Here is a 70,875-nt window from a genome sequence, read left to right on the forward strand (position 1 = left end):
GGCTAGGACGAATGATTCGTCTGTGTACGCAAGATTGTTGAGATCCACTCTTGTCATTCCATATTGTGGGTCTACCTTTACCCCGCCTCCTGTCAGATTGATTTATTTGCACCAAAATAAAGGAACCATAAAATCACGTCCATAGTCAAGTTCTCATATCTCCTTTATATCACCATAAAATGGTGACTTATGATGCAGTAATGCCCGCCACGACTACGGGGAATGTGTGGGAAGATATTCTTCATTTTATTATTGTTTGATTATTTTAAATTCAACAACCGGCATAACCATATTTCACATTCTATGGCAAACCATTTAATTTCAAGAAACACAAAGTCGTCTAAATCGCCAACAATTATGTTACCGTCATACATAAAATATCATATTCGACATACGCCTTTGTGGCTAATTTTTTTAAATATTGCATTTTTTTTATTCATTTCAAAAAAATAATGCTCAAATTTAAAAAAAAATCAAAAATATACCTGCCTCGGCTTAGGCGTGGCCGACAGGGACTAATCGGCCTAGCCAAGACCAATTAGTCCCAGTCGGCCTTGGCTAGGCCGACATGCCTATCAACCTGATGTGAGTGCGTGACAGGGACTAATCGGCCTTGGCTAGGCCAATTAGTTCCTGTCGGCCTAGCCAAGACCAATAAGTCCCTCACAGGTCTAATTGGTCTTGGCTAAGCTAATAGGTGCATGGAAGTTTTTTTCAACCTTAGCTATTTTCCCGGCTCCATTTCCCGCCCATATTCCCCCAATCTTTCCCTCCATTTCGTTCCCTCCTCCGTTGCCGCCTGCATGCGCATCTCCGTGAGTTTGGAACCAAACTCCACATCCCTTTCTTCCTATATGCTTGGTCATCATACTCCCTTCATCACAGTTTATAAGTCATGCATGTGTACCTAGGTCATCAATTTAATTTATATAAAATATATTATTTAACGTAAAAATTATATCGTTAGAAAATAAAACATCTAAAGTTTTCAATGATATACCTTTTGTAATATATGTCTTTCATTACGTTGGTCAAATTGATGACCTAGATACACGTGTCGGACTTATACACTGAAACAGAGGGAGTACTATTTGAGAGACAACCACTTTCCTTTTTGAGAATAAATCCGTAGTATTGATCCACGTGCGGCAAAAGGAAAGAACCCAACAAAACCACACACACCAGAACTTTGTTTCCTTTCTAACCAAGATTGGAGTCTGGTGTCCCGGTGTTTGGATTTGAATCAAATAAGCGTCCACGAAACTTTGCTCTACTTATACACACCCCCGCCTGGATTTGCAATCTCCATCGTGATATTGTCATCGCCGTCATGCTAGCCGAGACACAATCACGTCGGGCTTGTCGATGGCAAAGCAAAGGTTGCACGAGGCGGCGCTGCAGGAGTGGTAGCTGGCGAAAGAGGAAGCCGCGACGTCCCCGGCATGCAGCCGTGCAGTGCTGCTAGCGCTTGACGGAACGGATTGATGTACGTGGTTCATGATCGACATGTTTCTTGCCATGGCACGCCCTTGGAACTCGTGCAACATGCCATGGCAGGGCAGTGCGTACACGGGTTAGAGCAACGTGGTAGCCCAGCAAGCGTGAACAACGGAGATACAACCGGCGTCACAACGCTCAAGGCCACAGGAATGACAGGGGAAGTGATGTGCACATGAGGCTTTAGCGAGAGAAACGACTTGGCCACCCGAGAAAACGGTGAGCGGTGGTTGTAGGGAGAGGTACAAAGGGAAAATAGGAGTATATTAATCTCTAATCGTCTTCCTTGCAGATAATCATGAACGAGGATGCGAGCAGATCTTTGGCTCTAGGTTGTACGATGAAAGGAAAAATTCGCATTTACGCACAGGTACACAGTCACATGAGTAATATTCAGATATACTCTATAATTGATTGAATAATCAGTTGTGATTTATTTTACCTTCAAAGAAGCTTGGTGGACAAGGAAACTGTCGGCATCGGGTTGTGCCACTGTCGGCTAGCTCCTTGCAACGTGCAACAACTATAGAATATAGGCAAAAGTGTGTGCATAAAGCATACGCATATAACTATATATTTAAATATCCTTGCAAAAAAACTATATATTCAAATCATTTATACTATCGGGGGAGGCCAGAATCATGAAGGTTGTGAGGGTACACTATATATTCAAATCATTTATACTATGGGCGGGAAATGGAGCCGGGAAAATAGCTAAGGTTGAAAAAGAATCTCATGCACCTATTGGCTTAGCCAAGACCAATAAGTCAGGAACTAATTGGCCTAGCCAAGACCGATTAGTCCCTGCCATGCATCCACATGTAGGTTGATAGGCATGTCGGCCTAGCCAAGGCCGACTGGGACTAATTGGTCTTGGCTAGGCCGATTAGTCCCTGTCGACCACGCCTAAGCCTAGGCAGGTATATTTTTGAAAAATTTCAAATTTAAGCATTATTTTTCGAAAAGAATAAAAAAATGCAATACTGCGACTATGAAGGAGCCTTATCAAGCGGTTGCTACAAGGCAGATGACTTTAAATCGTTCGAGGGAGTGTGATGCCAGACTACCTCCTTCCGACCAGGTCCTGGAGCTGCCACAGAGCGGGCACACATCATTGTCAAGGGTTGGGGTCGCTCGCCATGGCGGGAGAAGGGTGACATCCATTGGTAGTTTGCGGCCTCCATCACAAGCAATAACCGAGAAGCTCGAGCATGACGGAATGGAGTGGATCCAGACGTCGCCTATGAGGAGCATCTCCACCCACGAACTGGCCCAAGAACGCCGCCACCACCTACCGCTCTAAGATGTTGTGACCGCCACCGTCGTCACCCCCTACTCCGCAATGCCGATATGACCGCCATGCTAGTTTGTAGGCGCGTTGCGTTTTTCCTCGAAGAGGAAGGGATTGATGTAGTAGAATGACAACAAGTATTTCTCTCGGTGAGAATCAAGGTTTATCGAACCAATAGGATAAGCACGTAATCAACCGTCGACGGTACCTGCACAAACAAAAGCAAATACTTGCACTCAACGCGGGCAAGAGGGTTGTTAATTCCCTTACACACTCGTTAATTGCAAAGTAAATTAAAAGTAAATAAAATATAGCAAGGTAAATAGTGTTCTAGTAAATATGAGGAATAGACGGGGGCATTCTTTTCATTAGAAGCATCTCTCTCAAGAACATAGCATACGCTGGGTAAATAAATTATTATTGGACAATTGATAGAAAAACACATAGATGTGATGTTATGCATGGCATGATCCTGTACATAGGTATTACGTCCGTGACAAGTAGACCGACTCCTGCCTGCATCTACTACTATTACTCCATCAATCGACCGCTATCCCGCATGCATCTATGTGAGCACAAATAATGGATTGGTCCATAAAAAGATGAAAAAACAAAAACATAGGAAAAAAAAGAAAAAGACCGCACACGTCAAATTGGTCAACCAACTTGCATTATAGTTGATGTTTTGATTAGATTTGATTTGATTGAGTTAATACTTGTTCGGGGAAAGTGTCGATTCGGTTGGATTTTATTTCGGAATAGTGTCGAGTCAAATAGTATGTTGAGCAAAAAATAATAGATCGGTCATAGAAAAAATGAAAGAGCAAAAAATAAAATAAAAGAACAAAAAAAAGGGAAAACGCTCATACGCGTCAAATGGGCCGGCAAACTTTGATTATAGTTGATGTTTCAATAAGATTTGGTTTGATTTCATTATGAGTAGGAGAAGGCAAGTAAAGTATAGATTTAGTTGAGCTCTTATTATGACGTTGTTTTAGAACAGTGCCAATTTAACTGAGTTAATGCATGCGTCAAATGGGCCGATCACTTGTCTGCACTTCAGCAAAAGAATGCATGTATGACACTTGTGGGCATAATATATGGTTGATGGGAGGTGAGGTGAGGCCAGACTACCAACTTACCCTTTGTTACACGTAATACTATAATCTAAAAACAACATTTTGAGTTGATTATCATCGTGCAGAATCATCAAATAACTATAACTAAGATAGCTACGATGCATCTGATATTTATGGAAACACGATCAAACCCATTTGTTGTATTTGTTGTATGCACGATCTTGAAAGCATAATTCCTACTTGTACATCTTCAATGGTTGTGAAAAATGCTGCTTTGGCGGTTCCAAGGGCAGACGCAATGCCGGTAGAACCCCTAAACTTGCACATACGTACTCAGAGTGTTATAATGCAGTCCAAGTAGAAGTAGGTTTAAAACTCTCGATGGCGTGCTGTTTTGTGTAGACACATCTCTACCGCTGAGATATCATAATTGTAGACCGATAAATATCCACCATCCTTTTTATTGATTAAGCAATATACAATAGACAATAATTTTATTTATAAGTACATTTAAACCCATTTTTATTACAAGGACATCTTATTGAAAATTGCGGTGGTATGATGGACTACTCTGTTCTTGCAACAGTGCAATTCAGCAACCTTGTCCATGACTCCATGTATCGCATTCAGACGTAGGCAGCTCATTTAAGAGCTAGCTGTTGTAGGCAGACTGCTTACTATGGTGTTGAGCCAATCTTGAGCAATGTGGTGGTAAGCTGCCTCCGTCAGGTGGACACCATCCCAGAATAGATGAGTGGACGGATCCTCGCACGTCGTCGCGGCTTCGTCGCCACAAGCGACCGAGAGGTTGTAGTGGTACCTCCCACGTCCTCCACAGCAAACTTTAAGAGCATCGTCTTTTTTAATCCCTGCAACCACCGCATAACTGAACTCATCAACTTGCACAATGTTCACCACCCCTCTATTTTCATAACTGAACTCATCAAGATTTGCGCTGAACAATGAATCCAAAAAGGTGTGCAATATGTTTGGACAAAACTCAACGCGAAATGAATCTCAGGGCACTTCCAACAATGAAGAACATATACATAGAATGATACCGACCGAATTTTTCAGGCGACTTGACCATCTCCATAACGTGGTTGAACAGGTCGGTGTGGATGATGGTCACATCGGGGTGCTCCGCCCGCAGCTTCTGGACAGCGTCTCGCAACAGAGAGTTGTGGAGCTTCACGATCTCGTTGGGCTCCTTGAGACAACCGGTGGTGGCGTCGTACTCCGAAGCATCGGCGTCCTCGAAGGTGACGAGAACCGGCGGCGCGCATCCAGACGGGATCATGCCAGGGACAACAAGAGTCTTGGCCCCATGCTCGATCACTCTCTGCTTGTTGCATTAGTTTTCATGATGTTAACATGCATGTACGCAGATTGAAAACAGCTGGAGTGACATGATGAGCATGATGAGTCAAGTAGTCTTGCCTGGGCACCCATGGAGATGGTCTGGATGAGATCTGGCACGAATGCTCTGATTTCTTGCATGCTCTTCTTCCCAAACGAGTATTGGTAGTCGTTGATCCCGAACTCACCCACGAAGAAGAGTGATCTGCCAAAGAAATCCTTGCACTCTGCAGTGAAGCATTTCTCCTCTTGATTATGTGTACGCACATCAAGTGTTCGGTTAATGGTACAACGGTTGGAAGAATATATCATTACCATGTGTAGTCATCAAATTCACAATTCAACTCATTATATTTCAACTTATGTTGACATATTCACTATAGTGATTTATCTTTTTCAAATCATTTTTTTCTCTACACTTTGCGTTCATAACGTTTAACCAGTAGAGATATGTTCATAACGTTTGATATTTATCCATAAGATCTTGAATCCAACGCTGGCCTAGAGTAGTGACCATAATAAGTTCATCATGTTTAACCAGTACTTCTCCAAACTAGGGTGGCGGCCGTTGCATATTATTTTATGCGCATTTCCAGTTCAATTCGTTGTGTGAAGCTAAGTAAATATATATATAACCTTGGTCCGTTTGGCACAAGTAAGGCTTGAGCTCCTCGAACCAGCCAAGCTGCACTTCGAGGCTGATGTTGAGGGGGAACGGGTTGGCACCGGGAGGGTCCCCGATGTGGAAGAAACTGGAGTTGAGAGCTGTGGCGCTGCCGACAGCGAAGTTGGCGCCCTGCCGGAAGCTCCCCTTGTGCGACAGGTATGGTGGCACGAGAGGCAAGCCTAGGCCTTGAGCTGGAAATCATACGTTGATCACCTTGAAATACACATATATAGGCAGGGAGAGGGAGGCTACTGATGATCACAGATTAATTACCAATGAAGTCTATGATGAGGCGGCCGTTGCAGTTGCGACCAGTGGGGCGACCGCCGAAGAAGGTCATGCCGTAGGGAGGGCGCATCACAACGTCAAAGATGTTGTACCAGCCGAAGACGACGGGGTTGTTGCCAGTGTCCGTGAAGGAGTCACCAAAGGCGAAGATGGAGTCGAACGGCCCGCCACCGCGGAGGTAGGCCGCCTCAGCCGACGGGAGCAAAATGGCAAGCGCCGCCGCCATGAAGGCTGCCGCCACCAATATTCCACGACTACCCATCTTGAGCCCTCAGCTCGGTGTACGTCCTTAGTGATGATGATGATGAGCTATGTATTTATAAGGAAGTCTCCACCGAGCGCGCGCATGCGTCGTCGTATTTCGCACGCGCTGGATGAGCAGGTTCACATCTTTGTCGCGCCATCTCATCCATTGTTGGCTTTGCATCGCTTTCAAAGTTTCAATGCACTTAGAGCGATACCCTCATAGAATCTGTAGATTAATTGCCGTCTCATATATGAGGAACCTAACATGTATTATATGAGTAGCATGTGTAGTTTTTTGTCCCCGTCTATATGGGGTACAACGTCATCGTCAAGAGATAAAGCACTCCATTTGCATATAATTGCACCATCAACAATGGATCGGGATAAAATTAATAGGATGGCTGGCCTATACATATTACTCCCTCTGTACCTAAATAATTATACTTGGAAAGAAATGGACTAGTTCTCCCCAACTACAATTATTTTGGAACGAAGGGAATATATACCATACACATATTACTACAACTGTTTAATATCAACAAAGATGGCTCTTTAAAAGAAATAATGATAACTAAAGATAAATTTAAATTTATTATAAAGCATAGTGTGAGCCATTTGGGCATATTATCTTTTGAACTAAAAATTCAGCAGGAAGTAGGCTCCTTAATTTTTTACAAGAACAAACATGGTATCCATCCAATTTGAGAGGGGTACGTCGAACTTTCCTTATATATTGGGTAGAGATGTGTTTAAAGCTTTCCATTTAGTTGTGCAATTTAGGATATGTATCATTTTAATGTATACAAATGTAATTCCCTCCATTGTCCTACTGTTAGATGATATTTGGTTCATGTCCTCGTGTACGCCTTGGCTAGATTGCTGGTCTATTGTTTCTGTATGATGCAATTTTTTGGCTCATGGACAGCAATGAGCATTTGAAAGTTAAGTTGAGTAAAAACATTTGTTAAATAAACACCTCTAGAATTGGCAAGCATCAATATCAATATGTCAACAAAAAAGAAGGATGTGAAAGATTGATATAAAATCACAGTTATCCAGCCATTGGATCAATGTGGAAGCATTCTCATCTTCGCCTCGCCTTATTTAGCCAAACCACATACCATGTTACTTGACAACCATAAAACTAAGATCAAACGCAGCGACAAGAAAACATTCTCATCTTGGAGTTGTGTCCAGTGCACTGGATCCAATGACTCTGTTATGTGACAACACTGGTGCCCTTGCTCTAGCCAAGGAACCAAGGTTTCACAAGAGGACGAGACACATAAAGCAACGCTTCAATTCCATCCGCGATTACATCAAAGAAGAGGACATAAATATTTGCAAAGTGCACACGGATCTGAATGTTGCAGACCCGTTGACTAAGCCTCTTCCATGAGTAAAACATGATCAACACCAGAACTGTATGGGTGTTACATTCGTTACATTGTAAATCACATACTGATGTGAGCTAGATTATTGACTCTAGTGCAAGTGAGAGACTGTTGGAAATATGCCCTAGAGTAAATAATAAAATAGTTATTATTATATTTCCTTGTTCAAGATAATCGTTTATTATCCATGCTAGAATTATATTGAATGGAAACTCATATACAAGTGTGGATATATAGACAACACACTATCCCTAATAAGCATCTAGTTGACAAGCTCGTTGATCAAAGATGGTTAAGGTCTCCTAGCCATAGACAAGGGTTGTCGCTTCATAACGGGATCACACATTAGGAGAATGATGTGATGGACAAGACCCAAACTACGAACGTAGCATGTGATCGTGTCGTTTTATTGCTACTATTTTTCTGCATGTCACGTATATGTTCCTATGACCATGAGATCATGTAACTCACTGACACCGGAACAATACCTTGTGTGTATCAAACGTCGCAACGTAACTTGGTGACTATAAAGGTGTTCCATAGGTATCTCTGAAGGTGTCTGTTGAGTTAGCATGAATCAAGATTGGGATTTGTCACTTCGTATGACGGCGAGGTATCTCTGGGCCCACTCGGTAATACAACATCACAACAAGCCTTGCAAGCAATGTGACTAAAGAGTTAGCCACGGGATTTTGTATTACAGAACGAGTAAAGAGACTTGCCGGTAACGAGGTTCAAATAGGTATAGAGATACCGACGATCGAATCTCAGGCAAGTAACATACCTAAGGACAAAGGGAATGTTATACGGGATTAACTGAATCCTTGACATAGAGGTTCAACCGATTAAGATCTTTGTATAATATGTAGGATCCAATATGTACATCCAGGCCCCCACTATTGGATATTGACCGAACAGTGTATCGGTCATGTCTACATAGTTCTCAAACCCGCAGGGTCTGCACACTTAAGGTTCGGTGACGTTTCAGTATAGTTGAATTATGTATGTTGGTGACCGAATGTTGTTCGGAGTCCCGAGTGAGATCCCGGACGTCATGAGGAGTTCCAGAATGGTCCGGATATGAAGATTGATATATTGGAAGGGTACATTTGGCTTCCGGAAGGATTTCAGACATTACCAAGAAAGTACCGGGAGTGACGAATGAGTTCCGGCGTTCCACCGGGATGGGCCACCTACCCGGAGAGGGACCAAATATGCCCAAGGGTGGCGCACCAGCCCCTGGTGGGCTGGGAGGCTAGCCCAAGTGGGCCTATTTCGGCCGAAGTGCAAAAGAGAGAGAGGTGGGACAAACCTACTAGCAAGAGGACTCCTCCTCCACCAAACCCAATTGAAGGAGGACTCCTCCCTCCTCCTTGGTGCGCCGGCCGAACCCCTAGGGTTTTCCCTAGGGTGCCACCCCTCCCTCCCTCCCTCCTATATATAGTGGAGGGTAGAGAGGCTATCCGCACCTCAAGCCACGGCGCAGCCCCTCTCCCTCCACTACTTCGTGACACCCCGTAGGTTATTCTGGTAGTGCACGGCAAAGCCATGCCTGCGTAGCTCCACCATCATCACCGTCACGCCGTCGTGACGTCGGAGAATTCGGCTACCTCTTCGTCTCTCTTGTTGGATCAAGAAGGCGGAGATCGTCATCGAGTTGCACGTGTGCTGAACGCGGAGGTGTCATCTGTTCGGCACTTGATCATGATTGGATCGAGGGACGGCTTGCGATTTGGATCGCGAAGACGTTCGACTACATCAACCGTGTTTCTTAATGCTTCCCTCTTAGCGATCTACAAGGGTATGTGGGTCAGATCTCTCCTCTCGTAGATGATCATCACCATGGATAGATCTTATGTGTGCGTAGGAAAAAATTTGTTTCCCATGCAACGTTCTCTAACAGCTACCTCCATCACAAGGAACAACCGAGATGCTCAGGTACGGATAAATGGAGCGGATCCAGACACCGGCTGTGAGGAGCATCTATGCCCACGCACTGGCCCACGGTAGCCGCCACCTACCGATTTGAGATGTTGGAGTCACCTCCATCTCCACCATGGTTTTGGTTTGGTAGGCATGTTTTTCACATAGAAAACCTGAGCCACATCATTGGCTAGGACGAATGATTCGTCTGTGTACGCAAGATTGTTGAGATCCACTCTTGTCATTCCATATTGTGGGTCTACCTTTACCCCGCCTCCTGTCAGATTGATTTATTTGCACCAAAATAAAGGAACCATAAAATCACGTCCATAGTCAAGTTCTCATATCTCCTTTATATCACCATAAAATGGTGACTTATGATGCAGTAATGCCCGCCACGACTACGGGGAATGTGTGGGAAGATATTCTTCATTTTATTATTGTTTGATTATTTTAAATTCAACAACCGGCATAACCATATTTCACATTCTATGGCAAACCATTTAATTTCAAGAAACACAAAGTCGTCTAAATCGCCAACAATTATGTTACCGTCATACATAAAATATCATATTCGACATACGCCTTTGTGGCTAATTTTTTTAAATATTGCATTTTTTTTATTCATTTCAAAAAAATAATGCTCAAATTTAAAAAAAAATCAAAAATATACCTGCCTCGGCTTAGGCGTGGCCGACAGGGACTAATCGGCCTAGCCAAGACCAATTAGTCCCAGTCGGCCTTGGCTAGGCCGACATGCCTATCAACCTGATGTGAGTGCGTGACAGGGACTAATCGGCCTTGGCTAGGCCAATTAGTTCCTGTCGGCCTAGCCAAGACCAATAAGTCCCTCACAGGTCTAATTGGTCTTGGCTAAGCTAATAGGTGCATGGAAGTTTTTTTCAACCTTAGCTATTTTCCCGGCTCCATTTCCCGCCCATATTCCCCCAATCTTTCCCTCCATTTCGTTCCCTCCTCCGTTGCCGCCTGCATGCGCATCTCCGTGAGTTTGGAACCAAACTCCACATCCCTTTCTTCCTATATGCTTGGTCATCATACTCCCTTCATCACAGTTTATAAGTCATGCATGTGTACCTAGGTCATCAATTTAATTTATATAAAATATATTATTTAACGTAAAAATTATATCGTTAGAAAATAAAACATCTAAAGTTTTCAATGATATACCTTTTGTAATATATGTCTTTCATTACGTTGGTCAAATTGATGACCTAGATACACGTGTCGGACTTATACACTGAAACAGAGGGAGTACTATTTGAGAGACAACCACTTTCCTTTTTGAGAATAAATCCGTAGTATTGATCCACGTGCGGCAAAAGGAAAGAACCCAACAAAACCACACACACCAGAACTTTGTTTCCTTTCTAACCAAGATTGGAGTCTGGTGTCCCGGTGTTTGGATTTGAATCAAATAAGCGTCCACGAAACTTTGCTCTACTTATACACACCCCCGCCTGGATTTGCAATCTCCATCGTGATATTGTCATCGCCGTCATGCTAGCCGAGACACAATCACGTCGGGCTTGTCGATGGCAAAGCAAAGGTTGCACGAGGCGGCGCTGCAGGAGTGGTAGCTGGCGAAAGAGGAAGCCGCGACGTCCCCGGCATGCAGCCGTGCAGTGCTGCTAGCGCTTGACGGAACGGATTGATGTACGTGGTTCATGATCGACATGTTTCTTGCCATGGCACGCCCTTGGAACTCGTGCAACATGCCATGGCAGGGCAGTGCGTACACGGGTTAGAGCAACGTGGTAGCCCAGCAAGCGTGAACAACGGAGATACAACCGGCGTCACAACGCTCAAGGCCACAGGAATGACAGGGGAAGTGATGTGCACATGAGGCTTTAGCGAGAGAAACGACTTGGCCACCCGAGAAAACGGTGAGCGGTGGTTGTAGGGAGAGGTACAAAGGGAAAATAGGGGTATATTAATCTCTAATCGTCTTCCTTGCAGATAATCATGAACGAGGATGCGAGCAGATCTTTGGCTCTAGGTTGTACGATGAAAGGAAAAATTCGCATTTACGCACAGGTACACAGTCACATGAGTAATATTCAGATATACTCTATAATTGATTGAATAATCAGTTGTGATTTATTTTACCTTCAAAGAAGCTTGGTGGACAAGGAAACTGTCGGCATCGGGTTGTGCCACTGTCGGCTAGCTCCTTGCAACGTGCAACAACTATAGAATATAGGCAAAAGTGTGTGCATAAAGCATACGCATATAACTATATATTTAAATATCCTTGCAAAAAAACTATATATTCAAATCATTTATACTATCGGGGGAGGCCAGAATCATGAAGGTTGTGAGGGTACACTATATATTCAAATCATTTATACTATGGGCGGGAAATGGAGCCGGGAAAATAGCTAAGGTTGAAAAAGAATCTCATGCACCTATTGGCTTAGCCAAGACCAATAAGTCAGGAACTAATTGGCCTAGCCAAGACCGATTAGTCCCTGCCATGCATCCACATGTAGGTTGATAGGCATGTCGGCCTAGCCAAGGCCGACTGGGACTAATTGGTCTTGGCTAGGCCGATTAGTCCCTGTCGACCACGCCTAAGCCTAGGCAGGTATATTTTTGAAAAATTTCAAATTTAAGCATTATTTTTCGAAAAGAATAAAAAAATGCAATACTGCGACTATGAAGGAGCCTTATCAAGCGGTTGCTACAAGGCAGATGACTTTAAATCGTTCGAGGGAGTGTGATGCCAGACTACCTCCTTCCGACCAGGTCCTGGAGCTGCCACAGAGCGGGCACACATCATTGTCAAGGGTTGGGGTCGCTCGCCATGGCGGGAGAAGGGTGACATCCATTGGTAGTTTGCGGCCTCCATCACAAGCAATAACCGAGAAGCTCGAGCATGACGGAATGGAGTGGATCCAGACGTCGCCTATGAGGAGCATCTCCACCCACGAACTGGCCCAAGAACGCCGCCACCACCTACCGCTCTAAGATGTTGTGACCGCCACCGTCGTCACCCCCTACTCCGCAATGCCGATATGACCGCCATGCTAGTTTGTAGGCGCGTTGCGTTTTTCCTCGAAGAGGAAGGGATTGATGTAGTAGAATGACAACAAGTATTTCTCTCGGTGAGAATCAAGGTTTATCGAACCAATAGGATAAGCACGTAATCAACCGTCGACGGTACCTGCACAAACAAAAGCAAATACTTGCACTCAACGCGGGCAAGAGGGTTGTTAATTCCCTTACACACTCGTTAATTGCAAAGTAAATTAAAAGTAAATAAAATATAGCAAGGTAAATAGTGTTCTAGTAAATATGAGGAATAGACGGGGGCATTCTTTTCATTAGAAGCATCTCTCTCAAGAACATAGCATACGCTGGGTAAATAAATTATTATTGGACAATTGATAGAAAAACACATAGATGTGATGTTATGCATGGCATGATCCTGTACATAGGTATTACGTCCGTGACAAGTAGACCGACTCCTGCCTGCATCTACTACTATTACTCCATCAATCGACCGCTATCCCGCATGCATCTATGTGAGCACAAATAATGGATTGGTCCATAAAAAGATGAAAAAACAAAAACATAGGAAAAAAAAGAAAAAGACCGCACACGTCAAATTGGTCAACCAACTTGCATTATAGTTGATGTTTTGATTAGATTTGATTTGATTGAGTTAATACTTGTTCGGGGAAAGTGTCGATTCGGTTGGATTTTATTTCGGAATAGTGTCGAGTCAAATAGTATGTTGAGCAAAAAATAATAGATCGGTCATAGAAAAAATGAAAGAGCAAAAAATAAAATAAAAGAACAAAAAAAAGGGAAAACGCTCATACGCGTCAAATGGGCCGGCAAACTTTGATTATAGTTGATGTTTCAATAAGATTTGGTTTGATTTCATTATGAGTAGGAGAAGGCAAGTAAAGTATAGATTTAGTTGAGCTCTTATTATGACGTTGTTTTAGAACAGTGCCAATTTAACTGAGTTAATGCATGCGTCAAATGGGCCGATCACTTGTCTGCACTTCAGCAAAAGAATGCATGTATGACACTTGTGGGCATAATATATGGTTGATGGGAGGTGAGGTGAGGCCAGACTACCAACTTACCCTTTGTTACACGTAATACTATAATCTAAAAACAACATTTTGAGTTGATTATCATCGTGCAGAATCATCAAATAACTATAACTAAGATAGCTACGATGCATCTGATATTTATGGAAACACGATCAAACCCATTTGTTGTATTTGTTGTATGCACGATCTTGAAAGCATAATTCCTACTTGTACATCTTCAATGGTTGTGAAAAATGCTGCTTTGGCGGTTCCAAGGGCAGACGCAATGCCGGTAGAACCCCTAAACTTGCACATACGTACTCAGAGTGTTATAATGCAGTCCAAGTAGAAGTAGGTTTAAAACTCTCGATGGCGTGCTGTTTTGTGTAGACACATCTCTACCGCTGAGATATCATAATTGTAGACCGATAAATATCCACCATCCTTTTTATTGATTAAGCAATATACAATAGACAATAATTTTATTTATAAGTACATTTAAACCCATTTTTATTACAAGGACATCTTATTGAAAATTGCGGTGGTATGATGGACTACTCTGTTCTTGCAACAGTGCAATTCAGCAACCTTGTCCATGACTCCATGTATCGCATTCAGACGTAGGCAGCTCATTTAAGAGCTAGCTGTTGTAGGCAGACTGCTTACTATGGTGTTGAGCCAATCTTGAGCAATGTGGTGGTAAGCTGCCTCCGTCAGGTGGACACCATCCCAGAATAGATGAGTGGACGGATCCTCGCACGTCGTCGCGGCTTCGTCGCCACAAGCGACCGAGAGGTTGTAGTGGTACCTCCCACGTCCTCCACAGCAAACTTTAAGAGCATCGTCTTTTTTAATCCCTGCAACCACCGCATAACTGAACTCATCAACTTGCACAATGTTCACCACCCCTCTATTTTCATAACTGAACTCATCAAGATTTGCGCTGAACAATGAATCCAAAAAGGTGTGCAATATGTTTGGACAAAACTCAACGCGAAATGAATCTCAGGGCACTTCCAACAATGAAGAACATATACATAGAATGATACCGACCGAATTTTTCAGGCGACTTGACCATCTCCATAACGTGGTTGAACAGGTCGGTGTGGATGATGGTCACATCGGGGTGCTCCGCCCGCAGCTTCTGGACAGCGTCTCGCAACAGAGAGTTGTGGAGCTTCACGATCTCGTTGGGCTCCTTGAGACAACCGGTGGTGGCGTCGTACTCCGAAGCATCGGCGTCCTCGAAGGTGACGAGAACCGGCGGCGCGCATCCAGACGGGATCATGCCAGGGACAACAAGAGTCTTGGCCCCATGCTCGATCACTCTCTGCTTGTTGCATTAGTTTTCATGATGTTAACATGCATGTACGCAGATTGAAAACAGCTGGAGTGACATGATGAGCATGATGAGTCAAGTAGTCTTGCCTGGGCACCCATGGAGATGGTCTGGATGAGATCTGGCACGAATGCTCTGATTTCTTGCATGCTCTTCTTCCCAAACGAGTATTGGTAGTCGTTGATCCCGAACTCACCCACGAAGAAGAGTGATCTGCCAAAGAAATCCTTGCACTCTGCAGTGAAGCATTTCTCCTCTTGATTATGTGTACGCACATCAAGTGTTCGGTTAATGGTACAACGGTTGGAAGAATATATCATTACCATGTGTAGTCATCAAATTCACAATTCAACTCATTATATTTCAACTTATGTTGACATATTCACTATAGTGATTTATCTTTTTCAAATCATTTTTTTCTCTACACTTTGCGTTCATAACGTTTAACCAGTAGAGATATGTTCATAACGTTTGATATTTATCCATAAGATCTTGAATCCAACGCTGGCCTAGAGTAGTGACCATAATAAGTTCATCATGTTTAACCAGTACTTCTCCAAACTAGGGTGGCGGCCGTTGCATATTATTTTATGCGCATTTCCAGTTCAATTCGTTGTGTGAAGCTAAGTAAATATATATATAACCTTGGTCCGTTTGGCACAAGTAAGGCTTGAGCTCCTCGAACCAGCCAAGCTGCACTTCGAGGCTGATGTTGAGGGGGAACGGGTTGGCGCCGGGAGGGTCCCCGATGTGGAAGAAACTGGAGTTGAGAGCTGTGGCGCTGCCGACAGCGAAGTTGGCGCCCTGCCGGAAGCTCCCCTTGTGCGACAGGTATGGTGGCACGAGAGGCAAGCCTAGGCCTTGAGCTGGAAATCATACGTTGATCACCTTGAAATACACATATATAGGCAGGGAGAGGGAGGCTACTGATGATCACAGATTAATTACCAATGAAGTCTATGATGAGGCGGCCGTTGCAGTTGCGACCAGTGGGGCGACCGCCGAAGAAGGTCATGCCGTAGGGAGGGCGCATCACAACGTCAAAGATGTTGTACCAGCCGAAGACGACGGGGTTGTTGCCAGTGTCCGTGAAGGAGTCACCAAAGGCGAAGATGGAGTCGAACGGCCCGCCACCGCGGAGGTAGGCCGCCTCAGCCGACGGGAGCAAAATGGCAAGCGCCGCCGCCATGAAGGCTGCCGCCACCAATATTCCACGACTACCCATCTTGAGCCCTCAGCTCGGTGTACGTCCTTAGTGATGATGATGATGAGCTATGTATTTATAAGGAAGTCTCCACCGAGCGCGCGCATGCGTCGTCGTATTTCGCACGCGCTGGATGAGCAGGTTCACATCTTTGTCGCGCCATCTCATCCATTGTTGGCTTTGCATCGCTTTCAAAGTTTCAATGCACTTAGAGCGATACCCTCATAGAATCTGTAGATTAATTGCCGTCTCATATATGAGGAACCTAACATGTATTATATGAGTAGCATGTGTAGTTTTTTGTCCCCGTCTATATGGGGTACAACGTCATCGTCAAGAGATAAAGCACTCCATTTGCATATAATTGCACCATCAACAATGGATCGGGATAAAATTAATAGGATGGCTGGCCTATACATATTACTCCCTCTGTACCTAAATAATTATACTTGGAAAGAAATGGACTAGTTCTCCCCAACTACAATTATTTTGGAACGAAGGGAATATATACCATACACATATTACTACAACTGTTTAATATCAACAAAGATGGCTCTTTAAAAGAAATAATGATAACTAAAGATAAATTTAAATTTATTATAAAGCATAGTGTGAGCCATTTGGGCATATTATCTTTTGAACTAAAAATTCAGCAGGAAGTAGGCTCCTTAATTTTTTACAAGAACAAACATGGTATCCATCCAATTTGAGAGGGGTACGTCGAACTTTCCTTATATATTGGGTAGAGATGTGTTTAAAGCTTTCCATTTAGTTGTGCAATTTAGGATATGTATCATTTTAATGTATACAAATGTAATTCCCTCCATTGTCCTACTGTTAGATGATATTTGGTTCATGTCCTCGTGTACGCCTTGGCTAGATTGCTGGTCTATTGTTTCTGTATGATGCAATTTTTTGGCTCATGGACAGCAATGAGCATTTGAAAGTTAAGTTGAGTAAAAACATTTGTTAAATAAACACCTCTAGAGTTGGCAAGCATCAATATCAATATGTCAACAAAAAAGAAGGATGTGAAAGATTGATATAAAATCACAGTTATCCAGCCATTGGATCAATGTGGAAGCATTCTCATCTTCGCCTCGCCTTATTTAGCCAAACCACATACCATGTTACTTGACAACCATAAAACTAAGATCAAACGCAGCGACAAGAAAACATTCTCATCTTGGAGTTGTGTCCAGTGCACTGGATCCAATGACTCTGTTATGTGACAACACTGGTGCCCTTGCTCTAGCCAAGGAACCAAGGTTTCACAAGAGGACGAGACACATAAAGCAACGCTTCAATTCCATCCGCGATTACATCAAAGAAGAGGACATAAATATTTGCAAAGTGCACACGGATCTGAATGTTGCAGACCCGTTGACTAAGCCTCTTCCATGAGTAAAACATGATCAACACCAGAACTGTATGGGTGTTACATTCGTTACATTGTAAATCACATACTGATGTGAGCTAGATTATTGACTCTAGTGCAAGTGAGAGACTGTTGGAAATATGCCCTAGAGTAAATAATAAAATAGTTATTATTATATTTCCTTGTTCAAGATAATCGTTTATTATCCATGCTAGAATTATATTGAATGGAAACTCATATACAAGTGTGGATATATAGACAACACACTATCCCTAATAAGCATCTAGTTGACAAGCTCGTTGATCAAAGATGGTTAAGGTCTCCTAGCCATAGACAAGGGTTGTCGCTTCATAACGGGATCACACATTAGGAGAATGATGTGATGGACAAGACCCAAACTACGAACGTAGCATGTGATCGTGTCGTTTTATTGCTACTATTTTTCTGCATGTCACGTATATGTTCCTATGACCATGAGATCATGTAACTCACTGACACCGGAACAATACCTTGTGTGTATCAAACGTCGCAACGTAACTTGGTGACTATAAAGGTGTTCCATAGGTATCTCTGAAGGTGTCTGTTGAGTTAGCATGAATCAAGATTGGGATTTGTCACTTCGTATGACGGCGAGGTATCTCTGGGCCCACTCGGTAATACAACATCACAACAAGCCTTGCAAGCAATGTGACTAAAGAGTTAGCCACGGGATTTTGTATTACAGAACGAGTAAAGAGACTTGCCGGTAACGAGGTTCAAATAGGTATAGAGATACCGACGATCGAATCTCAGGCAAGTAACATACCTAAGGACAAAGGGAATGTTATACGGGATTAACTGAATCCTTGACATAGAGGTTCAACCGATTAAGATCTTTGTATAATATGTAGGATCCAATATGTACATCCAGGCCCCCACTATTGGATATTGACCGAACAGTGTATCGGTCATGTCTACATAGTTCTCAAACCCGCAGGGTCTGCACACTTAAGGTTCGGTGACGTTTCAGTATAGTTGAATTATGTATGTTGGTGACCGAATGTTGTTCGGAGTCCCGAGTGAGATCCCGGACGTCATGAGGAGTTCCAGAATGGTCCGGATATGAAGATTGATATATTGGAAGGGTACATTTGGCTTCCGGAAGGATTTCAGACATTACCAAGAAAGTACCGGGAGTGACGAATGAGTTCCGGCGTTCCACCGGGATGGGCCACCTACCCGGAGAGGGACCAAATATGCCCAAGGGTGGCGCACCAGCCCCTGGTGGGCTGGGAGGCTAGCCCAAGTGGGCCTATTTCGGCCGAAGTGCAAAAGAGAGAGAGGTGGGACAAACCTACTAGCAAGAGGACTCCTCCTCCACCAAACCCAATTGAAGGAGGACTCCTCCCTCCTCCTTGGTGCGCCGGCCGAACCCCTAGGGTTTTCCCTAGGGTGCCACCCCTCCCTCCCTCCCTCCTATATATAGTGGAGGGTAGAGAGGCTATCCGCACCTCAAGCCACGGCGCAGCCCCTCTCCCTCCACTACTTCGTGACACCCCGTAGGTTATTCTGGTAGTGCACGGCAAAGCCATGCCTGCGTAGCTCCACCATCATCACCGTCACGCCGTCGTGACGTCGGAGAATTCGGCTACCTCTTCGTCTCTCTTGTTGGATCAAGAAGGCGGAGATCGTCATCGAGTTGCACGTGTGCTGAACGCGGAGGTGTCATCTGTTCGGCACTTGATCATGATTGGATCGAGGGACGGCTTGCGATTTGGATCGCGAAGACGTTCGACTACATCAACCGTGTTTCTTAATGCTTCCCTCTTAGCGATCTACAAGGGTATGTGGGTCAGATCTCTCCTCTCGTAGATGATCATCACCATGGATAGATCTTATGTGTGCGTAGGAAAAAATTTGTTTCCCATGCAACGTTCTCTAACAGCTACCTCCATCACAAGGAACAACCGAGATGCTCAGGTACGGATAAATGGAGCGGATCCAGACACCGGCTGTGAGGAGCATCTATGCCCACGCACTGGCCCACGGTAGCCGCCACCTACCGATTTGAGATGTTGGAGTCACCTCCATCTCCACCATGGTTTTGGTTTGGTAGGCATGTTTTTCACATAGAAAACCTGAGCCACATCATTGGCTGGGACGAATGATTCGTCTGTGTACGCAAGATTGTTGAGATCCACTCTTGTCATTCCATATTGTGGGTCTACCTTTACCCCGCCTCCTGTCAGATTGATTTATTTGCACCAAAATAAAGGAACCATAAAATCACGTCCATAGTCAAGTTCTCATATCTCCTTTATATAACCATAAAATGGTGACTTATGATGCAGTAATGCCCGCCACGACTACGGGGAATGTGTGGGAAGATATTCTTCATTTTATTATTGTTTGATTATTTTAAATTCAACAACCGGCATAACCATATTTCACATTCTATGGCAAACCATTTAATTTCAAGAAACACAAAGTCGTCTAAATCGCCAACAATTATGTTACCGTCATACATAAAATATCATATTCGACATACGCCTTTGTGGCTAATTTTTTTAAATATTGCATTTTTTTATTCATTTCAAAAAAATAATGCTCAAATTTAAAAAAAATCAAAAATATACCTGCCTCGGCTTAGGCGTGGCCGACAGGGACTAATCGGCCTAGCCAAGACCAATTAGTCCCAGTCGGCCTTGGCTAGGCCGACATGCCTATCAACCTGATGTGAGTGCGTGACAGGGACTAATCGGCCTTGGCTAGGCCAATTAGTTCCTGTCGGCCTAGCCAAGACCAATAAGTCCCTCACAGGTCTAATTGGTCTTGGCTAAGCTAATAGGTGCATGGAAGTTTTTTTCAACCTTAGCTATTTTCCCGGCTCCATTTCCCGCCCATATTCCCCCAATCTTTCCCTCCATTTCGTTCCCTCCTCCGTTGCCGCCTGCATGCGCATCTCCGTGAGTTTGGAACCAAACTCCACATCCCTTTCTTCCTATATGCTTGGTCATCATACTCCCTTCATCACAGTTTATAAGTCATGCATGTGTACCTAGGTCATCAATTTAATTTATATAAAATATATTATTTAACGTAAAAATTATATCGTTAGAAAATAAAACATCTAAAGTTTTCAATGATATACCTTTTGTAATATATGTCTTTCATTACGTTGGTCAAATTGATGACCTAGATACACGTGTCGGACTTATACACTGAAACAGAGGGAGTACTATTTGAGAGACAACCACTTTCCTTTTTGAGAATAAATCCGTAGTATTGATCCACGTGCGGCAAAAGGAAAGAACCCAACAAAACCACACACACCAGAACTTTGTTTCCTTTCTAACCAAGATTGGAGTCTGGTGTCCCGGTGTTTGGATTTGAATCAAATAAGCGTCCACGAAACTTTGCTCTACTTATACACACCCCCGCCTGGATTTGCAATCTCCATCGTGATATTGTCATCGCCGTCATGCTAGCCGAGACACAATCACGTCGGGCTTGTCGATGGCAAAGCAAAGGTTGCACGAGGCGGCGCTGCAGGAGTGGTAGCTGGCGAAAGAGGAAGCCGCGACGTCCCCGGCATGCAGCCGTGCAGTGCTGCTAGCGCTTGACGGAACGGATTGATGTACGTGGTTCATGATCGACATGTTTCTTGCCATGGCACGCCCTTGGAACTCGTGCAACATGCCATGGCAGGGCAGTGCGTACACGGGTTAGAGCAACGTGGTAGCCCAGCAAGCGTGAACAACGGAGATACAACCGGCGTCACAACGCTCAAGGCCACAGGAATGACAGGGGAAGTGATGTGCACATGAGGCTTTAGCGAGAGAAACGACTTGGCCACCCGAGAAAACGGTGAGCGGTGGTTGTAGGGAGAGGTACAAAGGGAAAATAGGAGTATATTAATCTCTAATCGTCTTCCTTGCAGATAATCATGAACGAGGATGCGAGCAGATCTTTGGCTCTAGGTTGTACGATGAAAGGAAAAATTCGCATTTACGCACAGGTACACAGTCACATGAGTAATATTCAGATATACTCTATAATTGATTGAATAATCAGTTGTGATTTATTTTACCTTCAAAGAAGCTTGGTGGACAAGGAAACTGTCGGCATCGGGTTGTGCCACTGTCGGCTAGCTCCTTGCAACGTGCAACAACTATAGAATATAGGCAAAAGTGTGTGCATAAAGCATACGCATATAACTATATATTTAAATATCCTTGCAAAAAAACTATATATTCAAATCATTTATACTATCGGGGGAGGCCAGAATCATGAAGGTTGTGAGGGTACACTATATATTCAAATCATTTATACTATGGGCGGGAAATGGAGCCGGGAAAATAGCTAAGGTTGAAAAAGAATCTCATGCACCTATTGGCTTAGCCAAGACCAATAAGTCAGGAACTAATTGGCCTAGCCAAGACCGATTAGTCCCTGCCATGCATCCACATGTAGGTTGATAGGCATGTCGGCCTAGCCAAGGCCGACTGGGACTAATTGGTCTTGGCTAGGCCGATTAGTCCCTGTCGACCACGCCTAAGCCTAGGCAGGTATATTTTTGAAAAATTTCAAATTTAAGCATTATTTTTCGAAAAGAATAAAAAAATGCAATACTGCGACTATGAAGGAGCCTTATCAAGCGGTTGCTACAAGGCAGATGACTTTAAATCGTTCGAGGGAGTGTGATGCCAGACTACCTCCTTCCGACCAGGTCCTGGAGCTGCCACAGAGCGGGCACACATCATTGTCAAGGGTTGGGGTCGCTCGCCATGGCGGGAGAAGGGTGACATCCATTGGTAGTTTGCGGCCTCCATCACAAGCAATAACCGAGAAGCTCGAGCATGACGGAATGGAGTGGATCCAGACGTCGCCTATGAGGAGCATCTCCACCCACGAACTGGCCCAAGAACGCCGCCACCACCTACCGCTCTAAGATGTTGTGACCGCCACCGTCGTCACCCCCTACTCCGCAATGCCGATATGACCGCCATGCTAGTTTGTAGGCGCGTTGCGTTTTTCCTCGAAGAGGAAGGGATTGATGTAGTAGAATGACAACAAGTATTTCTCTCGGTGAGAATCAAGGTTTATCGAACCAATAGGATAAGCACGTAATCAACCGTCGACGGTACCTGCACAAACAAAAGCAAATACTTGCACTCAACGCGGGCAAGAGGGTTGTTAATTCCCTTACACACTCGTTAATTGCAAAGTAAATTAAAAGTAAATAAAATATAGCAAGGTAAATAGTGTTCTAGTAAATATGAGGAATAGACGGGGGCATTCTTTTCATTAGAAGCATCTCTCTCAAGAACATAGCATACGCTGGGTAAATAAATTATTATTGGACAATTGATAGAAAAACACATAGATGTGATGTTATGCATGGCATGATCCTGTACATAGGTATTACGTCCGTGACAAGTAGACCGACTCCTGCCTGCATCTACTACTATTACTCCATCAATCGACCGCTATCCCGCATGCATCTATGTGAGCACAAATAATGGATTGGTCCATAAAAAGATGAAAAAACAAAAACATAGGAAAAAAAAGAAAAAGACCGCACACGTCAAATTGGTCAACCAACTTGCATTATAGTTGATGTTTTGATTAGATTTGATTTGATTGAGTTAATACTTGTTCGGGGAAAGTGTCGATTCGGTTGGATTTTATTTCGGAATAGTGTCGAGTCAAATAGTATGTTGAGCAAAAAATAATAGATCGGTCATAGAAAAAATGAAAGAGCAAAAAATAAAATAAAAGAACAAAAAAAAGGGAAAACGCTCATACGCGTCAAATGGGCCGGCAAACTTTGATTATAGTTGATGTTTCAATAAGATTTGGTTTGATTTCATTATGAGTAGGAGAAGGCAAGTAAAGTATAGATTTAGTTGAGCTCTTATTATGACGTTGTTTTAGAACAGTGCCAATTTAACTGAGTTAATGCATGCGTCAAATGGGCCGATCACTTGTCTGCACTTCAGCAAAAGAATGCATGTATGACACTTGTGGGCATAATATATGGTTGATGGGAGGTGAGGTGAGGCCAGACTACCAACTTACCCTTTGTTACACGTAATACTATAATCTAAAAACAACATTTTGAGTTGATTATCATCGTGCAGAATCATCAAATAACTATAACTAAGATAGCTACGATGCATCTGATATTTATGGAAACACGATCAAACCCATTTGTTGTATTTGTTGTATGCACGATCTTGAAAGCATAATTCCTACTTGTACATCTTCAATGGTTGTGAAAAATGCTGCTTTGGCGGTTCCAAGGGCAGACGCAATGCCGGTAGAACCCCTAAACTTGCACATACGTACTCAGAGTGTTATAATGCAGTCCAAGTAGAAGTAGGTTTAAAACTCTCGATGGCGTGCTGTTTTGTGTAGACACATCTCTACCGCTGAGATATCATAATTGTAGACCGATAAATATCCACCATCCTTTTTATTGATTAAGCAATATACAATAGACAATAATTTTATTTATAAGTACATTTAAACCCATTTTTATTACAAGGACATCTTATTGAAAATTGCGGTGGTATGATGGACTACTCTGTTCTTGCAACAGTGCAATTCAGCAACCTTGTCCATGACTCCATGTATCGCATTCAGACGTAGGCAGCTCATTTAAGAGCTAGCTGTTGTAGGCAGACTGCTTACTATGGTGTTGAGCCAATCTTGAGCAATGTGGTGGTAAGCTGCCTCCGTCAGGTGGACACCATCCCAGAATAGATGAGTGGACGGATCCTCGCACGTCGTCGCGGCTTCGTCGCCACAAGCGACCGAGAGGTTGTAGTGGTACCTCCCACGTCCTCCACAGCAAACTTTAAGAGCATCGTCTTTTTTAATCCCTGCAACCACCGCATAACTGAACTCATCAACTTGCACAATGTTCACCACCCCTCTATTTTCATAACTGAACTCATCAAGATTTGCGCTGAACAATGAATCCAAAAAGGTGTGCAATATGTTTGGACAAAACTCAACGCGAAATGAATCTCAGGGCACTTCCAACAATGAAGAACATATACATAGAATGATACCGACCGAATTTTTCAGGCGACTTGACCATCTCCATAACGTGGTTGAACAGGTCGGTGTGGATGATGGTCACATCGGGGTGCTCCGCCCGCAGCTTCTGGACAGCGTCTCGCAACAGAGAGTTGTGGAGCTTCACGATCTCGTTGGGCTCCTTGAGACAACCGGTGGTGGCGTCGTACTCCGAAGCATCGGCGTCCTCGAAGGTGACGAGAACCGGCGGCGCGCATCCAGACGGGATCATGCCAGGGACAACAAGAGTCTTGGCCCCATGCTCGATCACTCTCTGCTTGTTGCATTAGTTTTCATGATGTTAACATGCATGTACGCAGATTGAAAACAGCTGGAGTGACATGATGAGCATGATGAGTCAAGTAGTCTTGCCTGGGCACCCATGGAGATGGTCTGGATGAGATCTGGCACGAATGCTCTGATTTCTTGCATGCTCTTCTTCCCAAACGAGTATTGGTAGTCGTTGATCCCGAACTCACCCACGAAGAAGAGTGATCTGCCAAAGAAATCCTTGCACTCTGCAGTGAAGCATTTCTCCTCTTGATTATGTGTACGCACATCAAGTGTTCGGTTAATGGTACAACGGTTGGAAGAATATATCATTACCATGTGTAGTCATCAAATTCACAATTCAACTCATTATATTTCAACTTATGTTGACATATTCACTATAGTGATTTATCTTTTTCAAATCATTTTTTTCTCTACACTTTGCGTTCATAACGTTTAACCAGTAGAGATATGTTCATAACGTCTGATATTTATCCATAAGATCTTGAATCCAACGCTGGCCTAGAGTAGTGACCATAATAAGTTCATCATGTTTAACCAGTACTTCTCCAAACTAGGGTGGCGGCCGTTGCATATTATTTTATGCGCATTTCCAGTTCAATTCGTTGTGTGAAGCTAAGTAAATATATATATAACCTTGGTCCGTTTGGCACAAGTAAGGCTTGAGCTCCTCGAACCAGCCAAGCTGCACTTCGAGGCTGATGTTGAGGGGGAACGGGTTGGCGCCGGGAGGGTCCCCGATGTGGAAGAAACTGGAGTTGAGAGCTGTGGCGCTGCCGACAGCGAAGTTGGCGCCCTGCCGGAAGCTCCCCTTGTGCGACAGGTATGGTGGCACGAGAGGCAAGCCTAGGCCTTGAGCTGGAAATCATACGTTGATCACCTTGAAATACACATATATAGGCAGGGAGAGGGAGGCTACTGATGATCACAGATTAATTACCAATGAAGTCTATGATGAGGCGGCCGTTGCAGTTGCGACCAGTGGGGCGACCGCCGAAGAAGGTCATGCCGTAGGGAGGGCGCATCACAACGTCAAAGATGTTGTACCAGCCGAAGACGACGGGGTTGTTGCCAGTGTCCGTGAAGGAGTCACCAAAGGCGAAGATGGAGTCGAACGGCCCGCCACCGCGGAGGTAGGCTGCCTCAGCCGACGGGAGCAAAATGGCAAGCGCCGCCGCCATGAAGGCTGCCGCCACCAATATTCCACGACTACCCATCTTGAGCCCTCAGCTCGGTGTACGTCCTTAGTGATGATGATGAGCTATGTATTTATAAGGAAGTCTCCACCGAGCGCGCGCATGCGTCGTCGTATTTCGCACGCGCTGGATGAGCAGGTTCACATCTTTGTCGCGCCATCTCATCCATTGTTGGCTTTGCATCGCTTTCAAAGTTTCAATGCACTTAGAGCGATACCCTCATACAATCTGTAGATTAATTGCCGTCTCATATATGAGGAACCTAACATGTATTATATGAGTAGCATGTGTAGTTTTTTGTCCCCGTCTATATGGGGTACAACGTCATCGTCAAGAGATAAAGCACTCCATTCGCATATAATTGCACCATCAACAACGGATCGGGACAAAATGATTGGCTGCCCTATACGTATTATATACCATACACATGTTACTACAACTAATTAATATCAACAAATATTATTATTTGAAGGAAAATAATGATAGCTAAAGATAAATTTAAATTTATTATAAAGCATAGAGTGAGGCATTTGCGCATATTATCTTTTGAACTTCAAATTCAGCAGGAAGTTGGGTCCTTATTTTTTTTTACAAGAACAAACATGGTATCCATCCTTATATGTTGGGCAGAGATGTGTTTAAAGCTTTCTGTTCTAACACATACTTACTTGAATATATATCATTTTCAGAAAGTTTGGGATATACCACCATTTAGCTGTGCAATTTAGGATATGTATCATTTTAACGTATATGAATGAAATTCCCTCCATTGGCAGCGATTCTACGGGTCGGTCACTGTGATAAGATTTGCTTGATTCGTGCCAAGCCACGAGTCCAAGAAAGAGATCAACATTTATTGTGCCCGACTATTAACTCGTTTACAACAGACATGTAAAATTAAATTATTGGTATGATAGCACACAATAGCACGGGTTTGGCTACAAGAGTTTCACGTTGGAGGTTATAGCAGGCAAAATAACTGGCAACAAGAGTTTCACGTTGACGATACGGCATACAGGAGATAGTGCAACCCTGGCGACCAAATAGTCACGTGCGCACAGTCCTTCGAGGAAAAGCAATTTGTGAGGTTTTGGGTGTATAGCAGTGATGTGTAGTGATGGACTGATGGTTCTGGTAATAATGTGTATGTTGAGCGGCTGTTGGTGTCTAAAATCAATACGTGTCATGTTGGGTTGGAGTATAATGTTAGATGAGAGGGATTGAAGAAGATGAGAGGTGGTATTCGTTTCTACTGCATCCGTTAACAAGTGATGAACTTGGTTTGTCCAAGTGTTTTCTCAGTTGTTTGCAGTGTCTTGTGCCTGGTGTCAGATGATATTTGTTCATGTCCTCGTGTACACCGTGGCTAGAGTCCTAGTCCTACTGTTTCTGTATGAAATGATTTTTTGGCTCATTGACAGCAATGTGCATTTGAAAGTTAAGTTCAGTAAAAACATTTGTTAAGTAGCCACCTCGAGAATTGGCTGGCATCAATATGTCAAAAAAAAACTAATGGATGTGAAAGATCAATATAAAAATCACGGTTACCTCCAGCCATTGTATCAATGTGGGCATACTCTCATCTTCGTCTCACCTTATTTATAGCCAAAACATATACCATGTTACTTGAGAACCATAAAGCTAAGATGAAATGCAGCCACAAGATCACGCGTACATATGATCATAGAAACGAAAGAAATCTGCTAAATTATGCATGCCTGCAAAGTGGATCAAATTGGACATCACAAGAAGTTGGAAGGGGAATCACAGGCAAAATTTACAAGTTTTGTTGGTTCCCATTGATAAGTCCAAACATAACTACTAGGAGAATCTGTGAAGTTAATATTTTTAACATTGTCTGTCACCGAAAAGGCTGAAGACAGTTCACGATCTCCATTTGCAACTCATTGTTCAATTCCTTCAAGCAGGCCTAATTGACCAAAAGACCAGAAATACTTAGTAAAAAGGGAATAATGTTAAGTTTAAGCAATATCAATAAATTATGTATGATAGGTATGAAATAGGAAAGTAGGGAAGTAGATGAAATAAGAGTGTTGGTGGTCATTGACAAATGGCAAGCAAGCACAATAAATAATTATAGAAAGTTCCAAACTACTCGCTCTGTCCCTTAATATGACATTTTTGGAAGCTAACTTAGCTTCCAAAAACGTCTTATATTGTGGACCGGAGGGAGAAGTAACCTAACGTGTTCCCCTCAGATAGGAGTATATGACACATTCATGGTATCAAGGCTCAGAATGTAGAAACGATTTAGTTGAACAGATGTAGTTTTGTCATTCTTTTAAACTGCCGACATAACAAGGTGTGTACTATAGAGACTAGTGCTGCGCTTTTGAGGTAAGCCAAGAGTGTGCCTTTCCTTAAGAACTGTAGAAACAACTGCCGCCCGGAGGTACAGATACACATGCAAAAGTGGAGTACACAGTTCAAATGCCTATATATCAGGGAGGGAAAGATCTTGCACTGCTCCCACACCGAAAGAAAATACAATTGCTTAATGTCTGGCATGTAATCAACTAGTTTGGCGGATATAGAAATTTGGCAAGCTTTTTTCCCATTTCACAAATCACAACTAACTGCGGTGCAGGAAACAGAATTAAGTTGAGGTAGATTAAATGATAATAAAACACAAGTTTCACAATGATTTCAGCGATATGAACTACAACGCATCAAAAGTTGCTTTAAAAAAACTTTTTAAAATACTCAATTCAAACTTCCAACTAATATTGAGAATAATACGAACAATTTACCTGCTCTAAATATCTCATTCTCGTACCCTCATCAGTCGTTACTCATAATATGAACTTTGCCTGATAATGTGGACCTGCATCATTTAGATAACAGAGGCTCCATTATTAGCAGTGATACACATGGTTAGACATAACAGAGACTGTGTTCCTAGCAATAACAGAGGCTGCATTTCATAATATGTTCTTACCAATAACGGAGGCTGCATTCATAGACATTATAGAGTCTACTTAGACTGAAGAAATGTCCCATAGGGATGTTGTTGTATAGTACTGCTTCCAGCAAAAAAAAATGTCTAGTTTGCCATTCTGATTAATTTCACATTCATTTGTGAATAAAAACTACGGCTCCACTCAACAGTTCAAATCTACAACATAACAGACCTCAGAGGACAAATGCATAATGTCTACAGTTATTACATGACCATAACGAGAATTCCCCGTGAATTAATTCAATCAACTGCTTGGGTGTACAAATAGTGTGGAACATCCAAGATAATGGCATCAGCAACCCGCCAAACCATGAAACTGAACGCAATTCTTCAGAAATTGTATAACATGCAGGTGCATTCTCATTGGATACAGGGTTTCATGGATGGACAAAGTTCCAGACAAGGGAATGCACCATACTGAGGGAATGCAAACATGTTAAATAGAATCTCACCTTGAACATTGTCTGGTGGATGAGCTCGAACACCAGGCAGTCACCATCGACCAGCTCGTGGTTGACGGCGAACGCTTTCCACTGGGCGCTGAGGCCCCACTTACGCGCAAGGTAGTACGAATCGGACTTGGTACCCTTGTCATCCACCAAAGTGATCCACCCGTCATGCTTTGGGAGATGCTTGTTGCAGAACTCCTTGGGGAGGCCCTGCAATGCAAGTAATCCAAATCCCATCGTCAGTTTCAATCATGGACTGAACTGAATGCAAGCATGCAGCAGTGGAAGCATTTTTGCTTACTAGCCAGAAGCCTCCTGTGACGTGTGACTGGGTCATGGGCTTGACGAAGCTGTGGTGGCCGGGGTCCAGCTTGCCCTGCAGCTGCTCGGCCAGGTCAGTGGCATGGGCCCTGGCCTCGTCGGTCGCGTAGACTCGATCAATCAGGTCACTCCTTGTGCTGTGCGCCCTGCTCCCCCTGCTCCATCGAAAACAACCAAGAAACAGAGTTACTCCTATGTACGGATCAAATCCTCTATCTGAAGAGAAAGAATGGGGCGACCCAATAAAATTACCCCCTCCTCATCTTATCAATGTCGGCATAGACATCCTACACAAGCAAATACACGAAAGATGCATTCTTCAGTTAGTATCCGAATCTGAATGAAGGAAATGAAAGGGGGGGGGGAATAAAAATCGAAACCCTTAGCGGCAGGGCAGCACGACGACGTTGGTACCTCGAACCGGTACTTGGGCTGGTCGGGGAGGCTGGCGACGCGGCCGGAGCGCCGGGTCGGGGCGTCCGCCGGCGCCGGCCCTCGAGGCTTCCGCTTCGCAGATTTGACCTGCGACCGCGGACGGGGAAATAAAAAAGCCCGGAGATTCAGACAAAAAAAACGAAGGAAGGGACAACCTAGAGACGAATCGAGGGGGGAGGGCGAGCGATCTGACCGGCGAGGGCTTGGGGGCGGCGGCGGCGTCCCTGAGGGCGGCGGAGAGGTGGTGCAGCTTGAGCTGGTCGAGCTTGCGCTTGTTCTCCTCCACCTGCCTCCGGCGCTGCTCCTCGTACGGGATCGCTCCGGCCATCTCTCCACCAGACTTCTCTCTCTCGCTGCGGCTGCGGCGGCGCTGGGGAAGATGGGAATGGGGAGGAGGCGGGCCACAAGGGAAAGCTGCGGCTGCGGCGGCCAATAAATTGGACTGGCAACAAGGAGGACCCGGTCTATGGACTGTGGACCGTTTGCAGTAGGGGTGTGTGCTATCGGTGCATGGACCCGGTCCTGGGACAATGGAGATGCCAGGCCAAGAGCCGCGAGATTCAAACGTTCGAAATTTTTGGGCTTTCTGAGGGAGGGATTCTGAGGGAGAGATTCCGGGGCCACACGGCAGTCACGCACAAGGCTGACATTTTTGGCATAATAAAGGGGTGGGCCACGTGGAGCCTGGCTGAACAAGGCCTCGCTGAGGGAAACAGGCACAAAACGGGCCTTGGTTCCCGGTCTGCCATGTTAAAATTTGGCAGCCACAGTTTAATTGACATATGTTTGGTTTTTGTCATACTTTATTATCGTTATGGCCCATTTGTAATAGAGTCAATTTTTTTGTCAACTTTTGTCAAAGTTTGGCGTTCGTTTTTTCAGCCACACTTTAATGGCTTGTCACACTTTGGCTTGACAAAATTAGTCTCCAATCAAAATTTGTCCCTGATTTGGTTGTCTGCATACGTTGCGGAATGCATTTGTGTAGGATTTGAAGTATGTCCACAGAGGATGATTAGACTACTTAATTAAATAAAAACTTAGTATTTTCATAATTTTAATTATAAGTCACTTTTAGCAATTATGATCAGTCAAGTTCATCCTACACATGCATATCTAAGTGTATAGCAACAGAAAATAAAGACGTGTAAATGTAATGTATAGGGTAGGGGAGGAAGATCAACCGCAAAGGTTGACACGTGATTTTTCGCGTGGTTCCGATAGGTGACACTATCGTACGTCCACGTTAGTGGAGATTTCAATCCATGAAGGGTAACGACTAAGAGAGTCCATGGAAGGCTCCATCCACGAGGGATCCACGAAGAAACGGTCTTGTCTATTCCACCATGGCTTACGTCCACACAGGACTAGCCTCCTTCACGGTAGATCTTCACGAAGTAGGCGATCTCCTTGCCCTTACAAACTTCTTGGTTCGACTCCACAACACGAAGCAGGAGGCTCTCAAGCGACACCTAACCAATCTAGAAGGCACCACCCTTTAAAAGGTAATAGATGTGGTATAACGATGAACTCCTTGCTCTTGTGCTTCAAATGATAGTCTCCTCAACACTCAACCACTCTCTCACAATTTCGGCATGGGTAGGAGATTGATTTTGTGGAAAGAAACATGGGGAGGTTAGAGATCAAGTTTTAAATTGTTAGGTTGGAATCTCTTAATCTCAACACATGAGTAAGTGGCTCTCTTTGAGAAAAATGAATTTGGTAATGTGCGTGTGTACTGAGTGCTTCTTCTGCGAATGAGAGGAGGTGGGGGTATATATAGGCATCCCCAAAATCCAACCGCTACAATATTGTTGCCCAACTCTGTGACACCGAAATGAATCTCGATGGTTACAAAACAGTCAAGAACTCTTTCTTTGACCGATCTATTTGAACTCCTTCTAAAACTTGTCAAGGTATGTTATTCATTAAAAGATTTATCAAGCGTCTTGATCCATCTCTATATATCTTGATGCTCAATGTTCAAGTAGCTTAATCCAGGGTTCCTTTGAAAAATTCCCAATCCTATATGCTTTAGGGAAATCCTACATCGTTTCCGATCAACAATATGTCCTCCACATATACTTATCAGAAATTCTATAGTGCCTCCACTCACTTTCTTGGAAATACAAGTTTCTTATAAACTTTGTATAATCCCAAAAGCTTTGATCATCTCATCAAAGCGTATATTCCAACTCCGAGATGCTTGCTCCAGTCCATAGAAGGATCACTGGAGCTTGCATACTTGTTAGCATCGTTAGGAATGACAAAACCTTCTGATTGTATCACATACAACCTTTCCTCAAGGAAACCGACGAGGAAACAATGTTTTGACATCCAACTGCTAGATTTCATAATCGAAAAATGCAGAAACTGATAACATAATTTCAACAGACTTTTAGCATCGCTATGGGTGAGAAAGTCTCATTGTAGTCAACTCCTTAAACTTGTCGGAAACCTCTTTGGGACAAGTGGTGACATTTACCACAGCCCACAGCCACGCACTCCCTTGAGTCCTACCCAGATTTGGGGTTCCCGATGGCGGCGGCGGAGGAGGTCTTTGAGGTGGGCGGAGGAGGAGCAAGATGTTGGGCGGCGGAGACTCGGACCCTGGTTCTGTGATGGCGTCGGCGATGTTGGATCAAGGGAGGATTCAATAGAGAAAGGAGTTGCATCGGCAACGGCGAACCTTTTTTTTGTGTAATTTTTTTTGTCGGATTTGGTTTTATTAATGAGAAGAGGGTGGTAAGGCGAAAATAATCCAATGCGAGATGGTGATGGGAGATGAGGCAAAAATAAACCAGACGAAATAGATGGTGGTGGGAGGTGAGGCGCAAAAAAATGTGAAACATATGCTATCAAGTCCCCCTTTGGGAGTAGAGAATTGAGTCCCGCACTGACCTAGGCTCCATGTTGGCAGCGGCGTCAGAGGTCTGTGAGGTTGGCGAAGGAGGAGCAAGACTTTAGGTGTCGGAGGCTAGGAACCCTGGTTCCGCGATGGCACCGACGACATTGGATTTAGAGAGGAGTTGGATTGGCGGCGACCAACCTTCTTTTTCATGTGTAGTTTTTTTAGTGGGATTTATTTATTTTAATGAGAAGAGGGTGGTAAGGCGGAAATAACCCAATGGGAGATGATGATGGGAGATGAGGCGACAATGAAGCAGACAGGCAGTGGTGAAAGGTGAGACGGGAAAAACCGTGCAGCGGAAGCTACCATATCCCCTTTAGGCCTTGTTTGGTACTAAGGTTTTCGAGGGGATTGGTGGGGGTAATCCCCATAGTGATTTGGTGAAACCCCAACCTTCACCCAATCCGTTCAAATTCCATTTATCTCCAGTCCAATAGGTAGGGCCGGTAGTGTATTGGGTATTGGAAAAAATGCACTAGAGTTTGGGAATTTGCGAGGAAATGTGAGGATGAAACATGTCAAATACACTAGAATCAAACCGTATTTTGGAATATGTGGGGATTTATGGGTTTTAATGGGATAATCCCCACCAATTCCCTAAAATACACTAATACCAAATGGGATATGTGTGTATTTTCAAACAAGGCCTTAAACTAGAATACAGAAAATAGCTATGCAAGTTTAGGCAGATGGAATGACAATGGACGATGAATCTTTCAAGAATTCTGGCAATTGAAAATACATGGAAAAACATAACAAAACAAATTTCAAATATCCAAGCCGGGCAACCAAACTTTTCACAAAAGCATTTCAGCATACAGGTTCAAAAGCAAAGGCGGCGTTCAAACAATAAATTCCCACTTCTAAATGCCACCATTGCTGAACAGTAGGAGCAATACACAGTCACTTGTTAATTTACTTGAGCACCATCTTCAACTTAGGCTGAGTGGCGTAGTCACAACACTACTTGTTAAATTACTTAGCATAATCTTCAATTCAGGCTGAGTAGCGTAGTCACTACACTACTATGCACAGCGGCTTTCAATTCTACAAAAACATTTTAATAAACGCTACAACACGATGTTATTACCATGGGGTGACGCTCTTCAGTCATGGAATCCAAATCTAAATCACTATCATACTCTTCGCTCATCAAAGTCAGGTCGCTACCATACCCATCACTACTATCCTCCAACGGATCATTATAAAGGCGATCCTCTTCTACCCTACCATTAAGCCTCTCCGTTGTCACGCGGCTATGGTTGATGATGTTCATGTTGGTGTAATATGGCCGGTCCACTGCAGGATCAAAATCTTTGTCACAGGGGTCTTCTCCACGGACCATCTTCTCAAACTCCAACTTGCGCCCATGGAAGTCTTCCCAATCCGGATGCACGATCCTGATCCCCATGTGATCGCAGTAAAGGCACCGTACCCGTTCTGTCAATGACAAAGATCATTAGCATTCATGAATGGCCCCATCATAGACTATACAAGTGCTCAAAATGCATCAACGATAAAATATTTTTCATCATGCGTAGAGTCATAGAATATTTATTGCACCTAATTATATTATTGCAAAGTAAGGTAACTGATACATACAGAAAGGGATCAAAGAAAAGCTTTCATCTCACTGAGTCAAGACCGGGGTGCCATGTCAAGATAGAACCCGCTATGGCAACAATTAGGCAGTAAGACGAACATAATAATGAATTATATGTTTTATTATGACGGGAAATAAGAAATTATGCCTCTCTTTTTGTGATGAGAGCAAATTATGCCTCATATGGCTGCAAGTTCCAACGTTATGCGACAGTTAGGCCCAAAATATATTCCTGAGCCAGCCCATTAGGCGCAGCTCTTCTGTATGATGAAACAGTTGAGTATTTCAAATGGCCTCTTAACACTTTCCTAATTCGAAGCAACCTAGAAAAATTAATATAGATCAAGATTTTGCACTTAGAAAGGCTGTTGAACATGTATTTCCAGAGGCGTGGCAAATATCTTCTCTTCATGAGAATAGAGCATAATCGTAGGAATATATAGATAACGGTGCCTTTATTCAATTCCCCAGGCACTCTTCAACGATTGAGGAGATTACCGAGGCAGTCTTAGTGCTATCATCCAGGTCACCAGCCTACTGTTGGTCACCAGCAACAACTAGATAACCAAAGTATACATAATGGTCATGTTTCTCACGTGTTTACTTAAGGATATGATATGAAAACAATTTGCACAGGGTTAGCTAGATCATACCAGCGCATGGTAACGGCACCGACACACGGCAGACGAAGGGTTGTGCTCCAGCTCTGTCTTCATCATCACCATTGCACACCTCAGCAAAGAATAGCAATGGAGTTGTGCCGGTAGGAAACTGAGCGCCTTTGGGAGTTGCCAGGAAATTGGCATGAGTGTGGTAGCACTTAGCATCAGTGCCAACTGGGCCTGATACGTTTTTGTTCACACCACAGATAGCATGAAGCTCATACATGGTTTCCTGCAAATGGGGAGGGGAGGTAAATTAAATTAATTCGGTGGGCTACTTTCACATAGCACAAGCATGCTGCAAAATGTTAGCGACAAACAACGAGCGAAACAAACCTACCTCACTCAGCATATGCACTCAATGCAGCACTGATCTTTTTGGAGATTCTTGTATGAGAAGACAAGTACTCCGGATGGGGCCGAAGTGGCTGCTCGCTGCGGGCGGCCTCAGGACACAAGAACCTGGCAAGGCACTGAACGTCTTGAGAAGAGAGTTGGCCCCTACCCTGCAGTAGCCTTGATATCTGCTGAGATGGAAGGAGATGCAAAAGCTTTGCTTGAGCATCAGGGTTGGGGTGATAGGCAGCCCTAGCGGCAGCCAAAAAGGATTTCTCCAAGCCAGTGGAGAAATCGGCATCAAGGCGATGATCGGCTTGGAGTAGGTTGCCATCTGCCTGGAGCAAGCAGCGAATAGCTTGATTGAAATCGATATGATGGTGCCGCGTGCAGAGGAAGGAGACGAGGCCAAACAAGGAGCAGTTCTCCATCCGGTGGAGAATCATTGTGCCGATGACATCCACCTCGAGTTTTGCCGTAGGTGGGAAGGCTGCATCATACCAGATGGTGTTGATGATGATGTTGGAGACGGGGTCGAGCGGGCCGTAGCAGTGGCCTGCAACGAGCAGACTGCGGTGGAAACGGGAGCGCAGCTCGCCGGCCGGTAACCGGGCGAGGGGACCGCGTCCTGGAGCGTCCCCTTGAGAGCGCTGCTGTGCAGGTACGGCCGGCTGAGGGGACGAGAACCCGCGACTGAAAACGAAAGCCAGAGGCATGGTGGGTTAACTGGCACCGGTGATCCGTCGACCAGCTTGGCGGCGACCTTGTCGAGGCTGGATGGAGGGGAGCGGCCGCGCACCTCGGCGATGAGGCCCACGTTGTCGTGCAGTCGGGTGGAGATGGCGAGCCAGTCGCACAAGAGACGGTCAGGGTTCGGGTGCTTGGCGGCCATGGCGGCGCACTTAAGGGCCATGCCGAGGGCCTCGTCGAAGGCGCGCTTGTCGGACCCGATTCGGCGGACGCCGAGGTCCGACGCGGCGATGCGGAGGGCGACCATCGGATGGGCGTGGGCGAGTAGCAGGAAGCGCACGGCGTGGCAGTCGGGGAGGTAGGGGAAGAAGCGGGTGAGGAAGGTGACCAGACCGTCCAGCGACCGGCGCTCCAGCTCCCTCAGCTTTTCCTCGGGGACGTAGACGAGGTCCGGTTCCGACTCCGCGCGCCCGTGGGAGACGAGACGAGCGTGTTGGCGAGGATGTTGGAGACCGGATCGACCAAGCCCAGGCAGAAACCCCCGCCGTGGAGGAGGCGCGCCGCCATGCCGGGCCTCGCCCTGAGATTCAGCCGCTCCAGCGCCTCGCGGTACGAGTCGCGGATCTTGTCCAGCAGCCGCGATCTATGCTCGGCCTGCTCCCGGCGCGAAGACAGCCCACAATCGTAAACCGAGTCGTAGATCCGGAGATCCGGGGGGCAGTCGGGCAACAGCGCCATCGCCGTCGCCGGCGTCACCTCCGCCTCCAGCCAGACGGAGATTCGATCGGGTTGGGCGAGGAACGGCGCGCGAGAAAGGGGAGATCTTTTATTTCTTGGATTGGACTTGGAGAAGGGCTTCCGAGTTCGACCGACTGATTATTCGTCTCCGTCGGCCGCACAGCACGCCGTTGGATCCTTTCTCGGCCATGTCAAGGGCAGATGATAAGAGCATCTACATCCCGGACCCCCTACTTCCTCACTAAAAAAAGTTGATCCAACTTACCCCTTATCTAGTCCCTATACGTTCGGACTGCCGGGCACCCCTCATGTAAAAACGATATGAGGGCGTCTCGACGCGACGAGACACACCCGCTCCATTATATAGCGGTCCTACCTACAGCCACCCGAAGATGAGCTCTTCTTGCATGCCGTTGTTCCGACACCATCGTCGACGCAAATTTTAGTCCCACCTTGTTGCGCCAGCCGGACACCGACCGACTTAAATAGGTCGCGTGGGCAGATGGTGACAAGCTTCTTTGTTAATTGCATAGGTGGACCGTTGTATGAATGAGGTAGCCTCACAATATATTGCATTTCATCAACTGATGATTGTTCATCTCATTCATGCCCGTTGATAGCCCTACTACAATGAAAGAGATTTGTATGTTGTGGTTCGAAAAGAGTCGTGCAAACATTGATGTTTCATTTTTGAAGGAGATATGCCATGCCTATAAATCTTCTCTGCTTGCTTCACAAAGGTTACAATGATGACTGGATTTTGTCGCTTCTGAACGACCCAGCTATTTAAATCGGTCGATTAGCTCCTAAGACGGCAATGTGGGACTAAAAACATTCGAACCCCGCTGTGCCAATATGAATGTAAAAAATCTGAAGTAAAAAATGTTATTCGGTGTCCCGTCGGTCCAACACAGACGTGAAGATCAACGTGTATATCTTTGCATGTATCAGATGTTTTGGAAATAGGATTTGTGGTTGTAAATAAAAAAATAGAGGCCCGCCCGATCATGTTCCGCGGATGTTTGAGGGTTCAAATTTACAGATATAAGTGCTGATGTTTCTTCAAACCTTATATGTTGCTTGCCGATTTTTCCTATCCACTTGTTCTCTCTCTATCAAATGCAGCTAAAAGTGATGTTAATTTAAAGATACATAAAACCAAAACCCAAATGCCAAAATTCAACCACTTGTTCTCTCTCTATCAAATGCAGCTAAAAAGTGATGTTAATTTGAAGATAACCCAAATGCCAAAATTCTAACATCTTTTACAGTCTTTTCAACTCCATCTTCTCACTTCCAACAATGAGCATAAAGAACGTACAAGACCTTGTGAAAACCCTCTTTCACTACGAGGTGAAGTACAAAAAGGCATGGAAGGCGAAGCAAGCCGCATTCAAGATGTTGTATGGTGATTGAGAGCAAGCATACAATCGATTCCCTAGGTTGTTGGGAGCTATAGTCGTCACTAACTCGGGCATGGTTCACGTGGTCGAGTCGTATGGGAAAAAAAATAACGATTTGCAATGGAAGGACGGTCCGTGTCTTTGTGTTGGGGAACGTCGCATGGGAAACAAAAAATTTACTACGCTCACCGAGATCTATATATGGAGATCAATAACTACGAGAGGGAGAGTGCATCTACATACCCTTGAAGATTGCTAAGCGGAAGCGTTGAGAAACGCGGTTGATGTAGTCGAACGTCTTCGCGATCCAAGCACGATCCATCCCGCGATCCAATCACGAACGTCCCGATCAAGTGCCAAATGGACGGCATCTCCATGTTCAGTACGCGTACAACTCAGTGACACCTTCACCACTTTGATCAAGCGAGCGTGGGTAAAGTAGTAGAAAAAACGCTTGGACAATTATGGAGTATTTGCAATGCGAGCGCAACATGGGACATGCTGCAAAATCCAGAGCGCAACATGAGTCATATTGCAAACAATAAAAAAAAAATGCTTGGACGGTTAAGGAGTGTTTGCAATGAAAGCACAACATGAGTCATGTTGCAAATCCCTATGCACAACATGCTTTTTATTGCAAACTGTGGGTCACAACAAAACGTGTGACACATCAGTGATCGAACGGCTCACGCAACAATGCAAAGGGGCAGGTGATGTTGCAATTTGCAAACCTAGTACGACCTGCTGCAAGCAAGCGCCACTTTTTTTCTTCTACAATGCAGGCCGTCGGTTCCAAAGTATGCCACGGCCACAAAGAATCCTTTCTCAAATAACATGCAAACATCATGTGTACTCCCTCCGTCCGGAAATACTTGTTCTAAAAATAGATGTATCTAGACTTATTTTAGTTATAGATACATTCATTTTATACATTTCTAGGACAAGTATTACCGGATGGATGGAGTATTTTTCTAGTTAGAATTCAAAGTGATTCCATTGTTATGTATTCCCTCCGTTCCTAAATATAAGTCTTTTAAGCAATTTTACTATGGTCTACATAACATACGGAGCAAAATGATTGAATCTACACTCTAAAATATGTCTATATACATCCTTATGTAGTCCATTAGTAAAACCTCTAAAAAAACTTATATTTAGAAACGGAGGGAGTATTTTTGTTAGGCAACCTGAGTCAACTTTGTTATGTTGGACATTTTTATAATGATTTATTGCAATAAATTAGGATTTAGTGCACATATATGCTAGAAATATTAAATATATTTTTGTAGCAAAACATTTGCAGCCAAGTTGTACACACACAATAAAATAAAAAATGTTGCAACCTTTCTATATCACGATGGCCCTAGTAATTTTGCACATAAGAATAACAGCCACGGCTAAAAAAGTTGAGAAAAAAGGAGGTGCTCTGCCTCTGCGTGAGTAATGGTAGTTCTTAGGGGCAAAAGGCCAAAAGGTCCCACGTGATGCATCAAGTTGTACCGAGCCATGTGAGGATCTGACGGATGACTGTGGTTTGATCGTAAGGCGGCTTAAAGTTCACAAATGTGGCCCGGCTGATTTGTAGCACGGGCCAATAGAATTACTATCTGTTACTCGCTGCAGAAACGGTGGTCATTTGTGAATTTTGGCAAAACTGGTGGTAAACCGTTACCCTAGCAAAAAATGTGGTGGTTTTCAACAGTTCTGTATGAAGTTTTTTTGTAAAGTTTAAGTACAGGATCTACGAGCAGCAAGGTGTTCTCTGGCTACTTAGAGCGCCTCCACCGCTCCTCTTCCTCTTCCTCTACCTCCCGCGCCTCCACCGCTCCAGCCCCCCGCCACCGACGCGCCACCATGCCGCCGAGGAGCGTCGGGCTACCGCGGCGTCCGCCTGCGCCCCAACGGCGGTTACTACTTCGAGATACGCTTCGACGATCTCCGGCTCAGCCTCGGCACCTACGAGACGACACAAGAGGCCGCCCGCGCGTTCGACGCGGCGGCGTGGCGCCTAGGCAGGCCGCGCCGACAGATGAACTTCCAGGACGTCTACACGCTCCAGCAGGCGCTAGACGTCGCCCCGCCGCCTCGTCTTAACTCGGCACAAGACCGTGCGGAGCACACTGCGCGGCAGCGCCACCTCCTCGTCGCCCAGGAGGACGAGCCGGTCATGGCGGAGTGGCGCCGGCGCCATCCGGAGGACGTCACCTACGAGCAAGACTACTGGGCAAGGCGCCACGAGAAGGACACGCGAAGGCGCCGCGAGGAGCGGTTGGACAGGCGTCGGCGGAAGGCATTGGCGAGTGCGCAGGCCGATCTCGTTGCAGCAGGCGGGAGGTCATTCTTCACTGAAAACGACGATCGTTGGTTGGACATATGGCTGTCAACCTCTGACGACACCAACGATGATGATGGTGATGATTGAAGCAGGATTAGTTTCTATGTTTTCGAACTATCTATCTACTTGCACCGTACTTTTATCTATGTTTTCAAACTATCTATCTAGTTGCACCAATGTAAAATAACTTTGTATCGTTTTTTATTTTATGCAATCTATTTATTTTGCCGATTTTGCAATCTATCTATAGTTGTAAAATGTTGTGCGCGCGCTGCTGGAGCGGCGCGCGCTGCATTTTAGCGCGGCCGTTGGAGCCAGCACCTGTCCCCGCGCTAAACCAGCCGAAGCGCGCGCGACAAACACATTTTTTAGGCGCGGCATGAAGCGCGGCTGTTGGAGATGCTCTTAGCACATCAGCAAACCAAAGGGGTCGTCAATATCAACCACAGTATGACATCCGAGTTCGTAAAAAATCTTGGTAAGTCGGGCTCTAGAAAAACTCTCGAAATAAACCATTTCACAAGTATGCAAACAATAAAAAAGAAGTCAAGTAAATTTGCTGCTGTTTATGAGTGCGTCAAACAAAAACAAAGTTTCGAAGACTGCATCGAGGTCTGCCAGTTACTTATTTCAGCTGCTTGCTGAAATCTGGGAGATCGATGAGCTGGATCCTTGATATGGCCCCTGCTTCTTCCCTCTCTTTCTGCGTGTTGTATCCCCATTTCACTGCCCAAACAGCATCCCCCAACATCATCAGCCACATAAAGACGAGCAATCAACCACCGGGTTTAGCTAGTACCATGACTTACCCAGGTAGAGGTTCCATTTGTCCAGCGCTGGTTCTTTTATCACATTCTTCAGAGTTGCTAGTCGGTCCTCGATGAAACTGTTAAGGTGCAACAAAGGAAAATGCACAATTGTCACCTCTTGATTTTCTTGAGTTTGAAGGTACTATTATCCATTGCATAATTTGCATATCGAACAATGTTTCAGATGAGCTAACTTTTGATCCATGATATAAAAAGTTTTAGAATCAAAATAGAGGCATAGTAAGTGATCCCCATAATGTACAAAGAATTGCTTCGTTTGATTACTGTGCTTATTGAAACATAGGTTACCAAGTAGACAGACAGAAAGAAAAACAATATTATGACCAGCTGTAAGTAGTATTATATCCCGACTAATTGATTAGGTAGGAGAGGAATACTTATATATTGTTCTCCAGAACTTAGCTTTCCAACGCAGTATATAGTATTAAATTCAATCATACAAACGATGGACTTACTGAAGTGTTAGACCTTGGTGCTGTGGCATTTCCTGCAACCGCTGGAGAACTTTTACCTTCGGACTGAATAATGAAATCAGAGTCAGTAATAAAATCTTTGATAAGTGAAGGAACAGCAAGAAAAGGCCCTACTAACCCAGTGCCAAGGCCATATATCCTTTCAGAGGGAAAATCTACTCCAGCCAATTCTTTAAGTAGCGCTCCAGCAAATCTACTCTGAAAGACAATAAAAAGGTGATCAGTAGAAGATCAGCACTCCGCGTTACCTACAGGGCAGTTATGAATTAACTAAAAGCTAAATCATCACTATAAAAAAACGTCAACAAAATGATAAAGCCTAAAGATGGTTGGTTGTTAGAACCATTTGTTGAAACAAAATTCTTGGTTGTTCATAAAACAGAAACTGAAACCATGAACCTATGATATAGAAGATCATGATAAGTTAGGTTGCACAGAAGAAAAATGTAGGAGATAAACCTGTTTTGTTGTAACTATGTAAAGTTCAGAGTTTGAAAGCTTTAATGCATCAGCCGTCCCAGGATAAAACCTGCATCCACGCATTGGTTTGTCCATGAGTTGCAAAAATTCCTTTGTTCGATATGTATAATGAACATGAGACACTTCAGAGACAACATGCCATTTCAACTTTTTTCGGACGTGTACTAGCTATAAAACTGAAAAGAGAGTGGGAAAAGTGTAGATAATGCCCGCTCGGAAGTGACATACAGAATTCTGAATTGTCAAGTGAAACAAAACTTTCACATGGAGCAATAAAATCAACTTAAATTATATGACAGAATCATAAACACAAGCAATATTAACACACAACAAAGCACATATGTATGCACATGTGTGCTCATGGAGACACGCATGCACATAAAGGGCTGGTGCAGACGTGGAGCCAATAATCAAGAACTATTAATGATCAATATTCTTTCCAACGTATTTGAAAACCGCTAATCAACATATCACATCGAGTAACACAAATTAGAAAGTCATTTACAAGTTAGTCCCACTTAGATGCAATGAGTCTTCTGCTACTATTTCTTAAACTATGTTTGCATCTCTGTCTAAGAGAAATAGGGAATAGATATGCATGATCTGTATTGCACCCATGTGGTCATGGGCCTGAGAGCGTTTTGGAAAGTTTTGAAGTATACCTCTGAACTAAGGATAAAACACCAACCGTCAATAGTGAAAAAACAAAATGTTTAGTTCAATGCAACTCCATTTCTCCGAGTATATTGGTCAGACCAGCAAGAAAATATACACCAATTATTCCATAGACCAGTCACCTGTTAGCACCTATCCAGCCAGACAAATCATTTTCAAGCCAGTCATCCCTTACACGGCCAAAGAGATCTACAAGAGATTCCCTATCTTCTTGCCACTCATCCATGAGAGTGGGCAACAGTTTTGACCAGTTCTCCAATATTTCTTGGATGCTAAGCCCATCTGCAACCTTGCAAATATCACCTTAATATAAAAATTCGATCAAGCTAGAAGCCTATAACCAAATGCCTATTCTTTTACCACCTTTGACAGGCTTGATGTTATTTGGTCATGAAAACAATACAGATGAAGCACTACAGAACTTACTGATGATTTTCGAACAGAGGGTATCTGGATCTCAACAAGCAACCTTACAAGCAACAGGTTCTCATATCCTGTTTCTATCACTGGACGAAGCTGAAATAGAACAAACCATCCTAAGTAATGAACTGTAAACACTAAAATTATAATAGGGACAATATGTTATCATCATGGAACTAATATGAAAACATGGTCCTATTATGCTTCATGAGTACAAGCAGCTCAATTTATTCAAAGCACCATTCTTTAAAACCCTTATTTGAAAAAAATGAAAGGTTAATTATTATTGCTGTTCTACTATCCACAGCAGTAGCAGATATTTTTAGCATGTGGTTTACTCATATGTTTAGGCAACTGTGAACAAACAAGTACGGAGTACGTAACAATACATTTAAAGTAGTATATATGGGATAAATTCATATAGTGGATACATGAATGAAGGGGGCAATATTCACTTTGTTTGCTTGGTCAAAAACCTATGGATGCAGTTAAGTTTTCAACTTTCATGTTTTCTGGGGAAGACAAAGTGATGAAGGTTTGACACTATATTATTCTGGACCATCATCCTCTCAAGTGTGACCACCTGCTTACAACAACCTTAAAATTAGTTTAGATACGAACACTGTACTACAATGCCAGGGCTCTTAGTTACCAAAAAATGCACCTAAATTTACCCAGTCCAGGATCTGTATCTACACCTTGAGGAGCAGATAAACTGCACCTAAGTTGCTGCAAAGCTTCCAAATAACTATGGCGGCAGGCTGATGTGCAGTGGGGATTTCACTACTAAGGATGGATGGTGATGATTGGCAAGGAGCATTAGGGGAAGTAGATTCTTGGTTGAATTTGAAAGCCCACAGCAATAATAAGCTAAATTGAACTAAGGGGCTCAGTAGTTCAGGACAGGGCACCGAAAGACATCACAAACCTCAATCATCCATCACATTTTGGGGGTAAGTGCTAGCTATTCGTTTTACTGTTCTTTTTTTGTCACATTCTTGTCCCCCAACGCTGCTACGGTAAGCTGCAAAATTTCCTGTGGCAAGACGCATTGCAAAACAGAATCTGCTTAGTTCCCACATCTCCACAAAAGATGCTTCCAGTTCCAGCCAATCAACCAATTCAGTCCTGCAAAACCACAGCATCTCTAGACGGAGATTTTGACATGCTGCTGCGAGCTAATTTGGTAACCGGAAACCATGCCAACAAACAGCCTGCCCGGATGGAATGTCCATGCTGACACACTGTACACAGGCAGCAGCAAATACAGTAGAGGGTGAGGGAAAAAAAAGAGGGGCTTACGGTGTGCATCCGCTCCACAATCCACTCCTCCATGGCGGCGTCGACCCGCTCAAACACCCACGGCCACCTCACCTTGGCGGCCTGCCCCAGCGCGCACCGAGTCAGCCACACCCACGTCTACTCAATCCAACGGAAGGAACACGGCGGAGGAGCGGACCTTGACGGCGGAGAGGGAGCTCTCGCCGCAGCTGTCGCAGAAGACGCCGTCGAAGTCGAGGGCGAACAGGTCGCAGCCGCCCATCGCGGCGCGCGTGGGCCTCGCCGCCCTGGCCCCGCCCCTCCCCGCTACTCCGGGCGGCGGGACGGAGCGAAGGGAGTGCGGGCGGACACGCCAGCCCGCGGCCGGTAAAGGCCCCGCCTTCCTCGCCGGGCCGCCAGGCGCCGGAGCCGGACGCGCGGCGAGAAGAGCTACGGCGGCCATTGCGTCCGAGGCTGAGCGAGCAAGAAGAGGCAGCTTGGATGAGAGAGCTGGGGCTATATGGGCCTTGTGCTCTGGTGGGCCAAAAGAGCGGGCGGGGAACGATGGAAAGCCCTTCTTCATGCTGGGCTCTGCAGTTGTGCCGGAAAAGCAATCAACCAATGCTGAAGCACATAGTTTAGCCAAGTTTTTACTTTTACATTTGGCTTGGTCAATCCTATGATCGGAATTGTATGATTTGTATCCCATATTTGATGGTGTCTGATGAATACAACTTGGTTTATCCCTCGAAAAACTAATTAAGGCGTACCTCCTTTGGGTCATTTTGGTGGCGCACTCTCAGCCACCGCTACGTGTCGCATGTTGACTGTTCTCTTAGGATTTTATTATTATTATTATTATTCTGTATGCATTTTTGTGTTTTAGATGATTTTTTTTCCTTTTTAGCTTGTCGGGTTTCGTCCGGTTTTCCTAAATTTAAAACCATATAGAAAACCGGATTACACAAAAATAATGCGTTTTTTGCTTCAATAGTGGACACATATATGCTTCTTGTGGAGGCACATATTTATTTCCACGAGAACCATAGTAAGGGAAAAATTAAAAGAAAAACATGCTACTCACTCGGTTTTTATTTTCTTCCTTATTTCTGGAAAAAATCATCGAAATCTTTTGACATGAGGATCTACTTTAGAAGATGTCGACGTAAGAAATTCAACGATAAAAGCAGATTGGGATTCGGACACATACTTAACATTCGAAATGTTTTGAATCTACATAAAAAGGAAAAATTCCAGATTGCGACAGATGGCACACATAAAGTGTGCCACTTGTCAATAATTGAAAAGGTTGAAATGACCTTTGCAAAAGGTGCCCTTAATTAGTGATCTCGCTATATCTCACTATAGTGAGATGGTAGCTGGGTGTGAATTTTTGGCTCCCGGGCTCCAGTGAGCCCTTTTTTGAAAATCTTTAAAAAACATATTTCTAAGTTTAAAAAAATTCAAAAAAATAATCCGTGAAAACTTATACAGTCATGGATCTGGAATTTTTCGTTCAAAAATATCATGATTTGCATGCTGTGCAAAAAAAGACAAAATCTAAGCCCACCACCAAAAACAAAATGGCCATTTTCATTTACATATTTGTTTTTTTGTATATGCCACGTATAAAACTGTGTTGTTCTGAAACTGTTTTCGAACGTGTTAAACATGTATTTGTATATGTACAAAAAAATCAATTTTTTTACGCTGTGGAAATATGTTTTTGAAGGACTGGGCTCAGTGGAGCCCGGCCTCCATTGGGCATTAGCAGATGGTAGCTCCCCTTGTCCGAAACACTGCATCCAGTACTTCCGTTATTTTTGTCTCTATGTTTTTCATTTGGTTTTTTACTGTTTGGGTCTGGTCTTTTCTATGTTGCCTTTTTCTCCAATTTTCACTATTTGGGTCTGGTTTCCATGTTTTTTTCTAGTTTACTTACTTTTCTATACGGTTTTTTTTCTGCATTATACTTTGGTTTTGTTGGTTTTCACCTGTATTTTTTAGTTTTTTTATATTTTTTTAGTTTTCTTTGTTTCTTTGACGATTATTTCTTAGTTCTGCCCACATTCCTTTCTGTTTCTTCTCAGTTTTCATAGTTTTTCTTCTTTCCTTTCACGTTTATTTCTTATTTTCTTTTTAGTTTTTTCTTTATTTTTTGTTTCTTTCTATTTTACATCAGTTTTCTTCGTTTTTCTTAGTTTCTTTCTCTGCACACACTATCTTTTAAATACATGATGTATATTTGTTTTACTTAAATAATTTTTAACACGTTTCTGAATACATGGTAAACATTGTTCAAATACATGGTGAAAAATTCTTAATGGGAATAAATATATTTTTCACACAAAAGGTATATTTTTGTATACATCAGGAATATTTTTGTATACATATTAAAGAATATACAAAGTTAACTTTTTAAAAATATATATTTTTATTTCTAATTTTATTCAATTTTTTGTATACATAAATAAATACCATTATTTATACAAGTTTACCATTTCTTTAAATAAATTATTAACATTTTTCTACCGTGTATGTTTTGGTCTAGTTGTTTTCATACACATGGTGCATATAAGGAACATTTTTGTTACGGACATTTAATATTTTCTTAGTACATGATTAGAAAAAATTGATACATTACAGGGCACACATGCCAATAAAATTGAGAACTAAGACTTCAAATGGCATCTTGACCAGAATAATCCAATCCCGTGCTTCTTGTCATCTACCACACCATACTTGAGACTCTTGTCAATCAAATTGCCTACTCCACTCTTGTTTTCAGTCGTTTGAAGTCAATATACTCCACCTCCTTTGCCTTATGTCTTCTCCATTTGATTTATTGGATGCAACATATATCAACACCTCTCCTCATCACTGTGTTGATTAGCTCTTGTAGCTTGCCTGCCAGGGACCCTATGTTGTAGCTATCTGAGCACTCGTCGAGTAAAATGCGAAGAACCTTACTGATTTTTCAGTACACCCGGGCATCAATGTAGCGCATAATTAAGGATGCGACGACCTGATTCTTGCTCACTTGTCACCGTATCTAGACCAAGATACACCATGTTGCCAGGAGGGTGACGACCAAAACCTTGCCAATTTATATCACACCTGGGTTTCAATATGGTGCAACTGAGAGGGTTATGCCCCAACGATTTTCTTCTGGCTTCCATCTCTATAAAAGTGACCGAGTTTTGATATTGTCTTGCCAAGACTATCACAAACCTACTCCCTTACCTTGGCTTGGGACCGACTATGTTGAGACAACACATCGGATTCTTTCATTGTCAATTGACCCACTTACAATAACTGCATTCTTTTATAGGATAATTTGAATCTTATGCCTCCCCACATAAAAAGATGAGCATTGTCATTTGTACGATTTTGGTATGAAAGTTGAAATCGACCATCAATTTTTGTATTTCCATGGTACTGAATACCCACAAATATAGTTAAATAGTGTGGATATGTCATATCCAAGGTATTTGAAACTATAAAATTAAATAAATATGGCATACCCATATATCACATCGAAAAATTATACACCCATTTTCATAAACAAAGTTATATAGCCAAGAATGTGACATACTTAAGTTCCTGCAATAAAGATATTTACAAATATGCCAAATTTAACAGTAACCACTATATTAGTAAGTCCATACTCAAAGTCCTACAAAAAATGCATATACAAAAGACCATATGTGTACATAGCGTAAATGTACAAGTGTAATTTATGTGTACATACCCATAAATGTACATACCTGAAAGTGCATGCTATGCCCCTAATCGTCTTTTGGTGTTAATGACAACACATACATAGGAAATTAATCCTATTTGTTGAGTGTATCTCAGGACGGCAAGTACTTTAGTAGATTGAGATTTATGTGCCAAAGGTTGCCTGAAAAGATTGGTGATTTATATTTCGAGAAGGCTCGGGATTAAGAAGAGATGCTGTAGAGTAGTCTTTTGAGTTTACTGATATTGAGTATAGGGATCCCGCACTATTAAGAGGGGATCACAGGTTTTGCGATGAACTTGCTCATACCACATCTTTACTTTCATACCAAACACCACATACTCTCCTCTCTGTCTTCAATTCAAAACATGTCCATTGCCTCGGACATCCGGCTCTCTCACGACGTCCGAGTGCCGGACGTCCGGCTGGCTTCGGAAATCCACAGCCCGTCACCAGTAGTTTGTTAGGCATATAACTCGGAAATCCGGCTCCATCCGGACATCCGAGGGCCGGACGTCCGGCCAAGGTCCGGAAATCCGGAAGTCTACACCAGTAGAATTTGCGTTCTATATCTCGGAAATCCGGCTCCCTCCGGACGTCCGAGCGCCGGACGTCCGACCCACATCGGAAATCCGGAAGCCACCACCAGTAGAAATTGAACTGCATAACACGGATTTCCGGTCCACTCCGGACGTCCGGACGCTGATAAATTCAAATAGGTTTTGTCGTATCTACAGGCCTCGGACGACCGACCCCTGTCGGACGTCTGGTTGCTGATAAATCCAAAAGAGTTTCAGTCATGCCTACAGGCCTCGGACGACCGACCACTGTCGGACGTCCGGCCCCTCGCGGACGCCCGGATTTCCGGCAAGTGTCGGACGTCCGGACCCTGTGTGACTTAATGCACCTCCAACGGCTGGATTTCACTCCACACTATATATACTCTTCTCCCACCTCGTGAAAGGGTGTTCAACACAGCTAGAATACACCCAAGAACACCTTTCCTCTCACTCACTCTTGTCTACACCAAATCCTAGATCCCAAGAGCATTTGTGAGTCCCTTTGAGTGTTGTTCCAATCAAAAGATAGATCGTCTCCCTCTCCTCCTTCCCACCAAAGTGATTTGTGATTTGAGCAAGTTTTGAGCAATCCCCGTGATCTTGTTACTCTTGGAGGGTGGAGACTCCTGGGCGGTAGGAGTCTTCGGAGAGGAATCAAACCATTGTGATATCCCCCGGAAAGTTTGTGAAGGTTTGGAAGCCACCTCAAGGCTTACCACTAGTGGTTGAGAAACGCCTTCGTGGAGTTATCTCAAAGGGAGAATAGGGTGAGCCTTCATGGCGTTGGTGTGCCTTCGTGGTAACATCCGCCCCTCTAACGGTGACGTAGCTTCCCTCCAAGGAAGTGAACATCGGGATACATCCTTGTCTCCCTCGGAGTTTCGGTTATTCCTAACCCTAACTCTCTACTTGTGTTAATCCTTATTACATACTTGTATTTGATTATTGTTTACCGCTTGCCTTGCTTCACTCCTAATAGCTTACTCTTTGTCTTAGCAATTATTAGACTTACACTCATATTCCGCACTTTAGCCTAAAATTGCTAAGTAATTATTAAAATTTGGATTTGTACCTATTCACCCCCCCTCTAGGTCCATCTCGATCCTTTTCAATTGGTATCAGAGCCTCGTGCTCTATTTGTGTGGCTTAACCGCCCTAGAGCGAGATGGACGTGAATCCAGCTACGGTAGCTCCAGTGCAGAGGGACGGGACTTCCTCGGAAGTCAAGTCTTTCACCTCTGAGGACCTGGAACGGGCCCTTGCCAAGCAAAAAGAGGAGCATGATGCTTCTCTTGAGACCATGATCCAAATGAGAGTAGCATCACTAACCACGGGGACAACCACGTCCCCGAGGGCCTCAGGGCCCCACGTGCACGGTACTCCATTTGGCCAACCTCCTCCAGAGAGGAACCAAACCAGTGTTCCATGGCTTTATGCTAGATCTCAAATTGAGAAACCTAAGTACAATCCTGGAGGAAAACCTCCCTTGCTTGATGACAATTCTGATTTTGCTTTGTGGAGAGTTGGTATGCAGGATCATCTTAGGTACGCCAATGATGAGATGCTGGACATCCTCGAGCATGGGTACAATCCCGTTGATCCAAGATGCCTCACGCCCAGAGAAACTTATGACAAGCATCTCAATGACACTGCGATCATGTGCATAAGAAAAGGAATGAATGACAAGCAACGGAGACCTTACATTCACATCACAAGTGCCAAGGAATTGTGGGACAGCATCATAAGGACCAAGACCGGTACCTCCACTCTTCGGCTTGCTCAATATGAAATTGCCAAGGGGCAATTACAGAATTTCTGTATGGAAAAGGGTGAATCTCCCAAGAAACTACTAGAACGGCTCATGACTCTCGCCGCAGACATTGAATCATGTGACTGTGACAAGACGCAAGATGGTTTCAATCTGACCAAGAGATTTCTTGTGGACAAGTTACTTCACGCTCTTGCTCCGTATCACCATCAAATGGTATGGGACATGAGGAAGCATCATGGTTTCAAAGAAATGACTCTAGATGACATCATATCCACCTTCCAATTATTTGAAGAGTCAAAGGCAAATGCAACAAAGCACCTAGCCATGCATGGCACTTCAACATCAAAGATCAATCTTGCTTTGAAAGCCAAGCATGAGTGTGACGAAGAAGAAAGTGAAGAAGAAGAGGGTGATGATGACTGCGAAGATGGTGATGATGTTGACTCTGATGAAAGCCCATCTTTTGAGGACATTGCTCTCTTTGTAAAGAAGTTCAGTGCAGGGAAGTTCAAGGGAAGATTCCCAAAGAAGAAGGTAAGGAAATGCTATAACTGTGAGGAAACCAACCACTTCTCCAATGACTGCCCTTATGAGAAGAGAGAAGACAAACCAAGGTTTCCAAAGACCTTTGTAAAGAAGAAGCTGCCAAACCCTATGAACTCCAAGTTCAAGAGGACAGATGGAAGAGCAATGGTTGCACAAGAAGAATCAGATCCAGAAGATGTTGGTGGAGTTGCCGGAGTAGCTCAAGATACACAGAGCACCTTGAGGCTAGTCAAGAAAAGTGGTGATGTTGTTCACTACAACTATATGAAGGACTACAAGGGCAACGCTCACAAGTGTTTGATGGCAAAGACTGCCATGGGAGATGGGGAAGACCAAAGCTCCCATGATAAGGTTAAGGTAACCCCACGGTTAAACTCTTTCAGTCTAGTTTCTACTCCTTCTGATGAGTATCTTGATGCGGAGGATCACTATGAGGATAATGATCTAGATCATCCCATGTTTGCTAAAATAAACTAATTTATGTGCTCTCTTAAAGGAAAGAAGCTCACTATGTTTCGCATACTTATGGAAATGGTGAGTAAGCACACCAATACCATCAAGGAACTCGAAACCCTCGTCACTGAGGAGAAGGAGAGAAACGAACTCCTTGAGCAGAAAGTCCTGTATGAGGAAGCACAAAATGATGCACTATGTTCAAAAGTAGGTGAAAACCTTGATAAACATGCTAATGATCTTGCCTCCTTGAAAAAGGTTGAAAATATGTGCAGAGAATTACTAAATGATAAAGACCAACTTGTGAACTCTCATGCTTCTCTTTCTAAGGACTGTGAGCGTCTATCCTTGTCTCTCAAAGACAAGGAAGAGAAACTCATTGTTCTTACAAAGAGCTTTGAGGCACTTAAGGTCACTTATCTTGATACTCTAGCTAAGGCCTACTCCTCACCTATTATCAATGTTGATACCTGCACTACTAACCCTAGTAGTGAACTGACATCTATCCTTGAGGAAAACTGTTCGTTAAAGGCACAGCTAGACAGAGGTCTCATGACATGTGCACAAGGACAAAAGACTCTCAATGAGATCTTACGTCGACACAATGGAGGTTTCGCCAAGGAAGGGCTTGGGTTCAACCCAAGCACTGCCAAGAAAAGTGCATCTCCTCTCAAGTGTACCACTCCTCTTAAGGAAATATTTGTACGAGAGGGACACACGGAGAAAGGTAAGGTTGTGAGTGGATCGGCCACTAGGGGTTCGTATACTCACAACAAGATAACTGAATTCATGCCTCCATCCTATGTACTACGCAAATCAAAGGAAGGAGAGGTCTATGCCAAATTCATTGGTCCCCGTAATGCATTTCGATTCTATGCTATTTGGGTCCCTAAGACTCTTGTAACTAATGTGAAAGGCCCCATGACAAAATGGGTACCTCAAACCAAGTCTTAATTCGTTACAGGCTGTTTTCTCCGGTGGAGCCAAATGGGTGATCGACAGTGGATGCACCAATCATATGATTGGAGATAGTAACTTGCTCTATGACTTCATGCAAGCCATTCGACCATACATGAGCATTGTATTTGGTGGAGGGTCGAAAGGGCAGGTAATTGGGTTGGGCAAGGTGGCAATCACTAATGACATGTCTATTGCAAATGTCATGCTTGTCCAATCCCTTCAATGTCATTTACTTTCAGTTCGCCAATTGGCTTCCATCGGTTATGACACATTATTTGGACTAACGGATGTGAAAGTCTTTAAGAGAGACACTCTCGAAGTGGCCTTTGTTGGAGAGTTGGATGGCAACCTTTACACGGTTGATTTCTCGAAAGAGAGCACTTTCCATACAACTTGTCTAATGGCCAAGGCCGACATGGGATGGCTATGGCATCGCCGGCTCGCCCATGTTGGCATGAAAAATCTTCAAAATCTCTTAAACGGCAATCACATCCTTGGACTAACAAATGTATCTTTTAAGAAAGATCGTGTGTGCAGTGCATGCATAGCTGGGAAACAACATCAATCAAGACATCCACCCAAGAACATTGTATCCACTTCGAGGCCGTTAGAGCTCCTTCATGTGGATCTGTTTGGGCCTCCTTCATGGGCAAGTCTTGCAGGGAAAAAGTATGGCCTATTCATTGTTGATGATTACTCAAGATATACATGGGTGTTCTTTCTCAAGTCCAAGGACGAGACGAAGATCACTTTCATTGACTTTGCCAAACAAGCCCAACGAAAGTTTGACAAGGACATCAAGGCAGTAAGAAGTGATAATGGCTCTGAGTTCAAGAACTACACCTTAGAAGAATTTCTTAGTGATGAGGGGATTGAACATCAGTACTCCGCACCTTACACCCCTCAACAAAATGGTGTGGCAGAGAGGAAGAACCGGACACTTGTGGAAATGGCAAGGTCCATGTTAGATGAATACAAGTCACCACATAGTTTTTGGGCTGAGGCCGTCAACACAGCATGTCATGCATCAAACCGGCTCTTCCTCCGATCAATATTGGAGAAAACTCCATATGAGCTCCTAACTGGGAACAAGCCCAATGTTAAGTACTTTCGTGTGTTTGGATGCAAATGCTTCATCCTCAACAAACGGGAACGGTTAGTGAAATTTCAATCCAAAACAACTGAAGGGATTTTTGTTGGCTATGGGTCAAACTCTCACGCCTACAGAGTCTACAACAAATCCACTGGATGTGTTATAGAAACCTGTGACGTGACGTTTGATGAATTTAACCGCTCCCATGGGGAGCAAGTTGATCTAAATGATGCAGGTGAAGAAGACTCCCCACAAGATATCTTAAACATGGGTGTAGGTGCACTTCTGCCTATGGAACAAAGACCCCATGATGATGATGAAGATGATGAGAGTATCTCGCATCCTCAAGACAGTTCACTGCCCGTACCTCCACAAGATATTAGCATACCCATCATGCGAGTTGTTGAGGATCAAGTGGGAGAACATGTCTCTCACCCTGATGACACTCAAGAACAAGTTTATCTTCACGAGGTAGACCAAAGTATGGGTGTGTTTGATGATGAACCTCAACAGGTGCAACGGGAAGAGGAATATCTACCTCCGCACATAAATGATCCATATGTTGAGGACGTTGATGATGGAAACGAGGTTGAACCTCGTGAAACCTTGACCTCCATCATGCCACGTGTGGCCGGTCGTGTTGATATTGATCAAATCCTCACAGGCGTGTCGGAAGGTAGAGTGACTCGTAAACAATTAACAAACTTTTGTGCTCACTTTTTGTTTGTTTCTAGTACCGTGCCACACGGGGTTCAGGATGCATTATGTGACAATGACTGGCTACTTGCTATGCAAGAGGAGCTAAACAGTTTTACATGCAACGAAGTATGGTCATTGGTTGAACGACCAACTGAGGAACATAATGTCATTGGAACTAAATGGATTTTAAAGAACAAGGAAGATGAGAACGGGACTGTCCTACGCAACAAGGCAAGGTTAGTAGCACAGGGGTACTCCCAAGTTGAAGGTTTGGACTTTGGTGAAACTTTCGCCCCTGTTGCTCGTCTTGAGTCCATTCGCATTTTGTTGGCCTATGCTACTTTCAATGGTTTTACTTTGCATAAAATGGATGTGAAAAGTGCTTTTCTTAACGGTCCTCTACAAGAAGAGGTATATGTATCACAACCACCTGGGTTTGTTGACCCTCATCACAAAGACCATGTATATAAACTTCACAAGGCACTATTGGTCTTAAACAAGCACCCCGTGCTTGGTACGATCATCTTAAGAAGTTCCTACTCGATGATGGCTTTGTGGTGGGGGTGATCGATCCCACTCTTTTTACGAAGAGGGAAAATGGTGATTTGATCTTATGCCAAATCTATGTAGATGACATCATTTTTGGTTCTCCTAACATCCATTTGTGCAAGAAGTTTGCGGCCTCCATGACCAAGACCTTTGAGATGTCACTCAACACGGACTTGAAGTTCTTTCTTGGTTTTCAAATACAACAATTTCAAGAAGGGATTTTCTTGTCTCAAACTAAGTACCTCAAGGACATTCTTGAGAAATTTGATATGACAAATGCTAAACCAATGAAGATTCCTATGGCCACCGATGTAGTTCTAAATGAAGACTCAAACGGTATTCCTTTTGACCCATCTACTTACCGCTCCATGATTGGTTTGCTGCTTTATCTTTGCGCATCTAGACCGGACATCATGTTAAGCGTAGGAATATGTGCTAGATTTCAAGCTTCCCCTATGGAAAGCCATCACACGGCGGTTAAGCATATTCTTAGATACCTTGTTCACACCCCAAAGTTAGGCTTATGGTACCCTAAGGATGCAAAGTTTGATCTTATTGGGTATTCTGATGCGGATTGGGCCGGTGATAAAGTGGGACGGAAATCCACTTCCGGTGCATGTCAGTTTCTTGGACGCTCGTTGGTAAGTCGGTCCTCAAAGAAGCATAACTGTGTTTCTCTCTCCACGGCCGAGGCCGAATATATTGCAGCCGCAAGCTATGCTACTCAATTGCTATGGATGAGGCAAACACTAAAGGATTATGGTATCACGTATCGACACGTTCCTCTTCTCTGTGATAATGAAAGTGCCATAAAGATCTCCGTGAACCCCATTGACTCGCACAAAACATATTGATATTAGGTATCATTTCTTGAGAGACCATGTGCAAAAGGGTGACATTGATATTACCCATGTGGGTACCGACATGCAGTTAGCCGACATTTTCACCAAGCCACTTAGCGTAGCTAGGTTCTGTCAACTTAGGCGTGAACTTGGTATCTTGGAGCTTGACAACATATCTTGAAACCTTGCACACATACATACACTCACATTATGGTTGTGTCTTGATGTGCGCATATATTTAGGGGGAGTGAGTCGTAATTCTATGTGTTTTTAAGCTTACAACGTACGCACAGCTCATTTCATGCATGTAATGCTTCTAGGAAAACAGTGTTCGTATTTTTTTTGCGATACCATGCAAGTCACCATCATCAAAACAAAAATTACCAGAACTGGCCTCTCCCTTCTCTCCTTTCTCGGACATTCGGCTCATCTCGGACGTCCGGCAGCAAAATCTCCTCCGGTCGTCCGACCAGTGTCGGTCGTCCGACGCCAAAACAAACTCCGGACGTCCGACGCCTCAGGGCCTTTATATAAAGCTGGGCACGGGGCTGGGCTTTTGCCCTAACCCCTAGCGCCCCCTTTTCCCCCAGCCACCGCCGCCAGCTCGAGGAGCTGCTCGAGGAGCTCCTGCCCAGCGCCGCCAACCTCGAGATCGGGCCGATCTCCTCTGCGGATCCCCCACTTCTTCCTCCGTATTCTTCGTGGGATCCATCCTCAGGTCGCTCCTCCGTCTCCTTTCATGTTGGATTTGATTTCCTCTCCCATGCATCTCCATGTTCGTTCGTCATTTGGGGATTTTTCATCCGCGTAGGTGTTGAGCTTCATGGGCAAGACCAAGCACACTGCTCGGAAGACCGTGGCCGGCTCATCCTCTCGCACCCCTATGCACACGGGGTCGGACTCGGATGAGAAAATTCGTCCCTTCAAACGGACTGCCCGGCGTTCTCCGGCTCGGCGTTCGCCGTCTCCCTCGTCGTCTGATGGTGCTGACCCCGACTTCGAGGAGGAGCTTGCCACTGAGGACCTTCCTGAGCACGTCACTCGAAGGTCCAAGCCAAAGCCCGGGACTCGCAGGGCGTCCTACATGCCACAACCTCCTCCTGCCCAGCCCGCAGGTGAAGCTCGCCGCATTTCACTAGAACCTCCTGCCACGTTAGGTCGTGCTATCACAAATTTCACCACACTTGGCGCAGCTTCATATCTCACTTTCCGCCGCGTCATAGATCAATACGAGGTCGCACGTGACTCTACGGACTCACGTTTCCGCACAAACGTCCAGGCAGACATCTTTACCACAGTCATAGTTCCTAAGGGGTTATCTATTCATCACTTTATTGATGTTGAGCATATTCGCATGCACCCGACAAAATATCCGGGTGCCATTGAGCTTATTGAGGCATCGGGGCTTGCCGCCCCGTTTGCCTTTCATTGCGACTTTAATGCTGCTGCCATACACCAGTTCTATGCCACATGCCATTTTGGCTCCGACAACACTGTCAGCTGGATCACCTCTGACGTTCGCTTCGAAGCTTCTTATGCTACATTTGTTGCCGCACTGGGTTTCCCCAATTCCGGTTTCAAAATACATAGGGATGACCCTAACCATGCGCCTAAGTCTATTGACGTGTGTGGACATCTTCTCAAGCCACTATGTGAGCTTGATGTGGATGAGTGCATGAAGGACCTTAACCAGGTATCCATCTGGCGCTCACCTTACTTCATTATTTTTCAGTGTCTCATCCGCACCATCTATCCCAAGATGGGTGATAAGGGTTCTTGCAGTGGCTATTGTATCGACATCATGTATCACTTGTTCGAGCACCCCAAGGGCAAAATCAATGTGCCTCATTTTCTATGGCATGAGATTCGGCTTGCTAGCTTTTAGTACAAGCGAGCCTTTCCTCACGCTCCTTTCATCCATGCACTTATTAACCATGTTGCTGATTTCTCTGTGGCTGTCACTCACACCCATCGCAAGTGGGTCATTCCCGCTCACATGGCGGATGACTTTGCTCCCAAGAAAGCCCCCTCGTCCTCCACATCCACTCGCCGCACTGCAGCATGGGCCGCCACCCCCTCATCTAGCTCCGCTCCTCTCGGTCGCATTGCCAAATTTCTTGGCAAGGCACATTCTGTGCTAATGAAGGCCGTCTCTTTCCAGTGTGGTCAAACCCATGATGTGGTTTCCCGCTTAGTCTCCTCCAAGAATACCCTCAAGGCTCGTCTGAGAGCCTCGGGCGCTCTTGATGTGAGTGATGATGAGGCCCCTCCTGCTGCTCCTCCCACTGATTTTGGCTTCCCTTCTGGTCCTGAGTGGTCTGATTTCCTTGACGAGGCTGGGGGCAGTGGTTTGGCTGATGATGCTGATGATGATGGTGATGAGCTTTGAGTTTGATTGGTGCTGTTGATGGCTCCCTTTTTGGTACTTGGTGCCAAAGGGGGAGTAATGTATCGTAGTTAAGCCTTTATTATCGTCATTTTTAGTCTTTGGAGATTTAATGTAATGGATAAAACTCATGTATGGCTACCTATGAATGGTTGTGACTTGCTATGATATCATCATAGACTATTATGTCTTGCTTCCTTATTTCTATGATGATTTATTATCTTTACATGTTGATCCATTGGAGCTTCGATTTCTTTATCATGCATATCTTAAGGGGGAGCTCCGTACTAAATATCTCCTAGACTATAATGTATGTTAAATCTTTTTGAGACCTATGTATATGTTGACATCAACTACCAAAAAGGGGGAGATTGAAAGTGCATGCTATGCCCCTAATCGACTTTTGGTGTTAATGACAACACATACATAGGAAACTAATCCTATTTGTTGAGTGTATCTCAGGACGGCAAGTACTTTAGTAGATTGAGATTTATGTGCCAAAGGTTGCCTGAAAAGATTGGTGATTTATATTTCGAGAAGGCTCGGGATTAAGAAGAGATGCTGTAGAGTAGTCTTTTGAGTTTACTGATATTGAGTATAGGGATCCCGCACTATTAAGAGGGGATCACAGGTTTTGCGATGAACTTGCTCATACCACATCTTTACTTTCATACCAAACACCACATACTCTCCTCTCTGTCTTCAATTCAAAACATGTCCATTGCCTCGGACATCCGGCTCTCTCCGGACATCCGAGTGCCGGACGTCCGGCTGGCTTCGGAAATCCGCAGCCCGTCACCAGTAGTTTGTGAGGCATATAACTCGGAAATCTGGCTCCCTCCGGACATTCGAGGGCCGGACGTCCGACCAAGGTCCGGAAATCCGGAAGTCTACACCAGTAGAATTTGCGTTATATATCTCGGAAATCCGGCTCCCTCCGAACGTCCGAGCGCCGGACGTCCGACCCACATCGGAAATCCGGAATCCACCACCAGTAGAAATTGAACTGCATAACACGGATTTCCGGATTTCCGGTCCACTCCGTGTTGGAATTATGCCCTAGAGGCAGTAATAAATATAGTTATTATTATAATTCCTGTATCAAGATAATCGTTTATTATCCATGCTATAATTGTATTGAATGAAGACTCATTTACATGTGTGGATACATAGACAAAACACTGTCCCTAGCAAGCCTCTAGTTGGCTAGCCAGTTGATCAAAGATAGTCAGTGTCTTCTGATTATGAACAAGGTGTTGTTGCTTGATAACTGGATCACGTCATTAGGAGAATCACGTGATGGACTAGACCTAAACTAATAGACGTAGCATGTTGATCGTGTCATTTTGTTGCTACTGTTTTCTGCGTGTCAAATATTTGTTCCTATGACCATGAGATCATATAACTCACTGACACCGGAGGAATACTTTGTGTGTATCAAACGTCGCAACGTAGCTGGGTGACTATAAAGATGCTCTACAGGTATCTCCGAAGGTGTTCGTTGAGTTAGTATGGTTCGAGACTGGGATTTGTCACTCCGTGTGACGGAGAGGTATCTCGGGGCCCACTCGGTAATACAACATCACACACAAGCCTTGCAAGCAATGTGACTTAGTGTAAGTTGTGGGATCTTGTATTACGGAACGAGTAAAGAGACTTGCCGGTAAACGAGATTGAAATAGGTATGCGGATACTGACGATCGAATCTCGGGCAAGTAACATACCGAAGGACAAAGGGAATGACATACGGGATTATATGAATCCTTGGCACTGAGGTTCAAACGATAAGATCTTCGTAGAATATGTAGGATCCAATATGGGCATCCAGGTCCCGCTGTTGGATATTGACCGAGAAGTCTCTCGGGTCATGTCTACATAGTTCTCGAACCCGCAGGGTCTGCACACTTATGGTTCGACGTTGTTTTATGCGTATTTGAGTTATATGGTTGGTTACCGAATGTTGTTCGGAGTCCCGGATGAGATCACGGACGTCACGAGGGTTTCCGGAACGAAGATTGATATATAGGATGACCTCATTTGATTACCGGAAGGTTTTCGGAGTTACCGGGAATGACGAATGGGTTCCGGGAGTTCACCGGGGGGGGGGGGGGGGGCAACCCACCCCGGGGAAGCCCATAGGCCTTGGGGGTGGCACACCAGCCCTTAGTGGGCTGGTGGGACAGCCCAAAAGAGCCCTATGCGCCATAGGAAGAAAAATCAAAGAGAAAAAAAAGAGGAGGTGGGAAAAGGGAGAAGGACTCCACCTTCCAAACCAAGTTGGACTCGGTTTGGGGGGGGGAGACCTTCCCCCCTTGGCTCGGCCGAAACCCTTAGGGGTCCTTGGACCCCAAGGCAAGGCTCCCCCTCTTCCCCCTATATATACGGAGGTTTTGGGGCTAATTTGAGACGACTTTTCCACGGCAGCCCAACCACATACCTCCACGGTTTTTCCTCTAGATCGCGTTTCTGCGGAGCTCGGGCGGAGCCCTGCTGAGACAAGATCATCACCAACCTCCGGAGCGCCGTCACGCTGCCGGAGAACTCTTCTACCTCTCCGTCTCTCTTGCTGGATCAAGAAGGCCGAGATCATCATCGAGCTGTACGTGTGCTGAACGCGGAGGTGCCGTCCGTTCGGCACTAGATCGTGGGACTGATCGCGGGACGGTTCGCGGGGCGGATCGAGGGACGTGAGGACGTTCCACTACATCAACCGCGTTCACTAACGCTTCTGCTTTACGGTCTACAAGGGTACGTAGATCACACATCCCCTCTCGTAGATGGACATCACCATGATAGGTCTTCGTGCGCGTAGGAAACTTTTTGTTTCCCATGCGACGTTCCCCAACACTCCGGACGTCCGGACGCTGATAAATTCAAATAGGTTCTGTCGTATCTATAGGCCTCGGACGACCGACCCCTGTCGGACGTCCGGTTGCTGATAAATCCAAAAGAGTTCCAGTCATGCCTACAGGCCTCGGACGTCCGGCCCCTCGCGGACGTCCGGCCCCTCGCGGATGCCCGGACTTCCGGCAAGTGTCGGACGTCCGGACCCTGTGTGACTTAATGCACCTCCAACGGCTGGATTTCACTCCACAGTATATATACTCTTCCCCCACCTCGTGAAAGGGTGTTCAACACAGCTACAATACACCCAAGAACACCTTTCCTCTCACTCACTCTTGTCTACACCAAATCCTAGATCCCAAGAGCATTTGTGAGTCCCTTTGAGTGTTGTTCCAATCAAAAGATAGATCGTCTCCCTCTCCTCCTTCCCACCAAAGTGATTTGTGATTTGAGCAAGTTTTGAGCAATCCCCGTGATCTTGTTACTCTTGGAGGTTGGAGACTCCTAGGCGGTAGGAGTCTTCGGAGAGGAATCAAACCATTGTGATATCCCCCGGAAAGTTTGTGAAGGTTTGGAAGCCACCTCAAGGCTTACCACTAGTGGTTGAGAAACGCCTTCGTGGAGTTATCTCAAAGGGAGAATAGGGTGAGCCTTCGTGGCGTTGGTGTGCCTTCGTGGTAACATCCGCCCCTCTAACGGTGACGTAGCTTCCCTCCAAGGAAGTGAACATCGGGATACATCCTTGTCTCCCTCGGAGTTTCGGTTATTCCTAACCCTAACTCTCTACTTGTGTTAATCCTTATTACATACTTGTATTTGATTATTGTTTACCGCTTGCCTTGCTTCACTCCTAATAGCTTACTCTTTGTCTTAGCAATTATTAGACTTACACTCATATTCCGCACTTTAGCCTAAAATTGCTAAGTAATTATTAAAATTTGGATTTGTACCTATTCACCTCCCCTCTAGGTCCATCTCGATCCTTTTCAATACCCGACGTGAAATTTATGTATACATAACCGGACGTGAAATTTATGTGTACATAACCGTGACGTGGTGTTCTCATATCTGGCATGCAATAATGAGTGGAAATCAAGTCCACATCACGCTCTTATATCCAAAGTTCAAGATATGTAATATGTCAAATATAGAGCAATCAAAGTAATTTAAATAAATGCGTGTGTTCTCATGTTGACAAGGTGATGATTTCTCATGTTGAACATTTTCATAGAATCTTCATGGTTTAAGACCACTTTTGAAAAAAAGTGTTCGTTTGTACTAAAAAACAAACACAATTGTTGACCTAGTTTTCAAACACTTTGTCAGATGGGGTAAATGAGATGGCGTTGAAAGCTACTATAATTTAACTTCTTTTTCATGTAGAAAGTTTTCCCAAATTCCATATGTTTAAGAATAACTTAAAAATGGCCATTTTTTTGCTGATTTTTTTTCTAATTCTCAAACTGTTTGTCGGAATGTAACAAATGATGTTGTTACAGTATACTTTGATTGCACTAGCTCTTTGTATCAGTTCGAACTTTTGGTTGCATTGACTAGTGCATGAAGCTTAACAAGATATCGAAGCTAAGGTCTTGTGTTCAAGTCATGGCTTTCGCAATTTATTACAAAATTGCTGGTAGCTCCCGTGTGTGTCCACGTAGAGACTTCTTGAGTCATACATGAGTTTCGCGCGCCGTTGCTCTCTTCCAGTTACACGTGTTGACTTGTCTTTCCCGTCACACGTGAGAAAGGGTGTTACAGTATATATGGATTGCACTAGCCCTTTTCATCAGTTCGGAGTTTTGGCTGCGTTGGCTAGTGCATGAAGCTTAACAGATATACCGTTCAAAAATATGGAAAATACAAACTGTTTGACACATAGCTCTTAAAAAAATCGTTATAGTTTAAATTCAAATTCAAATACGACAAATTTTTTGAACAAGAAATTTCTACAAAGTTTCTTGGAATGGGGAAAATGAAAGAACATTGAAAAATATAGAAATTGCGGAGATTTTTGTGTTGGACATTTTCTCAAATTTGCAATCATCTAAGAGGAATCTTGAATGCATCAAGATCGGTCCATCTGTTTTTCCGTCCCACAAAAGGATGCTGAAATTACAATCTGTGTGCTTCCGTACTAATGGCGTTTCATGGTTTGAACATCACTCTATCTTTCAGTGTGATTTTTCTCATAATTCTAATAGTTAACCGAAATTAAGAAAATGATATATCATTGAAAATCTATATATTGGAAATAAGCATTTTTTCATGTTGTTCATTTTATCAAATTCAACATAGTTTAATATTTGGATTTGAATACTATGAAGATTGTGTCGAACTATGTAACCATTTGTTGGAACGAAACATATAATATACCTTTGTAAATTGTCGAATAGGAGCAAAATTTTCTTGCTGAACATTTTTTTAAAATTCTTCATGGTTTAAGAGTATATTTAATAGTGCCAAACATGACATCAATTTTCTTCTTCTTTTAAACTCAAAAATGAATAGTGGATTTTTGTGACGAGAGTTTTTGCACTACCTGAGGACGAGTATGCAAACTTATATGAGTGAACCTTTTCATTTTTTTGTACTAACGATGCCATCTACGAGCTTAAATGGTTTATATCATTGAACTGCCAGAATTTTAATTCATGAAAAATTTCTCCATTGTTTTGTATGTGAATGACAAATTGTGAAATTTGGAAATTTTGTGCCTTCCTAACTTGGACTCCCCTGGTGCAAATTTTTTATTGATATTTTATAGGTTTTTCATTTTTATAGCAAACTTACCATTTTTTCAATCTGAACTTTTGAATATTGCTCCATCAACTTTTGACATCCTGCCTTTTTTATTCTCCTTAGTGCTTTCCTGAGAACCTAATATAGGTGTTGCCCAATTTTTTTTATTCTTGATTTTCTATGATCTCCCATGTTGTACTTCCATAATAACAATTTTTAAACTTCTTGAAATCGAACATTCATACTTTGGTATATATATGATGTCTATACCATGAGCAACATCACAATGCCATTGGTGTTATGGAACTCATGTAACTAGATTACTGAATCTTGTGTAAGTAGGAGATTGTTGAAAATATTCCCTAGAGGCAATAATAAATGTATTGTTATATTACCATATGCATCATTAAGGTTATATTTTTGTGATATGATTGCATTGATTCTTGAATATAAGATTCAGAGGAAAACTCAATTGCATGTGTGGAAATATAAACAGCAAATGGATCCTTAGTTAGGCCTCTATGACTAGCTCATGTATTGATGGTATCTTGTTTTCCTTATTATGGGCATTTTGGTAGTAACAAGGATGCCATTAATAATGGGAACACATTGTTATCAAAATAATTTGTTGGGTAGAGCCAACTATGAATTACTGCAAGATCACGTCAATGTTGTTGGTATTTTCATATAATATGTTAACATTTACCAACATCCTTATACCATAATAATATCGTATACCAATATTTAAAATAATAACTTGGGTTTGCCAAAGGTCAAACCATAAATTTGCGACAATATATGTAACTAATGGCCAAGCACATGTGATTCGAATTATAAGGATACTGCAATACAAAAACGAGTAAAGAGAACAAAGCCATTAAAGAGGTTAATCAGTACAGTGATCAAGGTATTGGTCAAGAGGATACCGATAAAAGTATTGCCTAGGTTTTCATAATATATCCAAAGTAAAGGAAATAGTATGCATGAACACAAGTTTTGCTTGATAAAGATCTTAGTAAATATGTGGGAATTCTCAAGGCTGTCCTGATCCCATTATTAATAATTTACCGGAAGGTGTTACGGATCATATCCAATTATTTTTTCACTGTATGGTCACACACTTAACGAGTAGTAATTTTATATGAGAACTTTGGAGATCAAAGAGAATGCGAGAATGAACCCCGAAAGTGTTTCCGATGGTTCAAAAAATGTTCCAGATGGTCTCCAAAGCATTTTGGGACACGTGTCCAAAATTTTGTTGGTTTGTATATGGAAAGTTTAGAAGGTCAAGAAAGGGTTCGAAATATTTTGGTGGAAAATTGTTAGGCTAAACCCAAGAGGAGGCGCCACCAATAGATGGTAAGGGGAGACAAATTGGCTCACGGGAAGTGACCTTCCTGTCTAGTTCAGCTGGACTAGGAGGAGTCCTCCTTCTCCTAGTCGGTTCACCCTTGCCCCCTCCACCTATATATGTGGGAGGGATCCTCCTAGAGCATATCAAATCTTGGGAGGAGTTCTCCTACATATCTAGGCTCTATCTATCGGTCTAGTTGGTCTAATAGAATTAGACTCCTAATTGGACGAGATTTCCACTAGGCTAATATTTCTCTAGTTTTCTCATAACTCCTCTTCCTGGATGGCGTAGTGCTGCTAGATTACTACTTTGGGACACGTGAATACCTTGAAGGGGTCGTCTACTTTGACTCTAGATTGGCGGATCGGCTGAGAGAAATTCTCATGGATGGAAGGTATAACCTAGCCGCGGGGATCATCATGGTTCACCAAACTGCTTCCCCTACCCCGCTAGTTGAAGTTTGATCATTACCTGCACCTTCATAGTGTTCCTGGATGCGATCGTGTATCATAAAATTATGTTGTGTAACACGTTCCCTTACAATTTGGACTACTCAAAATGTCATCCTTCCATCAAGCATGTCCGAAAACATTCGTAGGGTGATATATTACAAAAATGTTTAAATCTATGACCCACAGTTATAATGACTACTAGAGGAAACAATGACGGTATTTTGGTTAGCTCACCTTGGTCAATGGTCTTTAAGTAGACGGTAACGATCTGAAGTGACATTTTCTAGCGCATGCTTAACAAAATGATATCATTGTTAATAGTTAAATTTTTACTGGCAAATTTGAGTAGGGTGATATGTTACAAAACTGATAAAATCTATACGAATGGACAATGTAGCGTGAATATAAACACCGAAACACATCTAAATGCACTCATTTTAACGACAGTTAATTTTAATGGAGGCCATACTAACTAAGGTTGTGTTTGGTTGAGTTGCAGATTCTAAAAAAGTTGTTGTAGAAAAGCTGTTGTGGAAAAGCTATTGTGGAAAAGTTGGGGTATCTCAGATTTGAAATTTACACTAGAAATAAGCTACATATTCTCAAAAGCTGCTTTGAACATTACCCCTTTGGTTAGCTTTTAGCTTTTGAAAACAGAAGTTGATAAAAAAGTTGAACCAAACACAGCCTAAGAATGCATAATATACTACTCCCTCTGTATTACAATACTTATAGTTGGGGTACTTATATTAGTGTTCTCCAACAATAAGTATTTAGATACGAAGGAGAACGGACGTTTGGAGCTCGGCCTCCATGGAGGCCAATTGTTTTGAAAATACAAAATTTAAACTTCTTGGTTTCAAACAAATCTGAAAAATATGCAAGTAAGGAAGGATGTTATGTGTATGTGTGTAAAATTTTAGGATGAAATATCTTGAAATACCATCTGCATAAAAAAACAAATTCATGATCTAAAACGATGAATAGTATCATGTGTTAAGAAATCTTAGGTTTGTTTTTTTTACAACCCTCATTTCAGTGTATTTTAAAAAAAAAATTACACACATATGTATTACGTCCTCACTTATCTTTAATTTTCTTTCCAAAAAAATTTAAAATGTGAAAATATGAATTTTTATGAAATTTAAATACCCGATGAAGACCGAGCTCCAAACGCAAGTTCCGGATACGAAGGGGGTAACTAAAATAGCATGGCACACTCGTTGTTCATAATGCAAGACGTTTTTTTCAAACGAACCTCGCTCAGTATAATACTGTGGTGGTGCAGTGCAGCACGTGCCCTGCCGGGCCGCTCACTTTCAGAGGCAACTTGCACTACTAATTAGTATACAGTTGTACTCTACTGTAATGGTGTATGATGCAGCAACTGGCCGGCCGGCTGCACACTTCCAGCGGCGATTATCCTTGCAGCAAGTGGTACGTAGCAACCAAGGCAGGGAACTGTACTCTACTGTAGGGGTGTAATGCAGCAAGTGGCCGGCCGGGCTGCACGCTTTCAGCACCTATTATTTATCTTTGCAGCAAGTGGTACGTAGCTACCAACGCAGGTAAATTTGACAAATTTCACGGAGCGAAAAGTATTTTATAAACTGAACCACGTTTGAAAAAATGTCACGCACCTGACTCTTTTGTATGACTTCCGACAGTCAGGCGTTACACTACATTGTGTGTCATCTTTGTCTTAGGTACCATACAGTGTAGTGTGACGCTTATGTCTTAGCCGTCACACTAGGTCTCGGGCGTCACACAACATAGTGTCGGACGTCACATAATGTAGTGTGACGTCTAAGATAAAGGGTCACAAAAAGGATTAGTTGGGTGAAAATTTTCGCCAACAGTTCATTTTGTGAATTAGTTCCATTTTTTGATCAATTTTTTGCATTTTACCACCAAGGCATGGATGCATCCTACAAGAGATGCCACGTGTAAATTACGGTGTGCCAAATTACCGTGGTAAGAGCAAGGATAATAGTAGAACCGACTGCCGGCTATAAGTTTATGTCATGTCATCTATAGCTCATCTTATAGCTAACATGTACAATAGTTGGTTAGAAGAGTGCACTACTTATTTATTATATAGTTCACCTTTCATTCTCATAAAGTGTCTAGGAACACGTGCTAGAGCTCACTCTTAACTAAAAGCCCGTTTACCTTCTCTCTTCTCCAATTAAGCAAAAATATACTACTTTATTTCTTATAGCCATATGACTCAGCTCTATTGTACTTGCTATAAGAGCATCTACATCAAGACCCCAAAAATACGGCCTCTTATATCGTGGACACACGTTCGCGGACACTGACCAACGTGTCTTTTTTTGTCTTCAACATCCATATTCCTTGTATCCGAACCCTCGTATCCATACAAATATATGCAATGCTATTTAAAATCAGAGATCAATATTTTCCATCGAATCCGGTTGCTTCGCCGACCAAAGAATTATACTTCATCGGCAAATTCATACTAAGAACTAGTTAAGCATCATTAAAATATGAACCAAACGGGGAAGGGCGGAGGAAATCACCATTTCCTTGCCGCCCCCTTCCTCTTCCGGTCGTCCATGCCGCTGTGCCCCTCCTCCGTGTAGGCGTCATCGTGCGGTGGAGTGTTGTCGTCGTCATCGGAGCCGGACGTGGTGGAGACGTCGTTGTCGTCCTCGTCGGAGCTGCACCACATGCCGGACACCCTACGGAGCAGGCGCTCCTGCTCCTTCGCGTGGCGGGCAGCTTTCGTCTTTGTCGCCGCCTCTTTTGCTGTCTCGCGATCCGATAACTGGATGGCTAGTCGGAACGCCTCGGTATTCTTGCGGCTGAGGCGGTGCGCATCCGTCTCTGCCGTCGTTAGCGAGCGACAAAGGACGCCCTCGAGGAGCATGTTCTCGAGGTCAACCGATGCGCTCGAGGTCGAACGCCTTACCCCTCTCCTTAGTCGGCGACAATCGAATTGGAGTGTGAGGAGGGGAACTGGAGTGGACGGAGAGTGAACTATCGGATCTCAAAGGTTTTCCCGATTCGGATATTTAGTGGGGTCCATGGTGGGCCGGGCTGACGTGTCGGTGGGGTCGGTAGTGGGCCAGGCAGTCAGGGGGGCATGCCCGGGCACGCCTGGGCTCCCCATATTCACCCCATATTTGGGCTAGAAATGGGGGCTGTCGGTCAGCTCGGGCGTTTAAGGCCCGTTTAGGGAGTCCGTCTTGATCAATTTTTCGTGACCTTAGAGCATCTACAGCTGGACCCCTCAAAACCTCCTCAAACGCTCGGGCCGGCCGTCCGATCACTTCTGGGTAACAAAAAATCGGTCCAGACGGGCCTCTCAAACCGGCTTCAAACGCACGGGTTGACCGGCACCCCCCATTTCCAGCCCAAATATGGGGGAGCCCGGACGCACCTGGGCTTGCCCGCCACGCCCGACAGACGGCTTGGTCTCACACGGACTCGTCGGGAAACCCGACGGTCCGACGGGCGCCTCGACCGTTGCGCGATGTGAACATCGCGTGACGCCGCTCCGGGGTCGGGGCCGGCTATTTAAGCCGGCCGGCGCCCCCCAGCCCCAGCCCTAGCACATCCGCCTCCTCCCTCTCTCCGCCGTCGCCCGTGCACCTTCCTCTCCAAGCCTACGAGCCATGCCACCATGCTGTCGGCATTACATGATTCAGCACCGTCTATTCCTCCTTCAGCAGGTCTGAATTCGACGGGAAGCAGGGCTACCTATGAAACCAGAGGTGGATTTCGAGGAGCGGGAGGAGATGGGGGAGGAGCCCGAGGAGGAGCCATGCTACGGCTACGCCTTAAGGGACTTCCTAGGCAAATATGCAAAGGATTTCCCCCGTGGCCTTGGAGCCTTCGGTTGGTGTTCCCTCGAAGCGGAAAGGGTGATCACTAGTAGAAAAAGGGCCTTTTGTCCCGGTTCGTAAGGGCCTTCTGTCCCGGTTTCGGAACCGGGACTAAAAGGTCATTACTAATGCCCTTGGCCTTTAGTCCCGGTTCTTACACGAACCGAGACAGATGGGCCTCCACGTGGCCGGTGCGGCGAGCCCGGGCAGGGGGGCCTTTAGTCCCGGTTGGTGACACCAACCGGGACCAAAAGGCATCCACGCGTCAGCATTTGAGGTGATGTCTTTTTTTTAAGGGGGGGGGGGTTTGGGGGTTTTGAGGGGTTAATTTAGGTGTTTCATATATTGTGTTAGCTAGCTAATGAATAGAGAGAAGTGTCCTCTCTTATCTCCGTGCTTGGTCGATGCTGCATACTATACGTATAGAGAGGACTAGACACGCTAGCTAGTAAGCAAATAAAGGAAACAGAAGATCATCATGAACATATGCATACAAAGAGAAGTGGTATCGACCACCTCTCCTTCTCTGAGAGATTGGTCGAACAACAAGTTCTCGTATATCTATCCGACGCTACAGGCTAGATATATACAATATAATTATCTCTTACAATATAATCTCCTAATTAAAATTCAACTCATAGGGTTCACATGGTATTCTCCATCTTTAGCGATCACGTGGTCAAGAAAGAATGCCGCCAATTCCTCTTGAATTCCTCGCATACAATCTGCTGGTAGGAGTTCATTCC

At 44.1% G+C, this 70,875-nt stretch overlaps 6 protein-coding genes across 7 annotated transcripts; all 6 read right to left on the bottom strand.

The window, feature by feature from the left end:
- Window positions 1–4,310: 4,310 nt before the first annotated feature.
- On the bottom strand, window positions 4,311–6,464 carry LOC123410683 (GDSL esterase/lipase At5g45910-like). Its single transcript, XM_045103623.1, has 5 exons — window positions 6,167–6,464; window positions 5,863–6,084; window positions 5,308–5,453; window positions 4,933–5,209; window positions 4,311–4,736 (listed from the first exon to the last, which is right to left on the bottom strand). The coding sequence occupies exons 1-5, from the start codon at window positions 6,441–6,443 to the stop codon at window positions 4,513–4,515; spliced, it is 1,146 nt and encodes a 381-aa protein (XP_044959558.1). The 5' UTR covers window positions 6,444–6,464; the 3' UTR covers window positions 4,311–4,512.
- A 7,780-nt stretch (window positions 6,465–14,244) lies between these two features.
- Window positions 14,245–16,400, bottom strand: LOC123410446 (GDSL esterase/lipase At5g45910-like). The gene is made up of 5 exons (XM_045103391.1): window positions 16,099–16,400; window positions 15,795–16,016; window positions 15,240–15,385; window positions 14,865–15,141; window positions 14,245–14,668 (listed from the first exon to the last, which is right to left on the bottom strand). Exons 1-5 carry the CDS (start codon window positions 16,373–16,375, stop codon window positions 14,445–14,447), a joined length of 1,146 nt encoding a protein of 381 aa, XP_044959326.1. The 5' UTR covers window positions 16,376–16,400; the 3' UTR covers window positions 14,245–14,444.
- Window positions 16,401–24,173: 7,773 nt separating this feature from the next.
- LOC123410618 (GDSL esterase/lipase At5g45910-like) lies at window positions 24,174–26,305 on the bottom strand. The gene is made up of 5 exons (XM_045103560.1): window positions 26,029–26,305; window positions 25,725–25,946; window positions 25,170–25,315; window positions 24,795–25,071; window positions 24,174–24,598 (listed from the first exon to the last, which is right to left on the bottom strand). The coding sequence occupies exons 1-5, from the start codon at window positions 26,303–26,305 to the stop codon at window positions 24,375–24,377; spliced, it is 1,146 nt and encodes a 381-aa protein (XP_044959495.1). The 3' UTR covers window positions 24,174–24,374.
- A 1,657-nt stretch (window positions 26,306–27,962) lies between these two features.
- On the bottom strand, window positions 27,963–30,886 carry LOC123411464 (B3 domain-containing protein Os06g0194400-like). Its single transcript, XM_045104411.1, has 7 exons — window positions 30,663–30,886; window positions 30,449–30,556; window positions 30,287–30,321; window positions 30,015–30,189; window positions 29,717–29,923; window positions 29,056–29,129; window positions 27,963–28,214 (listed from the first exon to the last, which is right to left on the bottom strand). The coding sequence occupies exons 1-6, from the start codon at window positions 30,795–30,797 to the stop codon at window positions 29,094–29,096; spliced, it is 696 nt and encodes a 231-aa protein (XP_044960346.1). The 5' UTR covers window positions 30,798–30,886; the 3' UTR covers window positions 27,963–28,214; window positions 29,056–29,093.
- Window positions 30,887–34,286: 3,400 nt separating this feature from the next.
- On the bottom strand, window positions 34,287–35,871 carry LOC123412571. Its single transcript, XM_045105521.1, has 2 exons — window positions 35,637–35,871; window positions 34,287–34,820 (listed from the first exon to the last, which is right to left on the bottom strand). The coding sequence occupies exons 1-2, from the start codon at window positions 35,869–35,871 to the stop codon at window positions 34,441–34,443; spliced, it is 615 nt and encodes a 204-aa protein (XP_044961456.1). The 3' UTR covers window positions 34,287–34,440.
- Window positions 35,872–41,609: 5,738 nt separating this feature from the next.
- Window positions 41,610–45,749, bottom strand: LOC123411172. 2 transcript variants are annotated; one of them, XM_045104111.1, is made up of 9 exons: window positions 45,485–45,749; window positions 45,328–45,408; window positions 44,032–44,121; window positions 43,728–43,894; window positions 42,910–42,979; window positions 42,569–42,648; window positions 42,433–42,495; window positions 41,957–42,033; window positions 41,610–41,873 (listed from the first exon to the last, which is right to left on the bottom strand). In XM_045104111.1, exons 1-9 carry the CDS (start codon window positions 45,746–45,748, stop codon window positions 41,773–41,775), a joined length of 993 nt encoding a protein of 330 aa, XP_044960046.1. In that variant the 5' UTR covers window position 45,749; the 3' UTR covers window positions 41,610–41,772. The 2 variants fall into 2 exon arrangements, with proteins under 2 accessions (XP_044960046.1, XP_044960047.1); XM_045104112.1 differs by lacking the exons at window positions 42,910–42,979; window positions 43,728–43,894.
- Window positions 45,750–70,875: the final 25,126 nt, after the last annotated feature.

The sequence above is a fragment of the Hordeum vulgare genome, chromosome 7H, assembly GCF_904849725.1.
Source record: "Hordeum vulgare subsp. vulgare chromosome 7H, MorexV3_pseudomolecules_assembly, whole genome shotgun sequence".
Lineage (NCBI taxonomy): Eukaryota > Viridiplantae > Streptophyta > Magnoliopsida > Poales > Poaceae > Hordeum > Hordeum vulgare.

Coding starts and splice junctions, on each gene's coding strand:
- LOC123411172 (XM_045104111.1), bottom strand. CDS start 45,748: ATGGCCGCCGTAGCTCTTCTCGCCGCGCGTCCGGCTCCGGCGCCTGGC. Junction 44,122..45,327: donor TTGTGGAGCGGATGCACACC/GTAAGCCCCTCT, acceptor GTTCTATTTCAG/CTTCGTCCAGTGATAGAAAC. Junction 42,496..42,568: donor ATATATGGCCTTGGCACTGG/GTTAGTAGGGCC, acceptor TTCATTATTCAG/TCCGAAGGTAAAAGTTCTCC.
- LOC123410683 (XM_045103623.1), bottom strand. CDS start 6,443: ATGGGTAGTCGTGGAATATTGGTGGCGGCAGCCTTCATGGCGGCGGCG. Junction 6,085..6,166: donor CCTCATCATAGACTTCATTG/GTAATTAATCTG, acceptor TATGATTTCCAG/CTCAAGGCCTAGGCTTGCCT. Junction 4,737..4,932: donor CAAGTCGCCTGAAAAATTCG/GTCGGTATCATT, acceptor CGGTGGTTGCAG/GGATTAAAAAAGACGATGCT.
- LOC123410618 (XM_045103560.1), bottom strand. CDS start 26,305: ATGGGTAGTCGTGGAATATTGGTGGCGGCAGCCTTCATGGCGGCGGCG. Junction 25,947..26,028: donor CCTCATCATAGACTTCATTG/GTAATTAATCTG, acceptor TATGATTTCCAG/CTCAAGGCCTAGGCTTGCCT. Junction 25,072..25,169: donor CCATCTCCATGGGTGCCCAG/GCAAGACTACTT, acceptor TGCAACAAGCAG/AGAGTGATCGAGCATGGGGC.
- LOC123410446 (XM_045103391.1), bottom strand. CDS start 16,375: ATGGGTAGTCGTGGAATATTGGTGGCGGCAGCCTTCATGGCGGCGGCG. Junction 16,017..16,098: donor CCTCATCATAGACTTCATTG/GTAATTAATCTG, acceptor TATGATTTCCAG/CTCAAGGCCTAGGCTTGCCT. Junction 15,142..15,239: donor CCATCTCCATGGGTGCCCAG/GCAAGACTACTT, acceptor TGCAACAAGCAG/AGAGTGATCGAGCATGGGGC.
- LOC123412571 (XM_045105521.1), bottom strand. CDS start 35,871: ATGTATGAGCTTCATGCTATCTGTGGTGTGAACAAAAACGTATCAGGC. Junction 34,821..35,636: donor GGTGCCGTTACCATGCGCTG/GTATGATCTAGC, acceptor TGTCATTGACAG/AACGGGTACGGTGCCTTTAC.
- LOC123411464 (XM_045104411.1), bottom strand. CDS start 30,797: ATGGCCGGAGCGATCCCGTACGAGGAGCAGCGCCGGAGGCAGGTGGAG. Junction 30,190..30,286: donor ATTGATAAGATGAGGAGGGG/GTAATTTTATTG, acceptor TCGATGGAGCAG/GGGGAGCAGGGCGCACAGCA. Junction 29,924..30,014: donor TCACAGGAGGCTTCTGGCTA/GTAAGCAAAAAT, acceptor CTTGCATTGCAG/GGCCTCCCCAAGGAGTTCTG.